The 70,726-nt window shown below is 53.6% G+C and overlaps 1 protein-coding gene and 1 non-coding gene across 2 annotated transcripts; one reads left to right on the forward strand and one right to left on the reverse strand.

Moving 5' to 3' along the window:
* Window positions 1-507: 507 nt before the first annotated feature.
* On the forward strand, window positions 508-645 carry LOC114812363. Its single transcript, XR_003760019.1, has one exon. It is a non-coding gene; the product is annotated as a small nucleolar RNA SNORA7 (small nucleolar RNA).
* A 10,519-nt stretch (window positions 646-11,164) lies between these two features.
* On the reverse strand, window positions 11,165-48,470 carry WNT4 (Wnt family member 4). Its single transcript, XM_029064666.1, has 5 exons — window positions 48,346-48,470; window positions 32,926-33,161; window positions 13,200-13,331; window positions 12,702-12,844; window positions 11,165-12,073 (listed from the first exon to the last, which is right to left on the reverse strand). Exons 1-5 carry the CDS (start codon window positions 48,408-48,410, stop codon window positions 11,606-11,608), a joined length of 1,044 nt encoding a protein of 347 aa, XP_028920499.1. The 5' UTR covers window positions 48,411-48,470; the 3' UTR covers window positions 11,165-11,605.
* Window positions 48,471-70,726: the final 22,256 nt, after the last annotated feature.

Here is a 70,726-nt window from a genome sequence, read left to right on the forward strand (position 1 = left end):
TCTCCTGGGTCACTGGATTCACTTCTTTGCAGCTGGGCTTGGTGGGTGCTGGGGGCCCGTCGGGGAGAGGTTGGAGATGAGAGGAATAACCTGGGACGATCAGTGGTGGGACTTGGAAAAAGCGAGGCCTCTGGAGATGTCAAATTTAGCTCCCAGGCCCCAAGCCCCAGCCCTGAGTTCCCAGTCCCCATTGAGAGCTTACTACGTGCAGAGCGCTGTACTAAGTGCTTGAGAGAGTTCAATACAACAGAGTTGATAGACACATTTCCTGCCTACAAGGAACTGACAGTCTAGAGGGTAAGTCACTTCTCCAGGGCTCAGTTTCTTCATCTGTCAAATGGAGATTAAATATCTGTTCTTCTACTTGAAACGGAGATTAAATATCTGTTCTTTCTTCTACTTGGAACGTGAGTCCCGTTTAAGACAGGGGCCTGTGTCTGACCTAATTATCTCATATCTACCCCAGCGCTTAGTCCAGTATTTGGCACATAATAAGTGCTTAACAATCCCCTCTCGGGGTCGCACCTGGCGAGTTTCTAGTACTCTACCAGTCTCGACTCTGGGAGGGAGAGTCTAGCAGAGGCATATCCACTCCATTCCTAGCTTGGGCTGTGGCTAGTGAGTGGAAGGCAATCTGCTATAAGTCAAAACTCATCTATGCTGGGCAGCAGTGGCATGGGAGAGAGTCGAGGACAGAGACTTATTTACCGCGCGGAAGGAGGCAGTGGTAAACAACTTCTGTATTTTTACCGAGAAAACTCTACGGACACACTACTAGAACGATTGCAGATGGAGGTGGGGCGTTCTGGGAGAGATGCGTCCAAGGCGTCGCTATGGGTCACAGATGACTCGACGGCATGAGACGAGAGAGGTGCTTAACAAACCCCACAGTTATTATCCTTATTTTTTATTTATTATGGTATTTGTTAAACGCTTACGATCTGCCAGGCGCTGGACTAAGCGCCGGGGTAGACAGAAGATAATCAGGTCAGACACACCGTCTCTGTCCCACATGGGGCTCCCAGTCTGTCTCCTGCTCCTTTCTACATGCCTGTGGTCTTTCCTGGCCCACGGCCAGTCCCTCTCTGACCGCCTGGGACCTATCCCCTGCTGCTGCCCTGCCTGAACCCCAATGGGGAGAGAGGGGGAGGATCTGGGAGAGTGGGCCTCAGACTCCCGGCTCTGGGACCCATCTCTGCCTGCCGACTTCCTCTTGTCCCTCGTCCAGAGATTCCCGGTTCCTCTCCGTTCATTACCCTGCCTGACCTCTCCCGCAGCTGACCGCATTTCCCTGATATTTCCCTGGATCCTCCCCATTCTTCCTGCCTCCCTTGACTAACGAGAAGAATCCATCCTGCCCGTCTCCCAGCCCCTTACGTGCGTATAAACAGTTCTCTCACTCCCCCTCGATCTTCATTTTTCCAGGCGGAACAGGCTCCATCTCAACCTTCCTCCCCCATCTCTTCATTCCCAAACTCTGCTGGCTCTCATTTTTCTCCTCTTGGCTTCTTTAGTCTCATCCCATTCTGGCTCAGATCCGGACAGGGCTGGGCCTGGGGGTACAGCTTTAACCAGAGGGCAGCAGGGACAGCTGCTCCCGGTGCCCCCTTTCCTCCATTCCTCCCCCCCCCCACCTCATCCACCCCAAGGACGGTGAAGGTAGGGAGATGTCTCGTTCAGGAAGAGTGGAATGGGCTGGATTTAGTCTTGGGGGGCCCATTGTCACGCTCCTCCCTGATCCTAAATTGGGGTGGTCTTGTGAGGCCAGGAATCAATGGCTTCAGGAACATCCAGCTGACTTCCCTGTGGTCCTGGTCCTTCAGGCCTGGGCATATGATTCCCCAGCCTTCACCTAGAATTCCCTCATCTGAGACAAGTGCCGTGGCTACTGAAGGAAAGGAGATCCAAAAATAGAGTTGCCAACCCAACTCCCCTGGGTTGTTCACACCAACACTTCTAGGGGGAATTATTATTATTATTATTATTATTAACAGCATTAATAAAAATGGTACTTGTTAAGCAATTACTATGTAGAAAGGACTGTTCTAAGTACCGGGGTAGATACAAGTTAAGTTAGAAGTGGGCCCTGTCCCACATGGGGGCTCACAGTTTTAACCCCCATTTTACAGATGAGGCAACTGGTTATAGGTTTGGAGGAGGAATCTCTTGGAACAGGACCTAGTCCTGGGAGGAATCCGAATGGTAAAGGGTCACAAATCTCCACGAGCTGTTTCGCACAAAATTGGTATTCACAAACAGCAGACACCAGGGAGCGGCCCAGCCTTAAAATTGTCACTTTGGATGCGGCTGGTTTTCGTCGAGGTTGAAAGTCAGGTTCTAGAGGTCAAAGTCCCGCGGGAAAGCAGGGCCTGGAGTTCTCGTTTCCCAGGGAATGGGGAAACCCAGGATCCCATGCTGTATCTGGCTTCTTCCAAGACCACGTCCTGGGCCAGATCGGTGCCTGCTGAACCTCCTTCCCCGATTTCCTTTTACACTTTCTCTCGTCTTCAGCACACACACAGAAAGTAAACAAGCTGCTGGAACTTAATTTGATGCTGGTCCAACTTGGCCAGTAGGGATGATGGTAGGGGAGGAAGTCCAGGGTGGGTTAGATGTTCCTTGCATGTTCACCCTTGTAAGAAGCTTGTTTCGGGGGCAAAAGTAGGAGGGAGATAGAGAAAATGCCAAGTGGAAGATTTTGTCTCTTTCGAGGTCGCAGAAAGACTAGGGACAGTATAGACGACACTGTGATGTCTAGCGGCAGCCCATGGGAGAGGTCATCTTTGGCTACCAGGTGGCCATGCTATTGGAAGGCGTCTACTTGACCATCAACACCAAGCTGGTCTGCGTGGGCCAAACCGAACAACTTCCAGTGACCTGGGGGGTGGTCCAGAGTGACCCCCTGACCCCCAGGAAGAACCAGTTGGACCTAGGGCTTTTTGGTTCCTCCTGTTATGGAATCTGGGTCTTTTCAGGGTCCCTCGGGGCACCCCCAGATTAAAGTGACACAAACCAGCCCCTGGGTGGGGGATAGGAGGAGTTAGTGCCCACCTGGTCTCTTCAGATCACCCCCTCCCCAACCCGCCTCTCAGATGGGAAGAGGGCACCTGCACTCAGCTCTAAAGTCAACACTGCCTTGAGGGGGCGAAACTGCTGCGTGATCTTGGTCAAGTCACTTAACTTCTCGGGGCTATGGTTTCCAGAAGCGGCGTGGCTTAGCGGAAAGAGCACGGGCTTGGGCGTCAGAGGACGTGAGTTCTAATCCCGGCTCTGCCGCTCGTCTCCTGTGCGACCTTGGCGTGTCACTTCACTCCTCTGTGTCTCAGTCACCTCATCTGTAAAATGGGGGTTAAGACTGTGAGCCCCACGTGGGACAATCTGATTAACTTGTATCTACCCCAGTGCTTAGAACAATGCTTGGTACGTAGTAAGCGCTTAAAACTACCATAATTATCATTATAATGTGGAGCTCAATATCTGTTCTCCCTCCTATTTAAGAATGTGACCCCCTTGTGGCACAGGAGCGGTGTCTGACTTAATTATCTTGTAAGAATCCCTGAGCTTAGTATAGTGGTTGGCATAGGGTAAGGGCTAAACAAATGCTACTATGATGATGATGATGATGACGGATTATTATTATTATTAGACGACGGTCCTTCTCAATGGCATTTGTCTCTCATCCTCCCTACCTCTTGACTGGGTAGAGGGAGTGATGGTAAGGGAGTGGAGGATGAAGCAGCTCCCCAGGAAGCAGTATTTCCTAGTGGAAAGAGCACAGGCCTGAGAGTCAGGAGACCTGGGCTTCGGAGTCAGAGGTCATGAGTTCGACTCCCGGCTCTGCCACTTGTCAGCTGTGTGACTGTAGGCAAGTCACTTAACTTCTCTGTGCCTCAGTTACCTCATCTGTAATTGGGGATTAACTGTGAGCCTCACGTGGGACGACCTGATTACCCTGTATCTACCCCAGCGCTTAGAACAGTGCTCTGCACCTAGTAAGCGCTTAACAAAGAACAACATTATTATTATTAGTGGATAGAGCACCGGCCTGGGAATCAAAAGGGCGTAAGTTCTAATTCCTCCTCCACCACTTGGCTGCTGTGTGGCCTTGGGTAAGTCACTTCACTTCTCTGTGCCTCAGTTGCCTCTTCTGTAAAATGGGAATTTGGACTATGAGCCCCAAATGGGATATGGACTATGTCCAACTTTATTAGTTTGTATCTACCCCAGCGCTTAGTACAGTGCCTGGCATGTAGTAAACATTTAACAAATACCACACTTTTATTATTATTATTAGTAATCCTGGCCAACTATGATGAAGGTATCGATTAGACTGTAAGCCCGTCAAAGGGCGGGGACTGTCTCTATCTGTTACCGATTTGTACATTCCAAGCGCTTAGTACAGTGCTCTGCACATAGTAAGCGCTCAATAAATACTATTAAATGAATTTGTTAAGTGCTTTCTATGTGTCAGGCACTAGTCTAAACACTGGGGTAGATCCAAGGTGATCGGATTGGACACAGTCCCTGTCCCACATGGGGCTCACAATCTTAATCCCCATTTTACAGATGAGGGAACCGAGGCTCAGAGAAGTTAAGTGACTTGCCCAAGGTCACGCAACAGACAAGTGGCAGAGCTGGGATTAGAATTCAGATCCTTCTGACTCCCATGCTCTATTTCAGTTGGCCATGTTGTTCTGCCACTTGTCTGCCGTGTGACCTTAGGCAAGTCACTTAACTTCTCTGTGCTTCAGATTCCTCATCCGGAAAATGGAGATTAAATACCTGTTCTCCCTCCTTCTTAGACTGTGGGACGTGAACTGTGTCTTTCTACTTGTATTGTTTCTACCCCAGCTCTGGGCACAATAGCCCAATTATCGTTACTATTACGTCAGGACTGAAGGTGAGGGTGCGCGGGCCCCAGACCTGCAGACTCTCAAGTGGAAAGGGCTGCCCCTTCCTTCCTGTTCATTGCCTCTAACCTTGGCCGAGTCCTAGCCAGGAACAGCAGAGAAGAGGGAGGATCCCAGCCCACGTTTGCTGCGTCTAACCCCGGCAGGCCTACGAGAGAGGATGCAAAGGGTGGCCTGGGCCTGGTGGAAACCCTCTGCCGGGACCCAGCGTGAATCCTCTGCCTGGGTTCCGGGCTTCTTATAATTGCCCCAGATTCCCCAGTCCCCAGAGCCAAAGTCAGTCCCGAGGAGGGTCCAGGCCCTGCCGATCCAGTTTTAGGCCAACCGGCCAGGAAGCCGCCCACAGCTGGGCCTGCTGTCTCAGTCTCCCAGTAGCAGGTCTCGTCCCCCAGCCCGATTTCCCCGTCCCCAGCTCATCTGGGTCGAATTCACGGGGGAAGGGGAAGAGGGGAGAGTGCAGAGTCGTCCGTGAGTCAATCTCCAAGCGCTTAGTACAGTGCTCTGCACATAGTAAGTGCTCAATAAATACTATTGAATGAAGGAATCGTATCTATTCATTCATTCATTCATTGAATCGTCTTTATCGAGCACTTTCTGTGTGCTAAACTCACCGCATAGTGGATAGAGTAAGGGCCTGGGATTCAGAAGGCCATGGATTCTGATCCCGGCTCTGCCACTTGTCTTCTGTGTGAACTTGGGCAAGTCACTTCACTTCTCTGTGCCTCAGTTCCCTCATCTGAAAAACGGGGATGAAGAGTGTGAGCACCATGTGGGACAGGGACAGTGTCCAACTGGATTTGCTTGTTTCCACCCCAGCGCTTAGTACAGTGCCCGGAATGTAGTAAACACTTAACAAATACCATAATTATCATTATTATTATTATTATTATTATTATTACTAAGCACTTGGGATAGTACAATACAACAATAAACAGACACATCCCCTGTCCACAGCGAATTTACGATCTAGAGGGCTGGCCAGTGCCCCTCCTCTCGGGTAGGGGGGTCTTCCCTGTGCAGGAAGTTATTTTAATGCCTATCTCCCACTTTAGACTGTAAGCTCTCTGTGGGAAAGAAACAGATCTCCCAACTCTGCGGGATTGAAGTATCCCAAGTGCTTAGTATGGAGCTCTGAACACAGAAAGAGGTCAATAAGTGCCTAAATACATGATTGATTGACATCCTCCCAAACAAGAACTGTGGCAGAATTAAAGAGACAATCAGGTTTATAGCAGGCACCCCTTAAATTCCAGTCAAATGGAAACTGCAACAGTCAGGGGTTTAGAATAAGAGAGGAGGTAAGAATTCTTCTTAGGGAAAGTGCTGCCAAGAGGGGAGCAGCAACCAGAGTTTCCTGTCCCCCTGGTATCCAGCCCCCAGGAGAGTGGGGGGAGAAGCAGGAGTCTTCCTGGCTCTGACTCACTTGCCCTGTCAGCATCACAGCAATACCCCACCTGATCAACGGCCCGGGGTAGAGGGCCCAAGGATGGGGCAAGGCAAGCTAGCAATTGGAGGATCCCCTGGGGATCAATGAATGGGAAGCAGCATCAGAAGGCTGAAATCCCCTGATCAGGGGAGATCAGGGTTTCCTTGCTTCCCCCCCCGGCCTGTGACGGGGTCCAAGACCCACTGCTCGGCCCAGCTCCGACCAGGGGGAGCAGTCCATGGGCAATGGAGCCGTGAGATCGCCCGGAGACCGGGCACAGCTCGGTCTGGCCACACACGAGGGGACCGACATTACCGGCCCCTACGTCTGGAGATCTCCTCGGCGATGGCCGAGGTCCTGGTTGGACAATAAGCAGGAAGGCTGGTCGCCAGCCTCAGGGCGCCGACCCTCTCAGGGGGAGCTGGGGAGAAGAAAAGGGAAACTGCAAACCACTTGAGAGGGACTGGCTCGTACGCCCAGCAGTTCGGAGTGTGGACGCGACGGCTGGAGACCCTGACGCCGGTCCAGGATGGCCCAGCCCTCTCACATACCCCGGAGTCCTGGCCTGAGGCCCCACCCCAGACACCCCACCCAGTCCCCGCACGGCTTTTGGAATCGGTTCCGATCCAGCAGACTGAGTCAGGTAGGCCGGTCCCATGTGGGCTTTTCTCCCCCTCTAGACTTTAAGCTTGTTGTGGGCAGGGAATATGTCTACTTATTGTTATATTTTACTCTCCCAAGTGCTTAGTACAGTGCTGTGCACACAGTAAGCACTCAATAAATACGAATGACTGACTGGGAAGAGGCAAGAAGGAGCCCTGCCCAGAAAAGGAGGTTGCTGGCTCAGCAGCAGGACTTAGAAAGCCCCCTTCCCACCCCCACCTCCATCTTGGATGCCCTGAATCAGACGTTCTCTGGAGACCATCCAAGGCCCCCAGCCGGCATCTTCCCTGTCCATCCCCGGCCCAGATGGGATTTAATGCCTGTCAGCCGTTTTCCTAGGGTTCTTGCCTTCCGCTGGAAGGCACTTAGCTACAGGCTCCGAACGGTCTCTTTCTCCCCGACCCCACTGTCCCGGCCTCTGGGGAAATGTGTCGAGAGATGGAGGGCTAGGGACGTAGCCAGGATGAGGACTGGGGCTGAGACCAGGTAGGAGGAGGAGGAGGTTGGCCCTGGGGCTGAAACCGTGGACCGCTGTCAGGGCCTAGAGTCCTCCAGAGGCAGTGGGAACAGCAATTCCTCTCCCGAGGGGTGAAAGGTCAGGGAGATCAAAGAACATCAAGCAAAAGCTCCTCACTGTTGGCTTCGAAGCTCTCTATTAGCTTGATCCCTCCTACCTCACCTCCCTTCTCTCCTTCTACATCCCACCTGCACACTCCGCTCCTCTGGCGCTGACCTTCTCGCTGAGCCGCGTTTTCTCCTGTCCCACTGTCGACCCCTGGCCCACGTCCTACCTCTGGTCTGGAGTGCCCTCCCTCCTCGGATCTGCCAAGCTAGCACACTTCCCCCTTCAAAGCCCTACTGGAAGCTCACCTCCTCCGGGAGGCCTTCCCAGACTAAGCTCCTGTTTTCCTCTGCTCCCCCTCCCCATCCTCCCGGCTAGCTCCCTTTGCTCTATCCCCCTCCCCGCCCCACAGCACCTGTGTAATATATGTACATATTTATGATTATAATTCTATTTTTATTAGATTGAGGGTTCGAGTCCCTTCGTGGTGGCAATTTTATAGAGAAGCAGCGTGGCTCAGTGGAAAGAGCACCGGTTTAGGAGTCAGAGGTCATGGGTTCTAATCCCGCTCCGCCACCTGACAGCTGTGTGTCTTTGGGCAAGTCACTTAACTTCTGGGTGCCTCAATTACCTCATCTGTAAAAATGGGGTTAAGACTGTGAACCTCACGTGGGACAACCTGATTACCCTGTATCTACCCCAGCGCTTAGAACAGTGCTCTGCACATAGTAAGCGCTTACCAAATACCAACATTATTATATATATATATTATTCTATTTATAATGATGTTACTGATGCCCGTTTACTTGTTTTAACGTCTATCCCCCGTCCCCCCTTCTAGACTGTCAGCCCGTTGTGGGCAGGGATTGTCTCTGTTGCCGAATGTACTTTCCTAGCGCTTAGTACACTGCTCTGCACACAGTATGCGCTCAATAAATATGCTTGAATGAACTGGGCTGAGCTAGGCCCCCTTCCAGCTGAATTGGAGGGATTGCTGGGGTCTCAGAAGTGTGGGTTAGCCTGCTCTCCTGCTGGGTTTGGGACCGTCCGCCCAGTCCCCCGGTGGGGCTCAGGGAGAAGAAAAAGCTGCCATGGTGAGGGATGTTTCTCTTGGAGAAGAAGTTAATCTCTTGATCTCCTCAGGTCCAGTAGGGGGTCAAACTCCCATAGCCTAGTGGATAGAGCACAGGCCTGGGAGTCAGAAGGACCTGGGTTCTAATCCCAGCTCTGCTAGAGAAGCAGCGTGGCTCAGTGGGAAGAGCCCGGGCTTGGGAGTCAGAGGTCATGGGTTCGAATCCCCTGCCTCTTCCACTTGTCAGCTGTGTGACTGTGGGCAAGTCACTTCACTTCTCTGGGCCTCAGCTACCCCATCTGTAAAATGGGGATTAACTGTGAGCCTCACGTGGGACAGCCTGATGACCCTGTACCTCCCCCAGCGCTTAACAAATACCAACATTATTATTATTATTATTACTTGTCTGCTGGGACCTCGGGCAAACCACTGAAACCTCTCTGCGCCTCAGTTACCTCATCTGTAAAATGGGGTTCAAGACTGTGAACGCTCTGTGGGACAGGGACTGTGTCCAACCTGAGTAGCTTGTGCCCAGCCCAGTGTTTAGAACAGTGCTTGACACAGCAAGTGCTCAGCAAATACCATCATCTCTGGGACAGTGCTGGGGACTCCTGATACAGCCTATGCCTTCAGCGGGTCTCAGCAGAGCTGGCTGGCCTCAGCGTCTAGCTGAGCTGTTATTCTAGCACTTGGGAGACACCCCCCCCCCCCAAAAGGGGGTGGGATTGTCTCTATCTGTTGCCGAATTGTCCATTCCAAGCGCTTAGTACAGCGCTCTGCACATAGTAAGCGCTCAATAAATACTGTTGAATGAATGAGCCCTCCGTTGGATGCTAGAGGGTCAGGTTGACACTGGATACTACACAGGAGCAAGTTAAAATCTCCCAAGCACTTAGCACAGTGCTCTGCACGTAGTAAGTCCTCAATAACTATAATTGATCGATGGATCGACGTGGGAGGACTGGAAGGGAGAGAAGCAGCATGGCCTAGTGGCAAGAGCACGAGCTTGGGAGTCAGAGGTCGTGGGTTCTAATCCCGGCTCTGCCACTCGTCTGCTGTGTGGCCTTGGGCGAGTCACTCAACTTCTCTGTGCCTCAGTTACCTTATCTCTCACACGGGGATTGAGACTGTGAGCCCCACGTGTTCAACCTGATCGCCTTGTATCTCACCCAGTGCTTAGAACAGTGCTTGGCACATAGTAAGCGCTCAAAGAAGCAGTGTGGCTCAGTGGAAAGAGCCCGGGCTTGGGAGTCAGAGGTCATGGGTTCGAATCCCGGTTCTACCACTCGTCAGCTGTGTGACTGTGGGCGAGTCACTTACCTTCTCTGTGCCTCAGTTCCCTCATCTGGACAATGGGGATTAACTGTGAGCCTCACGTGGGACAACCTGATCACCCCGTATCTACCCCAGCGCTTAGAACAGTGCTCTGCACATAGTGAGCGCTTAACAAATACCAACGTTATTATTAACAAATACCATAATTATTGATATAGAGAAGGGTGAGGGAGAGAGCCAAGTGACAGGGATGATCCAGGGACCCTGTAGACACATGCTACCTCTCTGGGGCTGGGATTTAAGGTTTATTCCCTGACCCTGGCTCCTGGGTGCCTTTGAGAAGGGACAGGACAGACGCCCACGTCCCTGCCTCGGAAGCCGGGGAGGAGGAGGAGGGCAAAGGAACACCACGGCAAATGCCTGAGATCCAGCATGGTCTAACGGAAAGAGCCCGGACTTGGGAGACGGGAGATCTGAGTTCTAATCTCAGCTCCGCCATCTGTCTCCTGTATGACCTCGGGCAACTTTAACATCTCTGGGCCCCAGTGTCCTCATCTGTAAAAGGGGGATTCGATCCCCACTCTCCCGCCCCCTTAGACTGTGAGCCCCAAGTGGGACAGGGACCGTGTCTGACGTGATCATCTGGCGTGTAACACAGTAGTTGGCACAGAGTAAGTGCTTAACAAATTCCACTATTATTATTAGCGGTGCAGGGAGCCAGACTTTCCTCTGGTCACCAGGAAGGCTGGATGGGAGCCCAGGATTGGGGGTTGGCACGTGATTTGCACTTCCCGATACCTCCAGCTCCCCCCGTTCCCCGTGAGGACATAACAAGCCTAACATCAGCTCTCAGAAGATTGCCCTCTGCCCATGTCCTCCACCCATGTCCTTTGCCCGTGCTCATCATGAGCGGGGTATGTGCGTGTTACTGTATTGTACCCCCCCAAGCGCTCAGCACAGTGCTTTGCACACAGTAAACACTCAACAAATAGGACTGAATGAATGAAGTGCCCCTCCCTTCCCCCGGAGGGGCAGCCCCGCCATCCCTCTCCGACGCCTCCCGACTGATGCACCCCCGGACCTGGTCTCGGCCTGCTGAGCCGAACCGCCTTCATTTGGCCGGGGCTGGGGAGACTGGTCTGGACTGGCGGAGCCGGGATAGTGCTTACCCCCAGCCCGCATGCTCCCCACACGACTCCCGCATGACCGGAATCATGCCACGCACACAAAGACGCCACGGAGCACGGACACTCGGCCAACGTGAGTTTTTTTTTTTTCTCCAAAGTTTGCAAGATCTGGGATAGAAAACAGGGGTGGAAACACTGCCCGCGGGGGAGTGCGGGGCGCGGGATCCGACGCGGTGCGCGGAGGCCGTGAGGTCCATTTGGTCAGCGGTGGAGAGCGCAGGGGGCAGGCCGGGCCGGGGGGAGGGCGACCCAGCCCGCCCGCCTGCCGGGACCACAGGCCCGGGGCTTGGACAATAAATAAAGCTAAGACAAAAAAATACAACCCTCATCTTTTGGGACTTTAAATATTTTTTTTTCCTTTAAAAATCTCTTTGTTCCTCTCCCCGTCCCGGGCTGCCTGTCCCGGGTGGCCGGGCCCGGGCGGCGGGTCCTGAGCCGGGGGTCCCGGGCCGGGGGTCCGGGGGTGTGTCCGGGCCCGGGAGCCCCCACCCCGTCCGGCCCGGGCCCCCATCACCGACACGTGTGAAGCTCAACCAGGCGATGGCACTGTTTGCATTTGACGAAGCAGCACCAGTGGAACTTGCAGCTGCAGCGCTCCACCACCTCCACCTCCTCCGTGTGGAAACCCCGCCCGCAGCACATGAGTTCGCAGCCGTCGATGGCCTTGGAGGTCTTGTTGCACTGGCGGCCCCAGGTGCCCAGCACCCCGTTCTTCAGGTCGTGGTCGCAGAAGTCCGGGCTGGAGTCCAGGTAGACCAGGTCCTCGTCCGTGTGCGGCTTGAACTGGGAGTTCTTGGGCACCAGGACCTTGGCGGAGCCCACCTTCCTCTGCTCCACCTCCGTGGCCCCGTCGAACTTCTCCTTCAGCACGTTGCCCACTTTGCGGAAGGGCGGCATGGCCTTCCAGCAGGTCTTGACCTCGCAGGAGCCCGACACCCCGTGGCATTTGCACTCCACCCGCATGTGGTTCAGGATGGCCTGCAGGAGTGGAGGGAGGAAGCCCCACGGTCAGGGCGCCGGCTCCTCAGGGTCGCTGGGGCAGGGCCGCCAGGGAGCGTCAGGGAGGTGGGAGGGCGGAGAGGGCAGGTGGAAAGGTCATCAGGGAAGTGCTGGGGGGGGCAAGGGGGTGTCAGGGAGGCAGGAGGGCAGAGCGGGCAAGCGGGAGAGTTAGAGAACCGTCTCCCCGGGGTCGCTGGGCAGGGCCGCCGGGGGGAGTCAGGGAGGCGGGAGGGCGGAGAAGACAAGAGGGGCGACCAGGGCACGGCCTCCTCAGGGTCACTGGGGTGTGTGGGGGGGGTATCAGGGAAGCGGTATGGAGATGGGGGCAGCTAGGCCCACAGAGAGAGGAGAAGCAGCCCCATCCTGCCCGAGTGGGGGCACGGGGCACTTGGTAGTGGAGGAGGGCCTGAGGTTGGGGGTGCACAGCGGTTGGTGCTCAGCGTCCCCCCCCCCCAGCCCAAGACGCAGGCATGGACGGGGCAGGGAGATGGGAGGTCCGGCCTCGGCTCTTTCCGGAAGTAGCGAGAGGGCCGGGAGGCAGGATTCCGGGAAGTGGGACCCCTCTGGGAGGTGGGACCCGGGAGATGGCAGCAGCAGGAGGCCTTACCTTCCTCCCTGCCTCATTGTTGTGGAGGTTCATGAGCGCCCGGCTGGACGAGGCCCCTTTGCTCCTCTCCCGGACATCCACGAACGACTGAGAGAAGGCCACTCCGTACGCGATGTTGTCGGAGCAGCCGGACCACTGGAAGCCTGGAGCGAGGGGGAAGAGGAGAGGAGGGTGAAGATAGGGCGGGAACAAGGTGGTCACATGTGGCCTTGCCTGACCAGGGTCACCTTCCGCCTCATCATCCTCCAGGTAGGAACGGATTAGGAGCTGCTGCCTCGGGCTCCTCCCCCGGGACTGGTGTTGGGGGGTGGATAGGGCCGGACAGGGTCGGGGGCATCCAGGGGACCCCCTCAGAGGGGCTCTGCACTGAAGAAGGTCCTTAGGTCCCTTGTCTGAAGGACCCAGAGCAAGTGACCTCAGGGCCCAGGGGTCCTAAGTCTCCCGGGGAGGCGGGGGCCACCGAGGCCTGCTCTGTCCAGCCCCCTTCCGGGCACTTACCCTGGGGACTGACCCCGTGCACTGTCCGGTCACAGCCGCACTTGTCCAGCTCTCCGCTGCTGCAGGCTCGTGTCACAGCGAAGGCCACGCCCGCCGACGAGATGGCGTAGACGAAGGCTGCCTCCCTGGTCCCTGCAGAGACCCAGAGGGTAACGAGGTGAGAAGAGGTGAGCGTCTTCTCACCCCCGGCACAAGAGAGGGGCCCAGACCTGGGTCGCCCCTTCCCCTCCTCAGGGCAAAGGACCAGGAAGGGAAAGGGACTGTTAGTTTCTTCCTGTTCCATCTGGCCTCTGGCTCTTCCCCCAGCATCCTCAGTGCCCCCTTCTCTCCTCATCCCACTGGTCAGCCCTGAGGGCCCGGGGATGTCCCTCTGTGCCGGGGAGGCTGGTTTCCATATTTCAAGACCCTGCCCCCACCCTCCAGGCCACGTCACCGTCCGCCCAGGTCCTGGCTGCTGACACAGGCTTCTCGGCCTACCTCGCCATCACCATCTGCACCGTCTCCCCTTCCGCCAGTGGGGCTATCTGGGCACTTCTGGGGTAGATCCAGAATGACCCCGGCCGCCCAGAATCAGGTGTGGCTTGGCTCAGGCACCCCAGGCCCGCAGAGCAGCGACCCTGACCCCAGGAGGCGAGCAGCCAACAGATCCCCTGACACCATTGGCCACAGGAGCTGACCACCCCCAGTGGCCCTGGGGTCTGGGATGGTGCCGTCCTCTCCCACACCCGCCGGGCAGCCGGCAGTTCGAGTGGCCTTGGGGAGGGAGCCAGCTGCTGGTTTGAGCTGCGGCCGTCTCATCTGCTCCACTTGGCTTGGGAAACCTTGGCCTCAGGAAGCCCTGGCTGAGGCAGAGCCAAATGGCAGAAGGAATAACAGGGAGTCCAGCCTTGCCAGAGGACGAGGGAACCGAGGCGGGGTCTGCCCCGCTTCCTGGCCGGTTTTTTGATGTTATTTGTTAAGCGCTTACTGTGTGCCGGGCACTGTACTAGGTGCTGGGGTAGATACAAGGTAATCAGGATGGACACGGTCTCCGTCCCACATGGTCTCACAGTCTTAATCCCCATTTTCCTGTTGAAATAATTGTGGCATAGTGACTGTCTTTCCCAAGTTCAAACAACAGACAAGTGGCAGGGCCAGGATTAGAACCCAGGTCCTTCTGACTCCCGGGCCTTTGCTCTATCCACTAGACCATGCTGCTTCTCGTGGCCAGTGCTCTCTCCGAGTCTCAGCTTTTAGTCTCAGCCTCAGGGAGCTACTGTTTGCTCTGCAGAAGAGCTTCGGGCTCTGCGGAGGAGGGAGACGGCGGAGGAACTGGTGTGACTCCCCGAGTTGGCTCTCAGCTTCCTTTCTGTGGAAGTGTCAGCTCCTTGTGGGCAGGGAACGTGAAACGTCTTTATTCTGAACTTCCCAAGAGCCTCATATATTGCCCTGCACTAAGCAGATGCCCAATAAATACTTCTACCAAAAATAATGATGGCATTTATTAAACTCTTCCTAGGTGTCAAGCACTGTGCTAAGAGTGAAAAGGTGTACAAGATCATCAGATTGGACTCAATCCCTTCCCAAGCAAGGCTCACAGTTTAAGAGAGGAGAACAGGTCATCTTTTTATGGTGTTTCTTAAGTGATTACTATGTGCCAGGAACTTATTATTATTATTATTATGGTATTTGTTAAGTCCTTACTATGTGCTGAGCACTGTTCTAAGCGCTGGGGTAGATATAGGGTAATCAGATTGTCCCACATGGGGCTCACAGTTTTAATCACCTTTTTACAGATGAGGTAAGTGAGGCACAGAGAAATTAAGTAACTTGCCCAAGGTCACACAGCACAGAACTGGCAGAGCACAATTAGAACTCAGGTCCACCAGATCACACTCCTTCCCCATATAACCCATATAACTGGGAAGCAGCGCTGCTGAGTGGAAAGAGCCCGGGCTTGGGAGTCAGAGGTCATGGGTTCGAATCCCGGCTCTACCACCGGTCAGCTGGGTGACCGTGAGCAAAGTCATTTAACTTCTCTGTGCCTCAGTTACCTCATCTGTAAAATGGGGATGAAGACTGTGAGCCTCACGTGGGACAACCTGATTACTCTGCATCTACCCCAGCGCTTAGAACAGCGCTTTGCACATAGTAAGCGCTTAACAAATACCAACATTGTTATTATTATTATTATAACCCCATATTCCAGAGAAGTTCAGTGATTTGCACTCTGCATAGAGTAATCCTTCAATAAATACCAAGAATTGGTTGATTTATACAGGATCAAACAGCGGGCAAGTGACAGAGCCGGGATTAGAACCCAGATCTCCTGACACCCAGTCCCAAGCTACTATACTAATAATACTAATGCTACTTTTTCTATAATTACTATTCCTTTCCTGCCCCATCTCCTTCCGTACTACTACTACTAATTATGGTATTTGTTAAGCGCTATGCGCCAGACGCTGTTCTAAACCCTGGGGTAGATACAGGTTGATCAGATTGCCCCATGTGGGGCTCACAGTTTCAATCCCCATTTTAAAGATGAGGTAACTGAGGCATAGAGAAGGGAAGTGCCTTGCCCAAGGTCACAAAGCGGACGAGTGGCAGAGGCAGGATTAGAACCCATGTCCTCTGACTCCCAAGCCTGTGCTCTTTCCACTAAGCCATGTGCTCGGAGAGAAGGAGAGCCATTCTTTATTATTGACTGCACGCGATCCTGGTTTTCCCTTGGTAAGTGGGTAACTGCAAGGCTGTTTCGATGAGTCCTAAAGGCCCTTCCGCCCTCCCCTGACAGTGCCTTTCTCGGGTGGCTTCGCTTAACTGTCGACTCACTAAATGCGATTCAGATGAAACTAACTCAAACCAGGGGCCCCCGTGACCAGCAGCCTTGGCCCCAGGCACTCCCAGCTCCTGGGACTGTTGCCAAGATCAGGGTCTTCTTCCATGCCAGGCAGGCTGCAGCCCCCGCCCCCAGATTTAGAGGAGTAGAGGTGCTCAGGACCTGACCAAGCTGCCTTTCCATGCCGGCGCCTGGGGAGTCAGGACACCAAGGTGCTGCATGCCAGTGAGTTAAGTCTTTCTTCCACTAAGTGAGCACACCTAGGATCTGTCCATCCCCCTCTCCCTGGGTCTTTCTATCCCCCCTCCCCGGACCCTGTCCATCCCTCCTCCTCAGGCCCCATCCATCCCCTCTCTCCAAGCTCCATCCAACCGCCTCCCTGGGCCCTGCCCATCCCTTCTCTCCAGGCCCCGTCCATCCCTGTTCCTTGGGTCCTGCCCAGCCCCTCTCTCCAGGCCCCGTCCATCCCCCGTCCCTGGTCCCTTCCTAGTCTCTGTTCATCTCCTCTCTCCAGGCCCCATCCGTTCCCCCTCCCTAGGCCCCGTCCATCTCCTCTCCCTGGGCTCCATCAATCCCCCCTTCTTCAGGCACCATCAATCCCCTCTCCCCGGGCCCCATCCAACCCCTTTCCTGGGCTTTGCCCGTCCCCTCTCGGACCCCATCCTTCCCTCGTTCCTGGGCCCTGCCCATTCCCTCTCCCCAGGCCCCATTCATCCCCCTCCCTAAGCTCTCTCCAACCTCTCTCCCCGGCCCCAGCCATCCACCCCTCCCTGGGTTCTGTCCATCCCTTCTCTCCAGGTCCCATCTCTCCTTGTCTCCCGCTCTAGATTGTGAGCTAGATTTGGGCAGGGAGTGTGTCTGATGTTATATTGTACTCTCCCAAGCACTTAGTACAGTGCTATGCACTCAGTAAGTGCTCAATAAATACGATTATGAATAATAATAATGATATCCTCCTTCCCTGGGCCCTATCCATCCCTTCTCCCCTGGTCCCTCTGTTTCTGCAGGACCCCAACCTCTCAGCACCCCAACCCCTCTTGGGGATCCCTGTCTCCCACTAGGATGATGCCTGGGTATCCCAGAGAGCCCCCATCTCCCACCCACCACCACCACCATCAGTCAGAAGGCAGAACTAGGGACTGGATCAAGCAGCTTCTCCCCGTGAAAAAAAAAAAGCCACACTTCTCCAAGTGTGTTTTGGGGGACTTAAATGGGGAATACCTTCATACAGTAAGGTGTGTGTGCATATTTCATTCAACACGAGGAACCCCAGTAAACCATATAAACTCCAGTAAAACAATTCCCAAACAACTGAAAGATGCACAGGGCCAAACACACTCCCTCAACAGCCCCTCTCCTCTCCTGTGCACTTCTCTGCCTCGAAAACAATCCCTAGACCCTGAGGCCCATTAGTTTCATTCAAACACTAGAAGGGGCGGGGGGGGGGGGACACGACATACGCTATTGGATAGACCTGTAGGCTGCTTGACCCTTGAGATGGGACACCCCTTGTCCACCTTCTTCTTGAAACCAGGCCATTAGCCTCTGGCTCCTGCCACTCTGGCCTCCCTCAACCTTGGATGGCCCTTCCAATAATAACTGCGATTTTTGTGAAGTGCTTACTATTTGCCAAGCACTGTACTAAGCGCTGGGGTAGAAACAAGGTAATCAGGTCCCACATGGGGCTCACATTCGAAATGAGAGGAAGAACAGACATTGAGTCCTCATTTTGTGGATGGAGAACTGAGATGCAGAGAATAATAATAATAAAAAATAATAATTATGGTATCTGTTAACCGCTTTCTATGTGCCAGACACTGTACTAAGAACTGGGGTGGATACAAGCAAATTGGGTTGGACACAGTCCCCGTACCGCATGGGGCTCACAGTCTTAATCCCCATTTTCCAGATGAGGTAACTGAGGCACAGAGAAGTGAAGTGACTTGCTCAAGGTCCCGCAGCAGACAACTGGCAGAACTGGGATCAGAACCCCTGACCTTCTGACTCCCAGGCCCTTGCCCTATCCACTATGCCATGCTGCTTCTCTGCTTCTCTGAATAATAATAGTAATAATAATGATAGTATTTGTTAAGCGCTTACTATGTGCCAAGCACTGTTTTAAGCACTGGGGTAGATACAAGGTAATCGGGCTGTCCCACTTGGGGCTCACAGACTTAATCCCCATTTTACAGATGAGGTAACTGAGGCAAAGAGAAGTGAAGTGACTTCATAAGTGGTGGAGCGGGGAGTAGAACCCACGATCTCTGACTCCCAAGCCCGGGCTCTTTCCACTAAGCCACGCTGCTTCTCGAGTGAAGTGACTGGCCCAAGCTCACACAGCAGGTAAACGGCGGAGCTGGGATTAGAACCCAGGTCTTCTGACTTCCACTATCCACTAGGCCACGCTGCTTCTCTGGCCTCTCCGAGGTCCCCGTCCTCCTGCCCGGCCCATCGGCCATGGGGAGCTGGGGCCAAGCACTGGTTCCCTAGGACTTTGTAGTGACAGTCCCTTTGGAGCCCGTCCCGCTGCCCTGCCTTAGGGCCCCTCCGTTCTCTGAAAAGCTGACGGCACTGGCATCTTGGGGAGGAAGGGTGGGATGGGGTGTTCTCCCCTGGTCAACCACAAGGCTCGGCAAATCCGCTCTCACTGAGCTCCTCCAAGCCTTCCTCTTGGAGAGGAAACTCTGGGTTGGGGCCGAGAGCCAGTGGGGTAGGTTAGGCACTTTGGACTAAATCTGTCAGGCCATTGTTGGGTTTGGTAAATGGGAAAAAAAAACATTCTCTTGAGAAAGAAGCCAGCAACCCAACCCTAGCCAGCTCCCAGCCTTGGGCTCCCGGAGTCCAGGAACGGCTGGACTCGAGCCTCCAAATTCAGGCTCCTGTTTGGCTTCATTCGCTCTTTCAAGGATACAGGTTGAAGGGAATTTACTTCCTTTCCATCAGCCCCTCCCTCGTGAGAATAACAGTAGTAATATTGACGATGGTGTTTATTCAGTGCTTACCATGTGCCAAGCACTGTACTGAGTTCTGGGGTAGATACAAGATAATCAGGTCTGACACAGTCCCTGTCCCACGCAGGGCTCACAGTCTGAGGGGGAGAAGAGGTATATTTAATCCTCATTTTATAGAAGAGGAAACCGGGGCCCAGGGAAGTTAAGTGACTTACCTAAGGTCACACAAACGTAAAGTGCGATAGCTGAGATTAGAACCCAGGTCTCCTGAATCTTAGTCCCGTGCCTTTCCTTCTAGGCTGCGCTTGCCTCCATGCTGAAAGGCGGTGAGCACCGAGTGGAACTGGAACTGTCTGCTCTCTGGAGAAAGACTGCCCTTGGAGACCCCAATCCCCCCAGTTCTGGACCCGTCCGAGGCAAGTCTGCCGGGATCCGCGGGTGACCGGGAAGAGGGTGGCATGAGGAGGGGTTCTGCTGCAGATGGGGGAGCTCCCCGAGTGGCCAGGGGTGGGGGGTGCCAATCATGAGAAGCAGCGTGGCTTAGTGGAAAGAGCCCGGGCTTGAGGGTCAGAAGTCGTGGGTTCTAATCCCGCCTCCGCCATTCATCTGCTGTGTGACCTTGGGCCAGCCTTCTTTGTGCCTCAATTACCTCATCTGTAAAATGGGGATTAAAACTCTGAGCCCCCTGTGGGACAATCTGATTACCTTTAGTGCTTAGAACAGTGCTCGGAACATAGTAAGCCCTTCAAAAATACCATCATCATTATTATTATTATCCCACATCCCAGAAATGTCAGCAGCAGTGGTGTTTGGAGAGCAACACTCACTCTTGAGCGTCCACTTTCCCTTTCCCAAAGAACACCTGGGTTCTTAGTCTGCCTGCTAATAATTAATAATAATTACGGTATTTGTTATGCACTTACTGTGTGCCAAGCACTGTTGCAAGCACTGGGGTAGATACAAGCTAATCAGGTTGGACCCACTGGTCCCACATGGGGCTCACGGTCTTAATCCCCATTTTACAGAGGAGGTAACTGAGGCACAGAGAAGTTAAGAAACTTGTCCAAGGTCACATAGCAGACAAGTGGTGGAGCCGGAATTAGAATTCAGATCCCGACTTCCAGGCCCATGCTCCATCCACTAGATCATGCTTCTCATCCTGCCAATTCCCCTTTCTGTAGTTCAGTGTACGATTCCCCCTCTAGGAGAGGGGCAGGTCCACCAACTCTATTGTATCGTGCTCTCCCAAGTGCTTAGTACGGTGTTCTGGACCCAGTAATGATAATAATGTTGGTATTTGTTAAGCGCTTACTATGTACAGAGCACTGTTCTAAGCGCTGGGGGAGATACAGGGTAATCAGGTTGTCCCACGTGAGGCTCACAGTCTTCACCCCCATTTTACAGATGAGGGAGTTTAGGCCCAGAGAAGTTAAGTGACGTGCCCACAGTCACACAGCCGACAGGCGGCGGATCCGGGATTAGAACTCATGACCTCTGGCTCCCAAGCCCGTGCTCTTTCCACTGAGCCACGCTGCTTCTCAGTAAGTGCTCAGTACATACCACCGATTCACTGATTGACATCAGCACCCTTCCACCTTTCCCTCTGCAATCAGTCAATCACTGAAGTATTCACCCTCTTGTAAATTCCCCCAGGGCTGCTGAGTTGCCATCCTGTTGCCTAGGATACGAGGGCACCAACTCCAAGGGTCATTAGATTGGGACCCCCCCGGCATCTTCTGGTTCCAGCGAGCCTCAGCCCCAAGGGAAGACATCTGTATTTATTAGGCGCTTACTGTGCTCCAGGCACGGCAGTAAACACTGGGGTAAACACAAGCAAATCGGGTTGGACACAGCCCCCGTTCCACATGGGGCTCTTAGGCTCAATCCTCATTTTCCAGACGAGGTAACTGAGGCACAGAGGAGAGAAGTGACTTGCCTAAGTTCTCACGGCAGGCAAATGGTGGAGCCAGGATCAGAACTCACGAACCTCTGACTTCCAGCTACGGTGCTATACTGCTTCTCTGTTCATCCATCCTGGGCCGGGTTTGGTCACGGCTGGGCCCATTTTGCCAAATGAAGCGGGCATGCTCCGGGTTGGCCAGTGGAAGGAGTTTGGGACAGAATAGGGAGAGGGGGGGACCCTAGATCTTTTCTCCCTGGAGGGATGTGTGTGTGCGGGTAATTTTCCATGCCCCCTCACCTTTAATGTGAGTATTTTGGGATGTGTTTCCATCCTTAGGGAAGGGAGTTTGTCTCTGCAGGACTCTCTCTCCTCCTCGGGAGGTAGCTGGGGTTGTGAAGTTTCTTTCTTAAGAGACAGAGGGAGAGACAGAAAGAGAGAGGGAGAGGAAGAGAGAGAGCGTGTGTAAACGCGTGAAGTGGGGGCGGAGAGGGTGGGTTCTGGCTTAGCGGGGATGTGGGAGTGTGACCACCTGGCTCTCCGGCCCTGTGTGGGTCTCTGTGTGTTGCTGTGACTGCCCCTCTGTCTCTCACTGGGGTGTCTGTATGAGCCGGGGGCCCGGGGGGGGGGGCAGGGCCAGCGCGGAGATGGGCAGCCATCTCCAGCGACACCCCGGTCCGTGAGCCGGCCGGCCACACCGGAGGGCCGAGCTCGGCCAGAACAACGGGGCCCTCTGTCCCCAGCTGGCCCGAGGGAAGGAGCGAGCCGAGGGCCCCGGGCGGGCCGGGATCTCCCCCACAGCCGAGCCCCGCCGCCCCCCAGCGGGGCAGCTCAGACTCTGGCCGGAGCTCCCGAGCTGGTCGGGCGGCGGGGTCGGCTTGCAGAGAGCCTCACGGCCCCAGCGGCGAGGGGACTGAATCCCCTCCAAGTTAATCGGGTTAATAGCAGGATCATGTTGGTCGGTTTGCACTGTGGCTGCCTAAGAAGAGACGACTTCAGTTTCTGGTATTTCTGGTATTTCCAGTCCTGAACCAGCACAAATCTTTGCCCCTAAGACCAGGGAAGGAACTCTGAAAAGGGAGATGAGGTGGAGGAGGAGGAGGAAGGAGAGGAGAAGGAGGAGGAGGAGACCGGGGGCCCTACTCTCCTGGCCGGCCTGTCCTCTGCCCCCTCCACCAGGCCCTCGGCCTCCTCCCTCCCTTCTTTCCACGGTTCTCGGGCCTCCCTCCTCACCCGATGTTCCCCACCCTGCCTTCCCAGGCCCGACTAGAAGTCTGCCCCAGCAATGGGCCCCTGTATTAGGCGACATTTCGGAAGAGAGGCTCAGTGAGGGGGGGAGGAGGACCGGCTGGGAGAGGGGAGGCCTCAGGGGACAGGGCTTCCTCAGAAGTCTGGCTCGGGCCATAGCTGGGCCCTGCCCAAGGTGGGGCCACGGGAAGCTGGAGGGTGGCCTCATGTGGACCTCTCTCCCTCCCTTCCCTGGCCTCTCCACCTCCCCGCCCTCCCTGAGGACCCGGACGGTTGGACTGAAATCTCCACAGGCCCCCGACAGGATCCTGCTGGCTACAGCCGGGACCCTCCCCTTCCCTTCACACCGACTAGACCAACTCAGAGGACGAGAGCAGAGGACCGGGAGTCAGGAGTCATGGGTTCTAATCCCAGTTCTGCTTCTTGCCTGTTGTGTGACTTTGGTCAAGTCACTGAACATCTCCAACCCTCAGTTCCCTCATCTGTCAAATGAGAATGAAAAACCTGTTCTTCTTCCCCTAAGCCTGGGAGTCCCATGTGGGACAGAGACTAGGCCTGATCTGATTGCATTGGATCTCTCTCAGCGCTCAGTACAGTGTGTGACCCACACAGAATGCTCAACAAATAATACAGTTATTATTAAGAGAGTGAGGTGCCCCGGCTAGATTTTCTGGGGCCAACCTCCAGCTCAGGCCTGGGAGGGAAGACCTGGGCAGAGGGCCTGAACTCGCCCCGCAGGTCGGAGCCAGGAACCTGCACACGTGAGGACACCCAGCTGATCACTCCTTTAGAAACTGTTCCAATTTCAGAAAAGTCTTTCTGGGTTCCAACCTAAATCCCGCCCCCCTGCCCACTTCAGGTTGAGCTCCTTTTCTCTGGTCCCTGTTCTGTTCCCAGTGGGAGAGAAGAAGCTGAGCGGCTGGTCGGCATCGTCGGCTCCGTAACCCCTCAAAGGCCGGAACCCTGCCCTCTGACCCCCTCAGCCATCCCTTCTCCCCCTGGGATCACTCCGTCTCCTCCCCCTTTTCTCTTCGACTCCACTGTCCATTCCTTTCATCCTCTTCATCCTTCTCCAAGTTCCTCTCAACTAGGGGTGGGGCCTGGACAGATCCCAGAACCGACCACGGCCCGATCGATGCCAGAGAGGGCGGGTTGGGGTGAGGGTGGGGGATGGGGACTGGGAGTCCTCTTGGAGTGACCCTTTAAGTCAGAGCTGCTGGGGAAGCCGCAAGGCCTAATGGAAAGAACTCGGGCCTGGGAGTCAGGAGTTCTGGGTTCTAATCTTGGCTCTGTTGCATTCCTGCTGGGTGACCTTGCGTGAGTCCGGTCTAGACCTTCCTCTACACTGTAAACTCGTCCTCTAGACTATAAGCTCGTGAGGGCAGGGAATGTGTCTATTGTTATACTGCACTCTCCCAAGTGCTTAGTACAGTGCTTTGCACACGGGAAGTGCTCAGTAAATGATTGAATGAATGAAAGTCACCTAACTTTTCTGTCCCTCAGTTTCCTCATCTGTAAAATGAGGATTAAATACTTGTTCCCTTTAAATCCCAGCTCTGCCACTTGTCAGCTGTGTGACTGTGGGCAAGTCACTTAACTTCTCTGTGCCTCAGTTACCTCATCTGTAAAATGGGGATTAAGATTATGAGCCTCATGTGGGACAAGTTAATTACCCTGTATACACCAGCGCTCTGCACATAGTACAGAACAGTGCTCTGCACATAGTAAGCGCTTAATAAATACCAACATTATTATTATTATTATTATTATTATTCCCTTTGCCCTTTAGACTGTGGGGCAGGGACTACATCTGATATGATTGCATTGTATCTACCTCGGTGTTTAGCACATGGTAAGCTCTTTTTTTAAAATGGTATTTGTTAAGTGCTTACTATGTGCCGGGCACTGTTTTAAGTGCTGGAGAAGAATCAAGGTAATTGGGTTGGATGCAGTCCCCGTCCCACATGGGGCTCACCGTCTTAATCCCCATTTTTACAGATGTGGGAACTGAGGCCCAGAGAAGGGAAGTGACTTGCCTAAGGTCACACAGCAGACAAGTGGCAGAGCCAGGATTAGAACCCACGTCTTTCTGACACACAGGCCTACGCTCTATCCACTAGGCCATGCTGCTTCTCAGAGCTTAACCAATACAACAGTTATTATTAAGACACCATCTCTGCTCAACGTGGCAGAGTCAGAAAGGAAACCACCTGAGCAGCTGGTGGTTCGAGGGAAGATGGTGGGATGGCAGGCAGGAGCATAAGAGCCCAGCCTAGCGACACAAGACTTGTCTGCCCCTGGTTGACCCTAAACCTAATCCCACACTGGGAGGGGGAAAGCCAGGAGGCCCCTCAGGCCAGTTCAGGGTTAGGGGCAAATGTGGGGGCAAACACAGGGGGCAGACATGGGGGGCAGATTATAATAATGATTCTGGTATTTGTTAAGTACTTACTATGTGTCAGGCACTGTTTTAAGTCCTGGGGTAGATATGGGGTAACTGGGATGGACACAGTCCCTGTCCCACATGGGTCTCACAGTCTTAAATCCCATTTTAACAGATGAGGGAACCGAGGCCCAGAGAAGTGAAGTGACTTCCCCAAGGTCCCAGAGCAGGCAAGTGGGTTTAGATTTTCAGATTTCCAGGCCCGTGCTCTATCCACTGGGCCGTGCTACTTCTCAGATGTGGGCAACGGATGAAGGGGCGGGAATGGAGGGCAGATGGGGGATTCGAGTTTCTGAGGATGAGGTGCCCGTCCCAGACAGGAAGATCTTCCCCCCCAAGATTGGCCCCATAAGGAGGCGCCTGGAGCAGGATCCCGGGGGCCGGAGCCCCGGAAAAATGTAGACAAATTGCAGGGAGTTGGATAGAGCGCCCGCCCCACGGTGGGGCCCGGAAGATTGGCTCAGGGGAAGAAGATTAGAAGAGTGAAAGCTGTTTAGCTTGGCCAGGGGACAGCGCAGAGGGACAGGGAGACCATCTGCAGATGCTTGGAAGGTGTAACATTCAAGGAGGGAGCGGGAATATTTTCCCCGGTACCAGGCGGGGGAGTGAACGCAGAGAGATGGCACGGGCCTGGGGCCGGGAGGGAAGTGTTCTGACAGAGAATGCCTGGATTCCGGAACAGCCTCCCGTGGAAAACGGGGAAACTTCATGAGTCAGGATGTTTAAAATCAGATTGGCCGGAGCCCCAGGGGCTGGGGAGTGTGGGGGGCTGGAGGCGTGGGGGGGAGGTACTACTGTCCTACCTGCCCCACCCCCTACCCACCTCTTTCTTGCCCTCACAATCTCTCTGATTGTACCAAGGGGGATTGTCTGTCTGCTTGTCTATCTGTCTGCCTGCCTGTTTGCTTCTGCTTCCCTATAATAATAATAATAATAATAATAATGGTACTCGTTAAGCGCTTACTACGTGCCAAGCACTATTCTAAATGCTGGGGTAGATGCGAGTTAATCAGGTTGGTCATAGTCCCTGCCCCTTATGGAGCTCACAGTCTTAATTCTCATTTTACAGATAAGGGAACTGAGGCCGAGAGAAATGAAATGACCTAGGTCACACAGCGGACAAGTGGCAGAGAGATTAGAACCCAGGTCCTTCTGATTCCCAGGCCCATGCTCTATCCACTAAGCCATGCTGCTTCTCTAACTGAGAGCTGCTTGGGAGCAGGGGCCATGACTATTCTTAAAAGCAGACCCCTTGAGGGCCCTTATGGACTCACTAAATATCGATTCTGCCCTCTGAATGCAGAGTGGGTGGCAGAGAAATAATAATAATAATAATAATAATAATCTTGGCTCGGCACTTGCCATGTTCTGAGTGCTGTGCTAAACACTGAAGTTGACAGGATTGAATGAATTAATTAATATTGTAGCGTACTCTCCAGTGTAGTGGAAAGAGACCGGGCCTGGGAGTCAGAAGGTCATGGGTCCCGGCTCCACCACTCATCTGCTGTGTGACTTTAGGCAAGTCACCTAACTTCTTTGTGTAAAAAATGGGGATTAAGAGTGTGAGCCCAATGTGGGACAGGGACTGTGTCTAACCTGATTAACTTATATCTATCTCACTACTTAGAACAGTGCTTGGAATATAGTATAAGTTTAACAAGTACCGTAATTCTTGTTATTATTATCGTTACAGTTCTCTGCACACAGTAAGTATTCAGTGAATGCTGTGTGCCAAGCACTCTGTTAAGTACTGAGGTAGATTCAAGATAATCAGGTCCCACAGGGGGCTCAAATTCTAAGTAGGAGAGAGTACAGGTTAGTACAGTGCTCTGCACATAGTAAGTGCTCAATAAATACGATTGAATGAATGATTGAATCCCCATTTTGCCGATGAACTGAGGCCTAGAGAAGCTAAGCGACTTGCCCAAGATCACACAGGAGACAAGTGGCAGAGCTGGGATTAGAACCCAGGTCCTCTGACTCCCAGGACTGTGCTCTTTCCACTAAGCCACACTGCTTCTTCTCCTCCCAGGCGGGTCAGTGCCAGGTCCACTCTTTGTGCCAGCTGCCAGGCACCCAGAGGACATTTCCAGCAAATGGGATCCAACTCAGGGTTAGACAGGTGCCCGCTGGGGACTGGGCAAGGAGGGTCTCTCCGTCCCGCCCCCTGAACTCTCACTGGTTCCGGGATCCCTCTGCGGCCACTAGGTCAGGGGCAGCAGTGTGGCTCAAAATTTCTGTGGGGCCACCGGCTACCCTATCCCACCCTTGTTGCCCGCCACGGAGGTCTTGCTCCCTGCCACAGGAGCAACCCGCCATCCCCTCGAGGCTGGGGTCCTATAAGGTGAGAAGGGAAGTCCGGTGGACAGGGAGCCCCTCACTTTCTGGTGCGTTACTGTCCTAAGCGCTCATTACAGTACTAAGCGCGAGCTTGATAAATACCACTATGGAGGAGCAGAGCTGCGGCAGGTGGGACAGTGTCTGACGGAGTGAGCCCGAACCTGGCAGGAGCCAGCAGGAGGGCGAAGCAGGCCGGCCCCCTCGAAGCGGGGGCCCGCGCAGCGGGGGAGCTGCACACAGAGCAGCCACGTCCATGGACCCCCTGGCCACCCTGGATTCCCTTCCGGAGAGGAGAGCGGCACGGCGTAATGGATAGAGTCAGAAGGTCAGGGATTCTAATCCCGGCTCCACCACTTGTCTGCTGTGTGACCTTGGCCAAGTCACTTCACTTCTCTATGCCTCAGTTACCTCATCTGGAAAATGGGGATTGAGATGTGAGGCCCCCATGGGACAGGGAGTGTCCAACTTGATTTGCTTGTATCCACCCCAGCGCTTAGTACATGGTAAGCACCTAACTACATACCCCGGTTATAATTATTATTATTATTAGAGCGGCAGGCCTGGGAGCTAAAACAGCTTACCTTAGTCCACAACAGAGCCTAGCGGAGAGAGCATGGGCCTGGGCGTCAGAGGACCTGGGTTCTACTCCTGACCCTGCCATTTTATTGGAAAGAGCCCGGGCTTGGGAGTCAGAGGTTGTGGGTTCTAGTCCCGGCTCCGCCACTGTCAGCTGTGCGCCTTTGGGCAAGCCACTTAACTTCTCTGTACCTCAGTTACCTCACCTGTAAAATGGGGATTAAGACTGTGAGCCCCACGGGGGACAACCTGATTACCTTGTATCTATCCCAGTGCTTAGAACAGGGCTTGGTACATAGTAAGCATGTAGCAAATACCGTAATTATAATTTTTTTTTATTATGGTATGTGTCGAGCACTGTTCTAAGTGCTGGGGTAGATGCAAGTGAATCAGGTTGGACACAGTCCCAGTCCCACACGGGGATCACAGTGTAAGGAGAAGGAAGAACAGGCACTGAATACCCATTTTACAGATGAGAAGCAGCATGGCTCAGTGGAAAGAGCACGGGCTTTGGAGTCGGAGGTTATGGGTTCGAATCTCGCTCTGTCACTTGTCAGCAGTGTGATTGTGGGCAAGTCACTTAACTTCTCTATGCCTCAGTTACCTCATCTGTAAAATGGGGATTAAGATTGTGAGCCCCACGTGGGACAACCTGATTCCCCTGTGTCTACCCCAGCGCTTAGAACAGTGCTCTGCACATAGTAAGCACTTAACATTATTATTATTATATAAATACCAACATTATTATTATTAGATGAGGAAACTGAGGCCGAGAGCAGTGAAGTGACTTACCTAAGTTCCACACAGCAGGCAAGTGACGGAGCCAGAATGAGAACCTAGGTCCTCTGAATCCCAGATCCATGTTCTTGCCAACAGGCTATGCTGCTCCTCCACTTGCCTGAGGAAGTGACGAAATTGGGAGTGGGATCCAGGTATCCTTAAGCAGCGTGGCTCAGTGGAAAGAACGTGGGCTTGGGAGTCATGGGTTCTAATCCCGGCTCCGCCACTGTCAGCTGTGTGATCTTGGACAAGTCACTTAACTTCTCTGTGCCTCAGTTGCCTCATCTGTCAAATGGGGATTAAAACTGGGTCAACCTGATCCCCTTGTATCACCCAGTGCTTAGAACAGTGCTTTGTACATAGTAAGCGCTTAACAAATATCACATTCATTTTAAAGTCGCCCTGATAGGCCCACTGAGGATCTGTATCATTCTGAGGATTTCAAGGGTCTTTGGGGTTGGGAGGGGGGATAATGGGACCCTTCCAATCAATCAGTGTATTTATTGAGCACTTCCTGGATGCAGAGCGTCCTACTGAGTTCTCGGGAGAGCGCAACAGAGTAACTAGATACAACCCCAGCCCTTAAGGAGCTTACAGTCGATTGGGTGCAGGAGCACTGTATTAACCTCTAGGGAGAGTACAATAATAATAATAATGATGATGTGTGGTATTTGTTAAGTGCTTACTATGCGCCAGGCACTGTACGAAGCACTGGGGTGGATACAAGCAGTTTGGATTGGACACAGTCCCTGCCCACGTGGGGCTCACAGTCTTAATATACAGTTGGTAAACATGATTCCTGCCCCCCTCAAGGAGTTTGCAATCTACCGTGTGAGGAGCACTGATCTAAAAGTCTGAGAAAGCTCCAGTAGATTCTATCCCTGCCCTCCAGGAGTAGTAGCAATAGCATTTATTGAGGGCTTACAGTGTGCAGAGCACTGTACTAAGCACTGGGAGAGAATACACAAAAGCTGGAAAGCTAGAAGAACGTGGAGGAATCTTGGAGCAGCCCGCCCTAAACCGATATCCCAAGCCTTCTCCCCTGCCTCCACTGCAGTCCCCTGCCTCCACTCTAGCTTTCCTGAGCTTCCATGTTCCTCTTCTGCACCGCTCTAGAGGCCCCAGTGGCCCCAGTGGCTGTCCTGATACCGATTGCCGCGGGCAAGCTGGCATAAAATAGAGGGACGGGATAGGGACAGAATCCCAGGGTTGGTGGGGATCCCACCCTGGCCCCCTCAAGACACCGCCCTGATTTGCTCCCTTTATCCCTCCCTCAGTTCCATAGCACTTACGTACATATCCTAATTTATTTCTATTAATCTCCGTCTCCCCCTCTAGACTTTGAACTCCTTGTGGGACCGTGTCTATCAACTCTGCTATATCGTACTCTCCCAAGTATTTAGTACAGTTCTCTCTACACAGTAAGTGCTCAATAAATACAATTGCTTGATTGATTTGATTGACAACCCCTCTCTGGGCTGGACCGCGCATGCAAAGCTCGTCTCTAGACTGAAAGCTCGTTATGGACAGGGAATGGGTCCGCTGATTCCGTTGTACTCTAGCGCTTAGTACACTGCTCTGCACATAGTTAGTGCTCAGTAAATACCACTGATTGATTGAAAATTCTTATTTTCATTTACAGCATTGGATGTATACTGTGGACCAGACCCTGGACTAAGTTCTGGGGAAAATACAAGTTGATAATTGCTTAACGGAAGTTCAGTGGCTCAGTCTGGGCCCTACAGTTAGGGACGCCTGCCCTTCGGTCCCTGCCCCTCCACTCGCCCGACTCACGCTAGGAGGGAAGAAGCAGTGAGAACCCAACTCCACTTGTCCGTTACCCTGGCATCACTGCGCCGGGCATCAGAGGGCCCCATCGTCTCTCCGTGGCCCGTGGTGGTTCCCTGATGCACTGATAAGCCCGGAGAGACGTTAGCACTTCCTAGGACACCGCTCTCCACCGTGGCTGAGCGGAGCAACCGGTAATTACCTCCTCCCCTCCCCGCACCAAAGGCTCCTCCTCCCACCATCCCCGGGGCACTCCGGGACAAAGATAAAGACTGCTGAGGATGCCACGCTGCCTCTCCGGGAACCGGCTCTCCTCTTCTGTGCCACCAAGGAGACTCTGTCCTGTTCCGCCTTCCACCACAACCTGAGGCTCCCACAAACTCCTGGAGAGACAGGTGCCTGGAGTGCTCTATGTGACCACGGGTGAGCATTGAATTCTGAGCCATGAGGAGCGTCAAATTCTGCTCCCTAGCCACAACACCCTGCTCATTTTTGCTTGTATTCTGTCAATTTGTCCTTGTCTTCGTGTTGCTTTCGGCAGTCAGTCAATCGTATTTATTGAGTGCTTACTGTCTGCAGAGCACTGTACTAAGCGGTTGGGAGAGTACAATATAACCATATGAGACACATTCCCTGCCCTCAACCAGCTTACAGCCTAGAGTGTTTAATTGTTTCGTCGCTCCTGATGTGTCTGTCTCTAGCCCCCTTCCCCATTATATCATTCGTTCATTCGGTCGTATTTAATGAGCACTTACTGTGTGCAGAGCACTTTACGAAGCGCTTGGAGAGTACGATTTGGCAACAGAGACAATTCCTACCCAACGGGCTCACAGTCTAGAAGCCAACTCTTATGCTGTACTTTCCACGTTCTCAGTACAGTGCTCTGCACACAGTAAGTGAGCAATAAATATAATTGATCGATCGATCATCTGATTAGACTGTGGGCCCCTTGAGGACCAGGGACCAGGTCTAATTCCCACCTAGGAATTCTAACGGTGTGGCCAAGTGGGAAGAGCATAGGCCTGGGAGTCAGAAGACCTGGATGCTAATCCCAGGTCTACCACTTACCTGCTGTTGTGAACTTGAGCAAGTCATTTAACGTCATGCCTCAGTTCCCTCGTCTGTACAATGGGGATTCATTCATTGCCTGTTCTCCCTCCTACTTAGTCTGAGCCTCATGTGGGAAGTAATTATCTTTTATCTAGCCCAGTCCTTAGTACACTCCTTGGCACACAGTATACAATGATCATTATTATTTTCCAGCACTTAGACATGGCTCTGCACCGCAGTAAACACTGAAAAAATACCATTACCACTACATTACAACATTACAACAACTACTAAATAATGATGTCAATAATACTTGGGATATTTCTAAGGTGCTTACTATGTTTGTACCAAGCACTGTACTAAACTCTGGGATGGTTGCAATCTAAGAAGATTAGGCACAGGCCCTGTCCTACATGAGGGTCACAATCAAAAGGGGAGGGAAAACAGGTATTTTATCACCCCTTTTACAGATGAGGCAACTGAATCACAGAAAAGTTAAGTGACTTGCCCAAGGTTACACTTTGATATGTGGTGGAGCCAGGATTAGAACCTGGGTCTCCTAACTCCCAGACCCCTGCTTTTTTTCCACTAGACCCAGCTGTTTCCCCCCATTTAGAGGTTCTGACACTTATGTAAGGTAAAAATGCCCTCCCCGACACTTACGTATCGTCAATTTTACAATCAATTTATTTTTTCTGATTATCTTATTTATAAATATTTTCATAGCTGTCTCTCCCATTAAAGTGTAAGCTCCTTGTGGGCTGGAAATGCATCACATTCTTCTGTTGTACTTTCCCAAGGCTCTAGTAATAATAATAGTAATAATAACGATGGTATTTGTTAAGCCCTTATTATGTGCCGAGCACCGTTCTAAGCACTGGGGGGGGGGATACAAGGTAAGCAGGTTGTCCCACGTGGGGCTCACAGTCTTCATCCCTGTTTTGCAGATGAGGGAACTGAGGCACAGAGAAGTGAAGTGACTTGCCCAAAGTCACACAGCTGACAGGTGGCAGAGCTGGGATTAGAACCCATGACCTCTGACTCCCAAGCCCGTGCTCTTTCCACTGAGCCCACGCTGCTTCTCAGTGCATCGAGTACAATGCATCGAGCCTAACCGGTGTTCAGTAAATACCTTAACAATAACTGATACTCCACTGGGCCAACCCAGGAGTTCACAGAAATGAGCAGGGGCTCGGCTTCCTCAGTACTGCCCTTCCCCCCAACTGCCTTGCCAGCCTTAGCTCTGGGACTCACGCCCAGCTGCAGGTGGGCATATTGGCATATCCACTGGCACGTAGGAGAGTTTGTACACTGAGATCCCGGAGCCGAAATTTGACAAAATACCAAGTTCCGCAAGAGCCGCGAGGGATTCTTCCCCACCTCTGCGAGGTGGCTGTCCCCTCACCCAATGCTGGGGATGGGGCAGGGACGGGAAATAATAATTAAAAAATAATTATGCTACTCACTAAGCGCTTACTATGTGCCAAGCAGTGTTCAAATCGCTGGGGTAGATACAAGTTAATTAATTTGGACACAGTCCCTGTCCCACCTTGGGCTTTTACTCTTAATCCCCGTTCTTTACAGATGAGGTAACTGAGGCACAGAGAAGTGAAGTGATTGGCCCAAGGGCACACAGCAGACAAGTGGGATTAGAACCCCATGACCTTCTGACTTGCAGGCCCGTGATCTATCCACTACACCGAGCTGCTTTCCAAGGAAGGGATCGCCTGCTCGGAATGCCAGTTCGTGTGGCAGTGTGCGAGCCATCAGCCCCGTATCTGTTCCGGGGCGAGGACGTGTGCGTGTGGGCATGAGGCTCTGCCCCTCACCTTGCGTCACCACCTTGCCGAAGACGGGCAGCGTGTCCAGGGTGGAGCAGTTCCAGCGGCGGTTACGGAATTGGTACTGGCACTCCTCGATGGCCAGCTGTGCTCCCCGCCGCACGGAATCCATCACCTCCAGGTTCCTCTTGCACATCTGCACCTGCCGCTGGATCAGCCCCTTCAGCTTCTCGCAGGTCTCCTCCTCCGAGATGCTCCCCACCGAGGACAGCTTGGCCAGGTACCTGGGGAGGCACAGACCGAGGGGGCGGTCAGCCGCCGGTGGGAGCCAGGAGGCCCGGCGGGTAAGCTGCGAGGGGAGAGGCCCTGGGGCAGGCCGGCCTCCTCTCTGGACTGGACAGCTGGACTCCTCTTCCCAGCAGCCTCCCGGGGAGAGGGATGGGGCAGCACAGATGCACCTGGCTCCGCTACGTGCCGCCGCTGCGAGGGGAAGCCGGGGCGCCGTCCGCTGCTCCCGTCGGTCCCCTCTGGGCGGGTGGCTGGGAAAGTGACCAGGGTCCCCGAGAAGGGCAATCCAGGGCCTGTTTGTGGTGGAGAGACCCGCAACTGGAACCTCTCCTAGGAGAAGGATGTTCAGCCTGGGCAGAGCTGGGGAAGCCGGTCCCGGCCGAGAAGCCCGAGCGCCAGGTGTCCCCATATGAGGGACTTGGGGGCTTTCGGGCTCAGCCGATCTCTGGGGGAGCAGCTCCAGGACTTCCCCTTAAGCCCCATCTTGGGCTCAGTGGGGAGGTGGAGTCATCACACCTACGAACCTGGGGCCAGGGGTGGGGCAATAAGGAAGGTCAGCGGATGGCGGAGAGAGGAGGCTGGTCTTGGTGGGATTGCAGGATGGGGAAAGCGATGCTTGCCCCAGTCCCTGGACTCCCCTGCCTCTCCACTAATCCATTCATTCGATCGTATTTACTGAGCGCTTACTGTGTGCAGAGCACCGTATTGAGCTCTTGGAAAGTACAATTCGGCAACAGAGAGAGACAATCCCTACCCAACACGGGGCTCACAGTCTGTAATGTGGCTGCAGGGTTGAGAGTTTGCCTGGAAGGTGGTTGGCTTTGGGAGCGGCTGCCGGGCCACGCAGGATGGGGGTCTGGCAACCGGTCAGGGGAGGGGGTTGCCCAGTGTCCTCAAGATGAAGCGGGGGTGGGCCACTAGAGGTCGGCCTTATCCTGAGCCTGCTCTCCCAGGGCCTCCCACGGGCTCCGCTGGCCCGGGATCATCAGCCGGGAGAAGGACGGGAGGGGCCGGGCCGGCGGGGAAAACTCAGAACCTGTTTCCTTTCACCCATTCCCAGGGACACCAGCGGATGGGGGGAAGAGCTCACCCCCTGCTCCCTGACTTAAGGTGTGGTTCCGGGATGATGCGGGGAAGAGGGCAGAAGAGGTTCAGGCCCATTCCTTCCAGGAAGGTGATGGTTCTCTACCCGACATGGGGTTTGCAGGGCAGACCTGCCCCCGCCGGCTCCTGGCGTCAGAAGGCCCAAATCTACCGCGCCTCGATTCACGGCTCCCCTCCGATCCCACCTCCTCTAGTGGTATTTATGCTTCCTATGTGCCAGGCCCTGGAGTAGAGCTCAGATATCCAGGTGAGACACAGTCTTTGTCCACAGTCCAGGGGGGAGTGGGGAACAGGAATCCCCATTTTACAGAGGAGGAAACTGACGTCCGGTGAAGTGACTTGCCCAAGGTCACACAGCGGGCAAAGAGTGGAGTCTGGATTAGAACCCAGTTCTCCTGACTCCCGGGCCGGTGCTCTTTCCACTAGACCAATTTGCTTCTCCAGGTAGCCTATCCTGATTTACTCGCAATGCCCTGACTCATATCAACCCAACAGTCACCTCTAATGCTCGTTTATTTATATCCATCCTTGCAGTTAAGATATGTATGTGTATATATATATATATATATATATATATATATATATAGGTATTCGTTAAGTGCTTACTATGAACCGGGCCCTGTCCTGAGCACTGGGGTAGATACAAGCTAATCAAGTTGGACACAGTCCATGTCCCACATGGGGCTCACAGGCTCAATCCCTATTTTACATATGAGGGAACTGAGGCACAGAGACGTGAAGTGACTTGCCCAGGGTCACACAGCAGGCAAGTGGTGAAGCTGGGATTAGAACCCAGTTCTTTCTGACTTCCAGGCCTGTGATCCATCCACTAGGCAACACTGCTTCTCATCTATATTCAGTTGTGCGATCAATTATTTGTTCTATTTCATTCTGGCGCATTTGTTCTAGAGTGCACCCATCCTCTACCCCTCTCCTAAAACTGAGACTCCAGGGCATCTGGGAGAGGGAGTCTGGAGAAGAGTTGGGGTGCCCCCCCCCCGACTTCCCTTGCCTCAGTGCCTGACAGTTGTTCTTCTGATGCATCTTGGAGACAAAGTTCTTTCTCCCTTCATTGGGGGCGGCAGAAGGGTGTTGCTGCTGAGGTGAGCGGGGGGACACCCCAGAATTCTGCCAGAACGGGGACCCACGACAGCCTGGATCTGCCCAATCCAGAATGAACACCCACCCCCCCCGCCCGGAAAGACGGCCAAATCAGACACGACTTATAAGAATGATAAAGAAGATGGAAGCAGAGAGAAATCTTGGGGGAGAGGAGCTGAGGGGGATGGGGCTCCCCAGGGGAGAGTTGTCTGCACAGCTTGGATCCCCACCTCGCTCACCTCCCTCCCACTGGCTTCCTTCACCCCTTGGGTGATGATATTTCCAGTCACATCTCTTTCACCTGTGTGTTCTGGGTCTGAGCTGTCTCCCTTAACTCTTCCATCCACTGTAGTCCTCTCTCCCTCCCCCGTCTCTCCGCACCCCCTGCCCCACGCAGTCGCTGGATAATCTCTGCAGGGGAAAGACCAATTCCTCTCCCCTCACTCCCCAAGGGCCCCTGAGAGATGCACGGGGCACTGCGTGACCTGCAGAGAGCCCCCAAAAGCCAGCCTCTGTGGGGTGCAGGAGGCAGATGGCGGAGAAAAGCAGGAGTAGGGTGTGCTAGAAGCAGGTGGGAGCAGGTGCCTAGCCCAGAAATGGGAAGCAGCCTGGCTTAGTGGAAAGAGCAAGGAGTTGGGAATCAGCGGTCGTAGGTTCTAATCCCAGTTCTGCCACTTGTCAGCTGTGTGACTTTGGGCAGGTCGCTTAACTTCTCTGTGCCTCAGATTTGTCTTGTATTATGCTATCGAGTCATCTCTGACCCGTCGGGATCCACGGATATCTGTCCCAGAACACCCTACTCTCCATCTGCAATAGTTCTGGTAGCGTATCCATAGAGTCGGTAGAAACACAGAAATGATTAACTATTGCCGCCTTTGGCGCAGTAAACTGGGGTCCCCTCCCTCCATCTCCCACGCTGCCGGTAAATTGAGTTACCTCATCTGTAAAACGGGGCTGAAGACTGTGAGCCCCATGTGGGGTAACCTGATTACCCTGTATCTCCCCCAGGGCTAAGAGCAGTGCTTGGCTTAACAGATACCGTTATTATGTCTCTCCTCCCACGATGGGCTAGGTCTGGGCTGGCCCGGAGGAAAGTGATGCGTGATGTGGTTTCTGCTGATGCCTGCCCGGGTGCCCGGTTCGCTGAGCCCCTCTCCTTTCCCCGCGTCCCCTCCGTTGACCTCGCGCCCAGGCAGAGGTGAGGCCCTCATCCTGGCAGGGCCAGGGAAGGCCCAGGAACCCAGGCAACCCATCTCCCAGCCTGTAGCGGGCCAGGAGGGCTGGCAGGGGGCCGGTTCCCGAGCCCCGGCCTCCGGGACCAGCGGGGTCAGTGCTGAGATGGACAGGAGCCAGTCCCGCAGCCGCGGAAACCCGGCCGGTCCCGCCGGCCCCCCTGGGCATCTGCCCGCTGGGCTGCGGACACGAGCCGAGGGCTGGCAGCAGGGTCGCTGGGGGGGAGGCCAGAGAGGGGCCTGCAGCCACTGGCCGGTCCTGGCCTGGGGCTGCTGACCAAACTCTCCCCCAGAGGCCCACATGCCTCTGGTGGCCCAGCAGGAGGAGGAGGAGGAGGAGGAGGAGGGCGGGCTCAAATATCGACAGCGCAGGCCATTCCTGGGAAGATTTGAAGCAACATGGGGAGGAAAGCGGCTTTCCGGCAGTCCAGTGACCGCTGCTCCCCTCCCGGACCAGGCCTCGGCTTATCTCGAAGCGGCGTCTCCGGTTCCCTCCGTAACCCCAGATTTAGGCTCCCTCCTGCCACTGAACACCGGCTTATTGATTTCCCACCTGCTCCAACCGCTAAGCCAGAGATCCCAGCCATCCCACCCCTATCGGTCGAGTTTCCTCCCCTCCGGCCCTGGGCTGACCGGGCCCTCCCGTGGGGGTGGAGGGGACCCCGAGTCCAGCCGAGGCTCCCCCGGGGCCCAGCCCCCAGCCTGGAAGGCGCTCACTCTGTGCCAAGCACTGTTCTGAGCGCTGCGGTAGATACAAGGTCATCAGGTTGTCCCACGGGGGGCTGACAGTCTTCACCCCCATTTGACAGATGAGGGAACTGAGGCCCCGAGAAGTGAAGTGGCCTGCCCAAGGTCACACAGCAGACAAGTGGCAGAGGCGGGATTAGAACCCACGTCCTCTGACTCCCAAGCCCGGGCTCTTTCCACCGAGCCACGCCGCTTCTCTGGGAGGGAGAGTGGCGGGGCGGGGAGGAGAAGAGAGGTTGAGCTGCCAGGAAGATCCGATCCCTTCGACCACCTGCTGTTTGCATTAGAAACTAAAATTAGCTGGGCTCGTCCCAAGCTTTTCCAGGATTTTTTTTTTTTTTTCACAGAGACAAGTTCCTGGAGGAAAACTTGCCTCTCTCCTCACCTAGGCCACGACTCCTTTCCGGAGAGGAAGGCGGGATCTGGAGGGTGGGGAAGGGGGCTAGCAGGGGGCTCGGGTGGCTGGGGGACTGGCAGGAGGCTATTAAGGGCTGGTAGGGGGCCTGAGGGGCCTGGGGGAGGGTGCAGAGGGTGGGCTGGGAAAGGAGATGTGGGGCTGGGAAAAGGTTGGAGGGCTGAGAGGGGGCTGAAAAGGGGTTGGGAGGGGGCTGAAGCCAGGCTGGGAAGGAAGAGGAGGCCTGGGGAGGCAGCTGGGAAAGGAGTTGGGGGGCTGAGAAGGCAGGGAGAGGCCAGGAAGGGCTCATCCCCTCCCCACCCCCACCCTGACCTTTATTCAGGGGCTGATTCTACCTCCTTGTGGGCAGGGAATGTGTCTGTTGTTATAGTGTACTTTCCCTAGTGCTTAGTACAGTGCTCTGCCCCCATTAAGCACTCAATAAATACGATTGAATGAATGAATTCCCAGACCGGAGGAGGGGAGAGAAGGGAGCTGGTCTGGGGCAGGTCCAGGTGGGCCTGGGCTGGGGAAGCCAGGGGTTGCAGGTCAAAGGCACCTCCTCATCCTCTCCCAAACCCTCTGGCTGGCTCCTCTCCCTGGGGTGCAGGGCGGGATGGGGATGGACAGGGGATGTTGAGGTGGTCTAGGAGGACTGGGTGAAGGGGAGGGTGTGTTCAGAACACCCTGTTTACATCATAGGAGAAGCAGCGTGGCTCGGTGGAAAGAGCATGGGCTTTGAAGTCAGAGGTCATGGGTTCGAACTCCGGCTCTGCCACTTGTCAGCTGTGTGACTGTGGGCAAGTCACTTCACTTCTCTGGGCCTCAGTTACCTCATCTGTAAAATGGGGATTAAGACTGTGAGCCCCACGTGGGACAACCTGATTCCCCTGTGTCTACCCCAGCGCTTAGAACAGTGCTCTGCACATAGTAAGCGCTTAACAGATACCAACATTATTACATTATTATCATGGGTTAAAAAATCTGGGAAGGGGTGTTGGAGGAAAGGAATGGGTGCTGAAGCCTGGGTGGGGGCAGAAGAAGGAACAGAGACTGGGGTCACTGAGGTAAGTGAGCAGCCGGGGAGAGAAGTAGGACCTGGAAGATGTTGGGAGACAAAAGAGTGGTGTTGGAGGTATAGGATTAAAGGAGTATAGGAAGGAAGGGTTTGAGTTTAATCTGACCATGTTGGGTGGCCTGAGATGGGTAGGGATAGAGCTGGGTGGTTTGGGGGGGGGCAAATCCAGGGGAGATAGGAGTTATGCACTGCCCAGCCACTGCTCTGCAGCACCTTTCCCCACCTACTCTTTTCCCTTTAAGACCTTCCAGCTGCTGCTGCTCCCCCATGTACTCACCCCCTTCTGCCCACACCTGCCAACTCCTGGGGAGGTATCATACGTGATTTAAGAGAGCTGGAAACTGTCTGGGGGCTGGACCAGGTTGGGGCAGTGTAGGGGGTGGGTATAAGCCGGGGAAGGGGTCTGTGTCAGATGGAGAGAGGGATTGGGGGGGATGCAGGAGGGGGTTGGGATGGGGAGGTCTGGGAAATTCTGTTTTTTCCTCCTGACATTTTGGGGCTGTGGGGCCAAGGCAGCAGTGGGGAGGGCATCTATTTGGGCAGGGGTCTTCCTTGAACCGTGCCTCAGCTCCCCGGTTTGGCTCCCTCTTGGCCTTAGTGCTAAATCAAGAAGACTTTGGCAGTTGTCTGGTTAATTTGTCCACTGGAGACAGTGCAACTGGATGATTCAGACCCAAAATCCCCCTTGGAGCCAGCAGGCAGTACCCACTCCCCCGACAGGGTGGGGAAGATGTTTGATCTGAACCTCTGGCCACTCCTTCTCTCCTGCTTCTCCCAGCTCCCAGAGAGGCAGAGCTGGCTGGGGACTCTCTTCTTGCGGGAAGGGATCCAGGGGCACAACTGGGAAACCCTCCCGGGCCCGGTGACCCCATTCTTCAGGGCTTGAGCTGGGGCTGCCCAGCCCGGGAAAAAGGCTAAGGAAGGACCTCAACCGTTCTGACAGTTTGTCATCAGGGCAGTATGAAGACTGAGAGGAAGGTTCAATACTGAGTGGAGACCCCGGCCCTTAGCTGGAGCGGAGACCCCGGTCCTTAGCTGGACTAGAGGCCCTGGTCCTTATCTAGCCCTAACCCGTATCAGCTAACCCAGCAAGATCATCCCCTCTGAGAAGTGGATCCCTCCCTCCTCCGCCATCCTCCTTCCCTCCAGACCCAGGTTGGATCATCTCTCCCTGGAAGATTTTAGGCAGTTTGGCATCGAGTTCGCTTGGAGGTGCAGGCAGCGGATGGAGAGACATTGCCCCCAGCAGGGGATCCCAATTCTGGCAGACTCTCAGACGGTGACATTTGCCCTAAGGATTTGGAACCTGGCAGGTCTGGTGAAAATCTGGGGTTCAACAGCGCCTCGATTGGTTCGATGGACCGATTTTGCAAACCAGTTCGGAAAGGAGCAGAAGCAGAGAGCCTCCTCCCGGAATGGACCCACGGGTGTCCCCCCTGACCCGTCCGGCTACAGGGTCAGCGTGGTCGGACCCCTGACCCGGACCACGAACCGGAGCCCCGAGACGCCTTTCAGGGCGGGGGCAGGGGAAGAGGAGTTGAGGAGAAGGTTGTCTGGTCGTCAGGCTTCCCAATGCATCGGCGAGGCCCGGAATTAGCGAGTTTCAACAGGTTCGGGGAAAACTGTCTTGTCAGACACTTGCTGAGTTGTTTAATCACTAATCCGAGAGCCTGTTGGAACCACAAGCCTTCCAGACAGCTGGGTCATGGACGCTGCCTGAGCAAACCCCTCTGGCAGGCTCCGGTCTCCGGGGGGCCGAGGCTCAGGTGAGGAAAAGCCTGGGCCCGGCCCAGCTGAGAGAGAGGGATGCCTCGGGCTGAGAGGCGAGCTCCTGCTTCAGCTGCTTCTCGGCCCCGAGGGGCAGCCCGTGTGGGCTGTAACTGCCCCATCCCGGGCTCCCGTTCAGAGATCCTCAGAGACGCCACCCGCACCTGGGCTGAGCATACCACACCCGGGTCTGAGGCAATGCCTGCCCTCGGTCTGCGCTACTCATGGAGGCGGGAAGGGGCCGGAATCCTCATTCTGTCACTTCACCTTGGACATACATGGCCTAGTGGAGAGAGCACGGGCCTGGGAGTCAGAAGGACCTGGGTTCTAATGCCCGTTCTGCCAATTGCTTGCTGTGTGACCTTGGGCAAGTCACTTAACTTCTCTGTGCCTCAGTTTCCTCAACCGTAAAATGCGGATGCCTGTTCTTCCTACTTAGACCGTGAGCCGCATGGGGGACGGGGACTGTGTCCGACCTAATTAACTTGTACCTTCCCCAGAGCTTAGAAGGGTGTTTGACACGTAGTAAGCGCTATACAAATACCATAAAAAAGAGGTGGTGACCCTCTGGACTTCACATTTCTGTCCTTCCCGCAGAAGGAAGCCCCCCACCTTCAGATGACTCCCCCTCTAGCTTTCAGAACAGCATGCACTCTGCGTAGGCCAACAGAACAGACTCAGGCCCTCGGCCGCGTGACCCGAACCGAACGCCTCAAGTCCATTCCCGCAACCCTGAGGATGCCCCCAACGGGCCCTGGCTGTCTCCTGCAGGTCAGACAGCTGCGGATCCCTACTCTCTTTTGCCCCAGCGAGGCCCGGTGCCTGGGCCTCTGGCAAGGGTGGGATGAAAACATCATCCGGTTCCTCGCGACCCAACCCTTTCAGACCCAGAACCCAGAATCCCACAGCGTGGTTATCTATCGGCTCACCACGCGCTCCCGCCAGCAACTGGAAAGGACCCACCGCCCCATTCTCCCACTGCTCCTCCTTTGTTCAGACCTCTTCGGAACGGAAGCGTAAGCACGTGGATATCTGCTTGCACCAGCCCCTCATGCATGGGAAGCTACGGTACAGCTAAGGCACAGGAGCTACGGCCCCGAACACCTGCAGCCTGTCACTTTTTGGGATTGGCACGGTCTCATTGGAGAGACTCACCCCCCTTCTCCAGGGAGTCTAATAGCCCGGTGTCCACACACGGAGTCTATGCCCTCTGTAGTCCAGGGGTAACATACTATCTTCACCCTCTTCCAGGACAACATATCAGTGCCAGCTCCCTCGCCCCTCAGGAGGATGTATCCAGTCCCTCTCACCAGGTCAAGCTCATCTCAGGGGTTCCAGCCTCCCGCAAAGAGCCGGCACAGCCACTGAAGGTGACAGGAAGGCAGAGAGATAAGTTCCTTTTCCCCACCTTCCGGCGGGATGGGCTCCTCGCAGTCCCGCTCACCCCCGGCCGCGACCTGTATTTCCAACCTGGAGGCCTCCTCTTGCTTTACGGATGCCCAGGGAACAGTACGTTGCCAGAAGTCCTACTGGTGAGGGTGCATGAGCCAGCTGGGCTCGTGCATCCAGTGCTTGCCCAGAACTCACACAACACAAACCTTCTTCCACTCATCGAATGCTCCAGAAAAGGGCGGATAGGCCCAGCCTGGACCCTTTCTGTTTTCCTTCGTGAAACTCAGAGTGGCGCAAAGCAGCGTGAGAAGAGCAGAGGCCTGGGAGTCAGGGGATTTGTGCTCTAAATCTCTCCTCCGAGCACTTACTACAGTGCTTTGCACACAGTAAATGCTCCGTAATTACAACTGATTGACTGAATGATTAATCCTGGTCTTGCCCCAGCTGCTGTGCGACCTTGGTCCAGTCACTTTTCTATGCTTCCATTTCCTCATCTAGAAAGTGGGCATTAAATACCTGGTCTTCCTCCCCCTCAGACTGTGAGTCCATGAGGGACAGGAGCAACCTGATCTGATTATAGTGTATCTACATATGAATATATATAGTTGTCCTCAGGATCCGAAGACATCACCGATGGTGAAGTTCACCCAAGTGCGTGCGGGGATGAAAAGGCCAATGCGGGATCCACAGTTTTGGGCATACAAAAAGTTGCCCACTGTGTGTTATTGCGTATAATGTTTGCAGCATCTGACCCTGTTTTCTCTTTTACCTCCTTGTCCTTCTTTGCCTTCGAAGTTTTTGCTCAGAGAGAGCAGCTCCCTTCTTCATGGCAGGGCATCACACGAGGCCTGGGAGTCAGAAGGTGTGGGTTCTAATCCTGGCTCCGCTTGTCTGCTGTGTGACCTTGGGCAAGCCACTTCACTTCCCTGTACCTCAGTGACCTCATCTGTAAAATGGGGATTGCGACTGTGAGCCCCACATGGGACAGGGACTGTATCCAACCCGATTTGCTTGTGTCCACCTCAGCTCTTAGTACAGTGCCTGGCACACAGGAAGCGCTTAACGAATACCACAGTTATTATTAATATTATTATTATCATCAGGTCTGTCCTCTGTAATTGACTCCCTGTTTTCAGCTGGGAATCAGCCATGCTTAACTTGTCTTTAAAATTGCATCCACCCTAGTGCTTGGCACATAGTAAGCGTTGAATGAATACCCTGCCACCTGCAGCCCCAGGGATTTTGGAAAAGCCAGAGCAGTATCATCCTCGCAACTGACTGGGGAGGCCAGACCCCAGTTCCCAGGGGGCCCGGGACCCTCGAACTCTGTGCCCCGACATGGTGGTCCCATCTGCCCTTTGAGGAAGCTGAAAACCAAAGCAAGTCCCTGCTCCTCTGCCTCGAGTGGCAGAGGAGCAGGGACTTGCTTTGGTTTTCAGCTTTTTATCTAAATACTGTCAGGAAGATGGGTCTCTGGGGTGGCAAGAGGTCCCCAGGGTCCTTCTTGGTGGTTCCCGGGGCCTGCAAGTAGCTCCCGAGAACTGCTTGGGGAGGCGGCATGGCATAGCGGATCTATTTATTTTGTTAATGAATTGTACATCGCCTCGATTCTATTTAGTTGCCATTGTTTTTACGAGATGTTCTTCCTCTTGACGCTGTTTAGTGCCATTGTTCTCGTCTGTCCGTCTCCCCCGATTAGACCGTAAGCCCGTCAGACGGCAGGGACTGTCTCTATCTGTTGCCGACTTGTTCATCCCAAGCGCTTAGTACAGTGCTCTGCACATAGTAAGCGCTCAATAAATACTATTGAATGAATGAATAGCGGATAGAGAAAGGGCCTGAGAGTCAGAGGATCACGGGTTCTAATCCTGTCTCCACTACTTGTCTGCTGTGTGACCTTAGGCAAGTGACTCCACTTTTCTGTCACTTTACTTCTCTGTCACTTTATTTCTCTGTGCCTCAGTTACCTCATCTGTAAAATGGGACTCAGAAGGTCATGAGTTCTAATCCAGGCTCTGCCACTCATCTGCTGTGTGACCTTGAGTTAGTCACGCCTCGGTGCCTCAGTTCCCTCATCTGCAAAATGGGGATCGAGACTGTGAGCCCCACGAGGGACAGGAACTATGTCCAATCCGATTTGCTTGTATCCACCCCAGCGCTTAGTATAGTGCCTGGCACATAGTGAGCGCTTAACTAATACCATCATTATTGTTATTACTATTATTGCTACTTCATTTCCCTATGCCTCAGTTCCTTCATCTGCAAAATGGGGCTGGGGACTGTGTTCAATCCGATTTGCTGGAATCCACCCCAGTGCTTAGTATAGTGCTTGGCAAATAGTAAGCACTTAACAAACACAATCATCATTACTATTATTATTATCATTATTATTATTATTATTATCACCACCAGACCCGCTTGGAGGGGGAGGGCCCCTGATGAGGGCTGCAGCCCACCAACCCACTGGCCATCGGTCGGCTCCAGAGAACACCATCCTCTAGACTGTGAGCCCGTTGTGGGCAGGGATTGCCTCTCCTTATTAGAGAAGCCGCATGGCCCGGTGGCAAGAGCTCGGGTTTGCGGATTGGGTTCGGGTTTGGGAATCAGAGGATGTGGGTTCTAATCCCGGCTCCACCACTTGTCTGCTGGGGGACCTCGGGCAAGTCACTTAACTTCTCTGTGCCTCAGTTACAGGATTAAGACTGTGAGCCCCATGTGGAACAACTTGATTACCAGTGCTTAGAACGGTGCTTGGCAATTAGTGAGCGCTTACCAAATACCATCATCATCATCATCATTATCATCGTATCTACCCCCAGCGCTTAAAACAGTGCTCGGCACCTAGTAAGCGCTTAACAGATACCATCATCATCACTATGATTATTATCGTATCTACGCCCGGCACTTGAAACGGTGCCGGGCACATAGTAAGCGCTTAACAAACGCCATCGTCATCATCATTATCACCGTATCTACCCCCGGTGCTTAAGACGGTGCTCGGCACATAGTGAGCGCTTAACAAATACCATCATCGTCATCATCATTATTATCGTACCTACCCCCGGGGGTTAAAACGGTGCTCGGCACATAGTGAGCGCCTAACACATACCATCGCCATCATTAGGATTATTATCGTATCTAGCCCCGGCGCTTTAAACGGTGCTCGGCACATAGTGAGCGCTTAACCAATACCGTCGTCGTCATTGTGATCACTATTGTATCTACCCCCCAGAGCTTTAAGCGGTGCTCGGCACATAGTGAGCGCTTAACAGGTACCGTCATCATGGTCATTATTATTATTGTATCTACCCCCGGCGCTTTAAAGGGTGCTCGGCACATAGTAAGCGCTTAACGAATACCATGATTATTATTTACTGCTGTATTGTACTTTCCGGGCGCTGGGTGCAGCACTCTGCACCCAGTAGGGTTCAGTGAATCCGGCTGAGCGAGGGAAAGGTCTGGGGACGATCCGCTGGCCCATGTAACTGGGTTTGGGGCTGCCGAAGGGCCGGGAGAGGCAGCGCACACAGCGCCCAGCAGAGGGTATTTCTCGGAGGCCCGGGCCTATAACGAGGCCGAGAGGGAGCCGGGGAGGGACACCGGCCTCGGGCAAGGGGGATTGGCCCGGAAGGCCAGATCTCCCATTTGGCCGGCCTCCTCTCTTCCCTGCCCAGCAGTGGCCAGGGCGAGGAGGGGAGGAAAGCCCATCCGTCCCGGCCTTTTCGCCCTGATTTCACCGTGTGCTTTCCCGGGGCCAAACCGGGCGCCAAAACAAACACCGCCCTGAGCCGGAGTCTCAGCAGAGCCCCTCCATCCCGCCCTCCCCGCCCCCCCCCCCCCAGCACCAGGGACCATCCCTCCCCGGGCTCCCGCTGCAGGACCCCCCCCCCCCCCCAGACCTTCGTGGCTCAGTGGAAAGAGCCCGGGCTTGGGAGTCAGAGGTCGTGAGTTCTGATCCCCGCTCCACCATTTGTCAGCTGAGTGACCTGGGGCAAGTCGCTTCACTTCTCTGGGCCTCAGTTCCCTCATCTGGAAAATGGGGATTATAACTGTGACAACCTCATTTCCCTGTATCTACCCGAGCGCTTAGAACGGTGCTCGGGACATAGTAAGCGGTAAACAAATACCATCATCGTCCCCGTCGGATCCCAGGCTCCCATTCCCACCTCGCCTCCTCTAGGGCTTTGGGGCCGGGCGCCCACCCTGCTGCCCTCGGGGGGGGGGGGGGGGGGACGCCTATCAGCTCCCCAGGCGTTAATCAAATGAGGAACCAAAGAAAAAACACGAAAGGCAGCGGCGCCTCGACAGCCTCCGTGGCCGGGCCAGGTCGTCCGCCCCTGAAGTCAGCCTGGAAACAAGCTGGGAAGGGTCCCTCATCACCTCAGGCCCCGAGGGTCCACCGCCACCTCCGAGCCTCCCACCCCAAATAATAATCATGATGATGGTATTTGTTGAGCGCTATGTGCCACTCACTTTTCTAAGTGGATGCAAGGTAATCAGGTTGTCCCACGTGGGGGTCACGGTCTTCACCCCCATTTGACGGATGAGGTCACTGAGGCACGGGGCAGTGAAGTGGCTTGCCGCAGATCACACAGCAGGGCAAGTGGAGGAGGCCGGATTAGAACCCATGGCCTCTGCCTCTCCAGCCCGTGCTCTTTCCACTAGGCCACGCTGCTTCTCAAAGCCATGGGAATCTTGGCCAAAATGGGGGTGGGGGGTGGGGGGGGGGGGTCTCCCAGCAGGCAGGGCCTGGCCGCGATGACCTCATAGCAACAGCCACTGGGCACTTAGGGCAATTTCATGGGACATATTTGTTCCTCTCGTTTTGATGCGGAGAGAGTTTTCGCCTCCCCAGCCGTCTCCATGGAAACCTGGTCTGCCCAGTTGGGTTTTTCGGGCTGTCCCTCTCTGATCAATATCGGGGGGGGGTCTCCCGGCTCGCAGGCACGGCGATAGCAGGAGGAAGAGCTGTGTTTGGAGGAGAATTCCTGCCGGGGGATGGGGGTGGGTGGGAGGTGCAGGGAGACCCCAGGCCCCCGGGGCCCTCGGTGACCTCCCTGGCCTAGGTGGGGCGGGGGGTCGGGAGGCGATCAGGCCGGTCCAGGAGCTGTGGACCGTCTCCAAACTGCAGGGCCCCGAGTTCCAATTCTCCGGCGCGGAGAGTAGTCTGGGGTTGGGGAGGCGGCGAGGAGCGCTCTGGCCCTCCGCGGACACTGTGTCTGTGTGTGGGGGTGGGGGGGAAGGGTCCTCCGCCTAACTCCCTGGCAGGATCAGGGGTCGGGGGGCGGTATGGACGGGCAGCCACCCCACGTTCCCCCCGGGGAAGGCCGGATGATAATAACGATGGTATTTGTTAAACGCCTACTACGTGCCAAGCCCTGTTCCAAGCGCTGGGGTAGATGCAAGGTAATCAGGTTGGTCCACCGTGGGGGTCACGGTCTTCATCCCCACTCTATAGATGAGGTCACTGAGACACAGAGAAAGTGTCAACGGCTTGCCCAAAGTCACCCGGCGGAGAACCTACGTCCCCTGACTCCCACTAATAATAAGAATGATGCTACAAGCGCTTACTAGGTGCCCAACACCGTTGCGAGCGCTGGGGGAGGTACCGGGTAACGCGACCGTCCCACGAGGGGCTCCGAGTCTTCATCCCCATTTTACAGATGAGGTCACCGAGGCATAGAGAAGTGCAGCGGCTGGCCCGAGGTCACCCGGCAGAGAAGCTCCGTCCCCCGACTCCCACTAATAATAAGAGTGATGGGATAAGCGCTTCCTATGCGCCCAGCGCTGGGGGAGGTACCAGGTAACGAGACTATCCCACGAGGGGCTCCGAGTCTTCATCCCCATTTTACAGATGAGGTCACCGAGGCCTAGAGAAGTGCGGCGGCTTGCCCAAAGTCAGCCGGCCGAGACCCTACGTCCCCGACTCCCGCTACTGAGAAGAAGGATGCTATAAGCGCTTACTACGTGCCCAGCACCGTGGCAAGCGCTTGGGGGAGGTACCAGGTAAGGCGACTGTCCCGCGAGGGGCTCCGAGTCTTCATCCCCATTTTACAGATGAGGTCACTGAGGCCCAGAGAAAGTGCAGCGGCTCGCCCGAGGTCGCCCGGCGGACAAGTGGGGGATTAGAACCCAGATCCCCCAGGCCACCCAGACACCGAACCGCGACCCCGGGGAGCCCTCCCGTCCGGCCTCCCGGGGTGGACTCCGCCCGGCCGGAGCCCGTGGGGCCTCGCTCGACCTGCCCCCGCCGGGGACGAAGGTGCGGGCCGGTCCGGGGGGGGGGGGGGGGGGGGGGGAAGAACAAAACACCTGCTCCGGAGCCCGGGCCTCCTCCTCCGGGCAGCCCCCCCAGCCCCACTTACAGCCAGTTGCTGGCGGCGGCGGAGAAGACGGCGAAGACCAGGAGCCGCAAGGAGCGCCAGCTCATTCTGCCGCCGGCGGCCGCGGGGGACCGGCCCGTCGAAGCTGCAGGTGGGCGTCTCCCCCGCTCCGGACCCGGGGGGGGAACCCGAGGGGGTGGGGGCCGGGGGGCGGGAGGGCCGGGCCGGGGGGGCCACACGTCCGGAGAGGCGGAGGGCCGGCACCTCGGGGAGGGCGGCGGGCGGGCCGGGGGCGAGGGGCTCTCTGTCCGTCCGGCCGGCCCAAGGGTCCCTCCGGGCTGCCCGGCGCGGACCAGACCGTCAGCGCGTCCGGAGAGCCCCGGGATGCGGCGCGGGAGGGAGGCGGCCCGGCGGGGGCCTGGGGGTGGGGGGCGGGCCCGGGGGGCGGGCCGAGGATGGGGTTACCTGGGCGGGTCCAGCCGGCCGGGGCCCCCCCTTCCCCCAGCGTCCAGCCCCGGGGGCGGGCCGCAGCCGCCACACCGGGCCCGCCGGACCGGCCGGGGCCGGACTTGGCCTCCCTCCCTCCCTCCGGCCGGTCCTTCCCTCGGCCTCCCCACCCGGACAGCCGCCGGGGAGGAGACCGCGAGGACGCTGCCGCTCTTGGCCGGCCGGCCGGGGCCTTCCCGGGGCCGGCCCGGGGGGAGTCTCCCCCAGCGTCCGGACACTCGGCCGGCCGCTCCGGGCCCCGCGCCCCGGGCCCGTTTCCCTCTGCGCCCGGGCCGGTCGGCCCTAGCTAACGGGCCGCCTCCGGGCCTCTGCCTGGGCACCGGGGACGGTCCCCGGGGGGGGGGGGGGGGGGTCTGGTGGAGGGACCGGGGGGGGGGGGCTTTCGCGGGCCGTCGTGGGCAGGGTCCAAGCGGAGGGGGTCGAGAAGCCCACCGAGATCCTCCTGAAGTCGGGCTCGGCTCTCCTCGGCCGTCAAAGCGGGGCTCGAGAGTGTGAACCCCACGCGGGACTCTTACCAAATTGTAGGTACCCGCTGCTCGGCACGTAGTAAGCGCCTAAGCGGATGGCTAGGCGCAGTGGAGAGAGCTCGGAGTCAGAAAGTCATGGGTTCTAATGTCGGCTCCGCCACTCGTCTGCCGGGTGACCCTGGGAGTCGAGGCCCTTGTCGTCTCCGTGCCTCAGTCACCGCCTCTGTGAAATGGGGAGTGGGACTGTGAGCCCCACGTGGGACGGGGGCCGGGTCCAATCCGATCTGCTCGTATCCACCCCGGCGCCTGGCACTCAGTATGTGCTCAACAAGCATCCTCATCATCGTTATCATTACGTGTAGGATACAGCCCCTCTTCCTCTTGGGGCTCACAGTCTGAGCAGGAGGGAGACCAGCTATCGAACCCCCATTTTGCAGCCGGGGCCATCGAGGCACAGAGGAAGTGAAATGACTTGCCCAGGGTCACACAACAGGCAAGTGGCAGAATCAGGATTAGAATCCAGGGCCTCGGGTTCTCAGACTTGAGGTCTTTCCATCAGGCCGCACTACCGCCCTGGCCTCGGGTCGACCCGACCGCGCTCCTGACGATTGGCACGTATCGATTCCCATCCTCAGGACTCTTCTCTATGGTATATGCACGTCCATCTGTACGTTCGGTTATTTATTCCGATTCCCCCGCTGTATAAATATTTTTAGGTCGCCTCTCCCGTTACAGCAGCAGCTCTTCGTGGGCAGGGAAAGCATCTCGTCCTTCTCCTCTACCGTCCCATGTGCTTGGTGATCACATCACAACCAGGGCACACTCGGTATCCTCCTCCTCCTCCTCCTCATCAACGGTGCTATTTATTGAGTGCTTAATATGTGCAGAGCACTGTACTGAGCACTTGGGGGAGTAAAACACAACAGATTCGGTAGACGCATTCCCTGCCCACAGAGAGCTTACCGTCTACAGGAGGAGACAGGCATTAATATAAATAAATAACTTAAAATATACAATTTATAGAAAAGTACATAAGCGTTGTGGAGTTGACGGGGGGACGGATATCAGATGCCCAGAGGTCACAGATCTAAGCGCACAGGTGTTGCGGAAGGGAACGGGAGCCCGAAAAAAGAGGGTTCGGTCCAGGAGGTCAGTCAGTCGGTAAGTCAGTCGACTGTGAGTGCTTACTGTGTGCAGAGCACTGTACTAAGCGCTTGGGAGAGTTTGATATAATAGTAAACAGACCCCTTCCACGCCCACAGGGAGTGTACAGTCTCCAGAGGAGATTCATTCATTCACTCATTCATTCATTCAATCAATCACATTTATTGAGTACTTACTGTGTGCAAAGCACTGTACTAACTGCGTGGGACAGCACGGTACAACAACAGACAGACGCATTCCACAACGAGCTCACGGTTTAGAGGAGATGTGACCTTATGTTTAGTGCACTCCATCTCTGTGATGACTGACGACTGACAGTGGCCGCTTTGAGATCTCACAGCTCGGCTGGAGGGGACCCTTTCCCAAGAAAAGGAGCTGCCCCAGGGATCGTGTGGGCCCCCACGAACAGATTTCCAGCTTGTCGTGGCCCCAGCCGGCTGCGGTGCTAGTTTCCCCGAGGGCCCCGGCCCACCTGGGCCGGGCCAGACCCTGGGCTGGACACTCGGGTCTCCGAGAACCAGCTGCCCATCTCCGAGTCTTCCGAGCGGTGGAGCAGGAGTCATCCGGACTGCAGGTCTCACACACGGTCAGCCCAGATGATAGGCCCGGTTTGGGATCCTTTATGAGCAGCATGGCCTAGTGGATGGAGCACGGCACTTAACAAGTATCATTATTAGGAAGGGACCAAGAGGGAAGATTGTCGGGCGCTTCCGAGCCCTCTCTTGGGAAAAGAGGGGAATTGTCAACAAGATAAGCACCCCTTACTCTTTCCGGTCTCCGATTCCATCTGTTCCACTGAGCACAAGTTCCCCTGTATGGAGAGGAGGTGGGAGAACCCTGTACACCCCAGGACAGGACTGTCCAATTGGTATTCTGGGAAAATCCCGTTGGTCGTATGGGCTGGTCAAGGTCTGTCTGGACCTCCCTGGCTCCAAGCTCAGAGCAAGCAAGCAAGCAAGTAAGCAGGCAGCCAATTAGGAAACTGGTGGATGGAAGAAGGGGGGGAGCCAACCCTCAGAGCCCTGAACCCCTTCCTTGCTGCCCTAAAAAATTCATCCTGGGATGTCCTAATGATATCGGATCCAGTTCGCCCCGGCTGCCCCCTCAGCCCCCTCAGCCTGCACATACACGCGCGCACGCACACACACACACACACACACACACACACACACACACACACACACACACTTGCACACTGACCATGGCACTGCCATTTGTGTGTGATTTCCACGGTACTAGCCCCAAAGGGGAGGCCAGAGACCTTGCCCTGGGGTTATAATAATAATAATAATGATAATAATAATGTTGGTATTTGTTAAGCGCTTACTATGTGCCGAGCACTGTTCTAAGCGCTGGGGTAGACACAGGGGAATCAGGTTGTCCCACGTGGGGCTCACAGTCTTAATCCCCATTTTACAGATGAGGGAACTGAGGCACCGAGAAGTTAAGTGACTTGCCCAAAGTCCCACAGCTGGGAAGTGGCAGAGCTGGGGTTCGAACCCATGACCTCTGACTCCAAAGCCCGCACTCTTTCCAGTGAGCCACGCTGCTTCTCTGAGTCCCGTTTGAGGAGTGTGGCTGGGATCTCCATGCCCTCAGAGGAGGGGGCCGCAGTCAGCTCTGCCTCTCAGAGCACTTGTCACTTCCCTCCACGAGCACCCTCCCCATCTGGTCTTAGCACATCCTCCAGTGGGGCGGCTGCAAAGCGAAGAGCCTCCTCCGTCTGGGTGGTCTCTGTGGCCCAGGGATGGGCCCCTCTGACTCGGACTGCTCAGATGCAGAGCTAAGGGCTAAAAACCCACTGGTCGTGGGGCTGAAGGCGGGGCAGGGGATAGTCAGCAGCAGACCCTCCCTCTCCCTGCAATGGCAGTGCGGGGAGCTCAGTGCCCAGATTGGCTGGCTGATCACTTTAACTTCTCTAGGCCTCAGTTACCTCATCTGGAAAATGGGGATTAAGACTGTGAGCCCCATGTGGGACAACCTGATTCCCCCGTGTCTCCCCCAGCGCTTAGATCAGTGCTCTGCACATAGTAAGCGCTTAACAAATACCAACATTATGATAGGAAGGCGCTGCGAGCGAAGGTCTTCCCCTCTCCAGACTCAGAAACACCTGCTTGTTGGAGCCCTTTCCGGCTGTTAGATCACAAAACTAATGTGGGATTTCGGTTAAGTAATGACTGTCCGTTGCTCGATTGTTCCGAGAGTCCATGAAGGACTTTAACTCATGCGACTGGCGGGTGGTTTCATTTTCCCCACCTCCTCCTGGTATAATGTTTTTTGCAGAACAAGAATAGCTTGATGCTGCCTAACCCTAAGAAATTGGAGGGGACAGTTTCGCATTACTTAGGCTATTCTTCCAAGGGATGACCAACCTACATAGGCCACAGACACGGCCCTGGCTGGCCTCCCGACAGAGAGGAGGGACGAGTCATGCAAGGGAGCCTAGAGCCCCCTCAGAGGCAGGAGGAGGGAGCGGTTGAAGCCAAAGGGGCAGATTCAAAGAATGGTGTCCTATAATAATATTGACGGCATTCATTAATCACTTACTGCGTGAGCGGGCTGAGGCTGGGCGGCAATCTCCTGCCGTTTAATTCAATTAATCCAACAATGGCATTTCTTTTTCTTTTTTTAATTGTATCTGTTAAGCGCTCACTATGTGCCAGGCACTGTATTAAGCTCTGGGGTAGATCTGTGCTAAGCAGATTGGACACCGTCCCTGTTCCACAAGGGGCTCACAGTCTTAATCCCCATTTTTTTTCAGATGAGGTCACTGAGGATCAGAGGAATTAGGTGACTTGCCCAAGGTCACTCAGAAGACAAGTGTCAGAGTCAGGATTAGAACCCAGGTCCTTCCGACGGTCAGACCCGAGCTCTTTACACTGTACTAGACATCTGGGAGAGTATAATACAACAGACTTGGTAGACAGGTTTCCTGCACACAGTGAGCTTACAGTCTAGAGGGAGAGGCAGACATTGATATAAATAAATAATTTATAGATAGGTAAATAAGCGTTGAGGGGCTGAGGGAAGGGTGAGTATCAAGTGCCCAAAAGGCACAGATCCAAATGCATAGATGACAGAGAAGAGAGAGGGAGTAGGGGAAAAGACGGTTTAATTGGGAAAGGCCTCTTGGAAGGGATGTGACGTCAATAAGGCTTTGCAGGTGGGGAGTGGGTGGTCTGGCATAGATGGAGGGAGAGGGAGTTCCAGGCCGGAAGGCGGATGTGGATAAGGGGCTAGCGGCGAGATAGACGAGATCGAGGTACAACAAGTCAACTGGCGCTAGAGGAGTGAAGTGTGCAATCTGGGCTGTCTTAAGAGATGGGCGAAGCATGGTAGGAGGGGGTGAGACGATTGAGTGCCTTAAAGCCGATGTTGCGGAGCGTTAGCTCCTCACGCGAGCTAAGACGCCAGCCCCAGGGTCATTGCCAGGTTCCTCCCTGGCAGGAGCTGGTGAAGCCCGGGGCAGGTTGTGGCAGGAGGGAGGTTGCCAAAACCTGTCCCAGGGCCACCTGGAGGAAGAGAGGGTTTCTCTACTGGTGGCCTCCACCCAGCTCCTCTCGCCCCCGTCCCGGGGGTGGGGCGAGAGGGGGGAGTTTTTCCCGCCTCCCCCGAATTCATCCTGGGAAAGGATCGGGGTCCATTAGAGTAGGCGTCCGATCAGGAGCAGCAAAATCAGAAGCAGCAACAATAAGACAATTTTAATCCCCAAATTGGCCGGACATTCCCAGCCAGACTGGCCTGGTATCCACGCAGCCATCACTCCGCGCCCTCTGGAAAGCCCTAACGGAGGCCCCTGGCCTGGGGGGCTAACAAGCCAAGGAGCGCAGGCCCCGTCCAAGGGAAGGGGCGGAGAAGAAAGAATGCGGACTGCTTGGAAGTCACAACAGCAGGGGGAGAGAAAGGTTCAGAGGGGCAGACTGGGCCCAGATAGTTCCAGGGGGTGAGCATTCCCTTCCCACCCCATAGGGGAGGGGAGGACCAGGCTGGACTGGTTGGGCTCTGCCGAGCTCTGCGGCCCCAAAGGTGATGCCTCTTTTATGCCTCCTGGACTTGGCGGGGCCTTCCCGCGGCTAGGGCCCGGGGTCTGCGGAGCCCGCCGGCATTCTCATCCCGATTCCCGGGACTAATCCGCCACGCAGCATCCCTACACTAAACTGATCCCACATGGGAGATAAATCACCCCACCACTCCCCTCTTCAAAATGGAAAAATGGTTTAGGACAGTAGCCACTTTCCCCACCCCTCCGTATTGCACCCTCCCGCCCTGGCACTCCCTCCCGCTTCCCACCGGGTAGACCTCCGCTCTCTCCATTCCCAAAGCCCTTCTGACATCCTGCCACCGACCAGGAGGCCTTCCCCGATTAATTTAGAACCTCCCGACTCACATCCCCTCTCAGTGCCAGTTCTGCCCTTCGGTGCCACCTGAGTACCTTAGAGATGTAGTGTGGCCTACTGGAAAGAGCACAGATCTGAGAATCAGAGAACCTGGGTTCTAATCCTTGCTCTGCTATTTGTCTGCCACGTGACCTTGGGCAAGTCACTTAACTTCTCTGGGCCTCAATTTCCTCATCTACAAAATGGGGATTCAAACCTGTTCTTCCTCCTCCTCAGACTGATCGTCTTGTACCTACCCCATCGTTTAGTACAGTGCTTGGCACATAGTAAGCGCTTAACAGCTACCGTGATTATTATTAACTTCTCACAAAGATGTGCCTATCTGTATGCACTACTGCTTCCTCTGAGCTGTAATTTATTTTAATGTCAATCCCTCCACCCCAGCCCCCAGCCAGATTATGAACTCCTTGAGGGTAGGGGTTCGTGTCTGCCAATTCTATTGTTCTCCACCAAAAGCTGAACGCAGTGCTCTGTACACAAAAGGCACACAATAAATACCTCTGATTGATGTTTTCACTTGTTATCTGAATCCTTTTTTGCTTTCCTTAGTGACAATGGTCAGAGCAGGAGATCTGGCTTGAGGGGACTTGAAGTGGTCAATCAGTCAATTTAATACTATTTGCTAAGTGCTTCCTAGGTGCCAGGCACTGTACTAAGCACCGGAGTAGATACAACCTAATTAGGTTGGATACAGTCCATGTCCCTTATGGGGCTCGAGATCTTAATCCCCATTTTACAGAATAGGTAACTGAGGCACAGAGAAGTTTAGTGAGTTGCCCGAGGCCAAACCGCAGACAAGTGGAGGAGCTGAGATTAGCACCTGGGTCCTCTGAGTCTCAGGCTTGTGCTTTATCTGTTAGGCTGTATTGCTTCTCTCATCAGTCATCCTAAATCGTATTTATTGAGTGCTTACTGTGTGCTGACCCCTGAGCTAAGCACTTGGGGGAGTACGATATAATAGATTTGGTAGACTAAGCCCTCCTTTCCTGTTCTCCCACTCCCTTCTGCCTCGCCTTGAACTCTTCCCTTTATTCATCCCCCTTCCCGGCCTCACAGCACTTTGTTCATATATGTAATTTAATTTATGCATATTCATTTTTATCTCCCCCTCTAGATTGTAAATTCACTGTGAGCAGGCAGCATGTCTGTTATATTGTACTCTCCCAAGTGCTTAGTACAGTGGTCTGCATACAGTAAATGTTCAATAAATACGATTGACTGACTGACTGATGTTCCCTGTTCACAAGGAACTTACAGTCTAGTAAGACCCACAGTTACAGAGAGGCAGCAGAGGCACAGGTCAAAAAGAAAGACCACGGGAGATTTCAGACCTTGTTCTTGCTTTTCCTCGAGTGCTCTACGAGAAAAGAGGAATGAGAAAAGGAGGAAGGGAGGAGGAAGAGGAATGAAAAGAGGAGGAAGGGAGGAGGAGGGCGATGGGTAGGGGCTTCAGCACCTGCAAGGATCTTATGAAATTTCTCAGCTGCTCTTTTGATATAAGCTTTGTCTTTTAGTGCTAAGCCTGGAAAGAGCAGTGTATTCATCCATTGACTCAATCATATTTATTGAGCACTTACTGTGTATAGAGCTCTGTACTGAGCACTTGGGAGAGTATAACAGACAGATTCTCTGTCCACAATGAGCTTACCGTCTGGGGGAAGTGATGGGGTGGACAGACATTAATATAAATGAATATTTTATGGATATGTACATGAGTGTTGTGGGGCTGAGGGAGGGTGGTGGAGATTAAAGGGAGCAGATCGGGGTGACGCAGAAAGGAGTGGGAAAAGAGGAAATGAGGGCTTCTTCAGGGAAGGCCTCTTGGAGGAGTTGTGCCTTCAATAAGGATTCAAAGTGGGGGAGAGTAATTGTCGGTTAAGAAGAGGGAGGGTGTTCCAAGCCAAAGGCATGATGTGGGTGAGATGTCAGTGGAAAAATAGATGTAGTAATGAAAATTAATAATGACCCATTAGATAAAGCACTAGCCTGGAAGTCAGAAGGACCTGGATGCTAGTCCTGACTCTGCCACTTGTCTGCTGTGTGACCTTTGGGCAAATCACTTTACTTCTCTGTGCCTCAATCCCCTCATCTGCAAAATGTGGGATAGAGACTGTGTCCAACCCAGTTTGCTTGTATCTACCCCAGAGCTTAGTACAGCGCCTGGCACATAGTAAACATTTAACAAATACTATTTTTATTATTAATAATAATAACGGAAGTACCACCAGCCTGTAGACTGTAAGCTCTTTGTGGGCAGGGATTGTGTCTATCAATTTTATTATAGCATACTTTCCCAAGCACTTAGTATGGTGTTCTGCTCCCAGTAAATACCACTGATTGATTGGTCGATTGCCCCTTCTGACTTTCTGTCACCATTCCTACAGGCCTTGGTGAATGTCAATACTCTCCCTATTCATTTAGCCAAATTAAGGTACCCGAAAAGTCCATTCTGGCTGTGGTTCAGTTTTATTTCCTTCTTTCCCCTAACTTTTTTTCCCTCAGCTTGTTCCCCGACTCGGGGCTCTGACCTAGCTTCACTTTCCCAGGGGAGGAGTCTGCCAGGCAACGTCTGAGCATAGGGATCTCTCACCCACCCCCCACAGACCCAGACAGTATGGAATAAGCAGAAAAGATGTTCACCCTGCTGGTTTTCGCATGGCTCTGAGCAGGAGGAAAGCTAATGGGGATGATAATGATTATGGCATTTATTATGTGTTAGGCTTATGGAAGAAGAAGAAGAAGAAGCAGCGTAGCCTAGAGGGAAGAGCTTGTGCCTGGGAGTCAGAGGACCTGGGTCCTAATTCTGGCTCTGCCACTTGTTCATTCATTCATTCATTCAATCAATCGTATTTATTGAACGCTTACTGTGTGCAGAGCACTGTACTAAGAGCTTGGAAAGTACAGTTCAGCAACAAATAATAATGTTGGTATTTGTTAAGCGCTTACTATGTGCAGAGCACTGTTCTAAGCGCTGGGGTAGATACAAGGTAATCAGGTTGTCCTACATGAGGCTCACAGTTAATCCCCATTTTACAGATGAGGTAACTGAGGCACCGAGAAGTGAAGTGACTTGCCCACAGTCACACAGCTGACAAGTGGCAGAGCCGGGATTATAGAGACAATATAGAAATAGAGACAACCCCTGCCCGGTAACGGGCTCACAGTCTAGAAAGGGGGAGACAGACATCAAAACAAGTAAACAGGCATCAGTAGCATTAATATAAATAAATAGAATTAGAGATGATTATGGTATTTGTTAAGCACTTTCTATGTGCTGAGCACTGTTCTAAGCACTGGGGTAGATATAGGGTAATCAGATTGTCCCACGTGGGGCTCACATTTTTTAATCCCCATTGTTTTTACAGATGAGGTAACTGAGACACAGAGAAATTAAGTAACTTGCCCAAGGTCACACAGCAGACAAGTAGCAGAGCCGGGATTAGAACCTACAAACTCTGACTCCCAAGCCCGGGCTCTTTTCACTAAGCCATGCAGGTATATACATATCATTAGCAAAATAAATGGAATAGTAAATATGTACGTATATACACAAGTGCTGTGGAGCGGAGATGGAGGTAGAGCAGAGGGAGTGAGTCCGAGTGATGGGGAGGGGAGGTGGAGCAGAGGACGGGGGGGGGGTAAGTCTGGGAAGGCCTCCTGGAGGAGGTGAGATTTCAGTAGGGCTTTGAAGGGGGTAATTGTGCAAGTTTGGCGGAATTAAGGAGGGAGGGCATTCTAGGCCAGAGGTAGGACATGAGCCAGGGGTTGATGGCTGGGCAGGTAAGAACGAGGCCCCGTGAGGAGGTTGGTGGTGGCAGAGGAGCGGAGTGTGCGGGCTGGGCTGTAGAAGGAGAGAAGGAAGGTGAGGTAGGAGGGGGCAAGGGGATGGAGAGCTTTGAAGCCAAGAGTGAGGAGTTTTTGCTTGATACAGAGGTTGATAGGCAACCACTGGAGATTTTTGAGGAGGGGGGTGACATGCCCTGAACGTTTCTTTAGTGTGACCTTGGGCAACTCAACTTCTCTGTACTTCTGTTACCTCATCTGTAAAATGGGGATTAAGACTGTAAGTCCCATGTAGAGCAGGGACCATATACAATCTGATCGTCTTGCGTCTACCCCAGTGATTAGTAAAGTGCCTGGAACATAGTAAGCCCTTAACAAATACCATTAAAAAAAAAGATAGACGGCTATCAGATTTTCCACATGGGATTCACCGTCTATTTTGTCACCTCTTTACAGATGAGGGGACTGAGGTCCAGAGAGGTTAAGTGAATTGCTCAAGGTCACGCAACAGATGAATGGCAGAGAAGCGGCATGGCCTAGTGGAAAGCATTGTCCTGGGAATCAGAGGACCCGGGTTCTAATGTCAGCTCTGCTAATTCCTTGCTGTGTGACCGTGGGGAGATCACCACTTCTCTGTACTTCAGTTCTCTTGTTCTCCCTCCTACTTAGACTGTGAGCCCCAAGTGGAACAGAGACTGTGTCCATTAACTTGTACCTACCCCAGAGCTTAGAACAATGTTTGACACATAGTACGTGCTTAACAAGTACCATAAAAAAAAAAAGCTGAAATAGAACTCAGGTCTCCTGACTCCCAGCCTCTTGCTCTTTTCACTAGGCTTTGTGGCTTCACCAGAGAAGCAGCGTGGCTTAGTGGAAAGAGCATGGGCTTGGGAGTCAGAGGATGTGAGTTCTAATATGACTCTGTCACTTGTCTGCTGTGGGACCCGGGGCAAGCCACTTAACTTCTCTGTGCCTCAGTCACCTTATCTGTCAAATGGGTATTAAGACTGTGAGGCCCATGTGGGACAAACTGATTCCCTTGTATCTACCCCTGTGTTTAGAACAGTGTTTGGCATACAGTAAGCACTTAACAGATACTATCTTTATTATTAATAATGGTATTTACTGAGCCCCTTTTGAGTGCAGTATATTGTACTAAGCACCTGGGAAAGAACATTAGCAGCAAGCACCTTTCCTTCCTAGAAGGCACTTACAGTCTAATGGGGAGACAGATTTGCAAAACACTCAACTGTAAGCTCCCCAGTGGATTGTAAACTCCTTGAATTCAGTGATTGTGTTTACCTTCTCTATTGTACTGTACCTCCCCCACAAGTGTTTAGTACAGTATCTGCCCACAGTAAGTGTTTAATAAATGCCATTCCTGGTTGATTGATTTAGACAGAGTAAGAGTGATATGAAGAACCAACAATGGACAGGAGGAAGAACAAATATGCCAGGATGAAATAGCAGTGAAACAGAATAGATAATTGAATGGCAATTGAATATATATGTGTGTGTGTGTGTATTTATATATATATACACAGTCCCCCTAAAGGGCTGGCGTGAGAGTAAAATGAGGTGTGGATGGGAGAACGTCATAATAAGAGTATTTGTTTAGTGCTTACTATGTGTTCTAAGTGCTGGAGTGCAGGTTGGATACAGTCCCTGTCCCAAATGGGGCTCACGGCCTTAATCCCCATTTTACAGACAAGGGAAATGAGGCACAGAAGATAAGTGATGGAGCGGAGATTAAAACTCAGGTCCTTTTGACTCCCAGGCCCGTGCCCTACTCATTAGGCCAAGTTGCCCCCTATTATTTCGCAGAGTGTAACAACCTGTGGAATGAGACCCCCAAAGCCAATGTCTCCTCAAGACACTCCTCCTTTCTGCCCATGTCAGTGAATCATATGTATTGAGCACTTACTGTGTGCAGAGCACCGTACTAAGCGCTTAGCCCTGTCTGCTGAAGCAACCCCCAGAACAACCCTGCCCAGGAGCTCAAGGCCGTGATGGGGAAGAGAGAACCGACAGAGCCGGTCTGTTTTCGGGGAGGTTCCAGAAGGGCCGAGAAGCTTGGAGGGTTCTCTGGGCGAGGCAGTGATTGATACAGGGGAGGAAGAGGTTGAGGCTGGCCTGGTCCAGCCTCTTCTCTTCGAAGAGCCTGGTTGCCTATCAACCTCCGCTCCAAACAAAAACTCCTCACTCTAGGCTTCAAGGCTCTACATCACCTTGCCCCTTCCTACCTGTCCTCTCTTCTCTCTTTCTACTGCCCACCCCGCACGCTCCGCTCCTCTGCCGCCCTCCTCCTCGCCGTCCCTCGGTCTCGCCCATCCCGCCGTCGACCCCTGGGCCACGTCCTCCAGCGGTCCTGGAACACCCTCCCTCCTCACCTCCACCAAACTGATTCTCTTCCCCTCTTCAAAACCCTACTTAAAACTCACCTCCTCCAAGAGGCCTTCCCAGACTGAGCTCCTCTTCTCCCTCTACTCCCTCTAACACCCCCCCTTCACGTCTCCGCAGCTAAACCCTCTTTTCCCCCTTTCCCTCTGCTCCTCCCCCTCTCCCTTCCCATCCCCTCAGCACTGTACTCGTCCGCTCAACTGTATATATTTCCATTACCCTATTTATTTTGTTAATGAATTGTACATCGCCTTGATTCTGTTTAGTTGCCATCGGTTTTTACGAGGTGTTCTTCCCCTCGACTCTATTTATCGCCATTGTTCTCGTCTGTCCGTCTCCCCCGATTAGACCGTAAGCCCGTCAAACGGCAGGGACTGTCTCTATCTGTTGCCGACTTGTTCATTCCAAGAGCTTAGTACAGTGCTCTGCACATAGTAAGCGCTCAATAAATACTATTGAATGAATGAAAGAGCAGGAGCGAGCTTCCAGCCGTTCTGCCTTTCTCTCCTCAATCAATTGATCGATCAATGGTATTTACTAAGTGCTTACTGAATGCAGAGCACTGTACCAATTGCTTGTGAGAGGTTTTTTGTTTTTTTTTTTTTGTTGTTGTTAAGTGCTTAGTCTGTGCCAAGCACTGTCCTAAGTGGTGGGGCAGATACAACCTAATCAGGTTGGATACAGTCCCTGTCCCACATGGGGCTTACAGTCTTAACCCTCATTTTCCAGTTGAGGTAACTAGGCCACAGAGAAGTGAACTTACTTGCCCAACTTGGTGGTGGATTCCCAGCCCTGTACTCTATCCGCTAGGCCATGCTGGACTCCCATCCAGAACAGAGCTTAGTATAGCATCTGGCACATAATATAAGCGCTTCACAAATACCATAATAATAATAATAACAGAGGGTTGACAGTCCCAGTCTGGACCAGAGAGATCGAGGGAAGAGAAAGCGTTGCAGGTGCTCCCAGCTGCTCTCTCCAGTCCTCCCTACCCCACAAACAGGGAAAGCTCTAGAGGAAGCAGACACTCGGCTTGTGCCCAGGGGAGATGGGGCTTCAGAGCAGGTCTCAGTGACTCCTCTCATTCCCTCACTTATCTTGCACCTACAGAGCACACTCAGCCGGCCAACATGTTAATGTCCCTCTCCTAAGGGCCTCGGGGTGCAGGATGGAGGGGAAGCAGCTTGGCCTAGCGGATAGAACACGGGCCTGGGAATCAGAAGAACCTGGGTTCTAATTCTGGCTCCACTATGCCTGCTGTGTGATCTTCGCTTCTCTGTGCCTCAGTTACCTCAGCTGTAAAATGGGGATTAAGATTGTGAGCACCCTGTGGGACAGGGACTGTGTCCAACCCAATTACCTTGTGTCTACCTGAGTGCTTACTACAGGGCCTGGCACCTTGCAAGCATTTAAGAAAGACCACAGATATTATTGTTTTTATTAGCACAGGCCCGGTCCCTGTGCCTGTGGAATTTACAATCTGGTTTTTGCATTCCCACCGGAGAGCCCTGCGGTGGTTAAATTGTGTGATATCAACCAATCAATTCCATGGTATTTAATGAGCATTAACTTTGTGAAGTGCACTATCCTAAGCGCTTGGGAAAGTACAATACAGTTCGTGGACATGTTCCCTGTCCCCAGGAAGCTTGCAGTCTCCCCCTCTAGTCCGTGGCATTTGTTAGGTGCTTATTCTGTGCCCAGCACTGTGCTAAGTATTCTGGGGTAGATACAATATAAGCAGACTGGTTACAGTCCCTGTCCCACCTGCGACTGCCAGTCCAAGCGGGGAGGGAGAGCAGGTATCCAATTCCTGTTTAACAGATGAGGAAACTGAGGGCCAGAAAAGTTAAAAGACTCACGCAAGCTCACCCTGCAGGTGTAGTCAGGATTAGAAGCTGTGTCTCATTACTCCCAGCTCCGTGCTCTTCCCACTAGGTTTGAATGGCTAGGACAGGCTGACCAGGGATCTGCTTTGGGGCCCATTCACCCCCACTCAACCCTCACTTGATATTCCTGTCTGTCATTTGGGGCCCCAGTGGCTCCCCCGAACTGCTCAGTGCATCCAGGGAGCAAGGAATCCCAGGAAACCTGGAGGAATGTCTCCTCTCCAAGGGCTTCCCCCGGGAAGGAACGGAGGCAGCTGGAACCGTGGAGGGTGTGACTGGCGAGCCACGGATCCAGTACTGTAATCTGCCAGAGGAATCTGGGTGTGCCTGCCGTGTGGACGGCCAGCGAGCAGAACAGAAGCAAGTCGGAGCAAGTGCTGTGGAGAAATGACTCTCCCCAAACCCGGAGGGGGACGACGCCTCGCCTCAGACGGCGAGCTTGTGTCCTGGGTCCCGGGGGGCGGCGGGATCCACGCCCAGAGGCAGGGGACCACCTTCCTCCCTGGTTGGTGAGGGTTGCCCTCAGAGGCCTTCTCAGTCAATCATTCGATGCTGTTCACTGAGCCCTCGCTGTATGCAGAGCACTGAACTGCGAGCTTGGAAAAGAATAATACAACAGAGTTGGTGGGCAATTCCTTGCCTACGGTTCTACGGGCCAGACCACACAAGACAACGTTGGAGTTTCCGAAAAATGCCGTGGCCATGTGCTTGTTCCAAACTGAGTCCAAATGGAGCCGTTGGGATGGAGGCCTTGATAGATGGTTTTCAGTCTCACAGGATATTCTGGTTTCGAATGAGCCAGTTCAGTTTCTGGAGGTTTATTCTGGAAGTAAGAATGATGCAAAATTAAACGAGAAGCAAAAAAAAAAAAATAGATGAAGCAAAAAAGAAAGTATGTCAGAGACAATTTTGGAAGGGTTCCTACTATAATAGTGCTGTTAAGCAAACAGATTTTGATTTCGGTTTTTCTTTACGTTCGCTATAAATACCTCCCGCCACCAGGCAGGTTTTGCTCTCTTTCCTGGCAGTGAGGGGTAAAAGAGGACATCTTGCCGAGAGGATTAGCTTCAGGGAAAGGAAATTCAGGCAGGTTGGGGGTGATGAGGCTTGAACAGTCCTCGTTGCGGGTTTCATTTTGTGAACCGGATGGAACAGAAGGAGCGAGGGAGAAGCTTTTGTCAGCAGACGCCTCTCCCCCCGACGGGGTGGTGGTGGGAGCTTTATTGCACAAGAGGGAATGAGAGGGGATTAAGGAGGAAGGGAAGGAAGGGAGAAAGAAGGGAGAGAAAGTACTTTTGTGGATGAACTGTGTGCCCATTATCCTGGGATTTGCTGAGTCAGAGCCCCGGGAGTCACCGAGAATGTTTGGGAGGTGGAGTCAGCCTCTGGGGTGCACGGACCAGGGGGAAGCGGCTTTGCTGAGGGCAGAGCTGAGGCTTTGGCCGGACGGGGTTACCCGTGGCCTCCGGATTCCGTGGTAAATCTCTGCGGCTGCTCGAGTTGGTTGACCGTGAGGGCCGGGACCAGCAGCCTCCGCCTGAGAGGCCCTCCCCACTGTCCCCGGATGGCGGAAGGGCTGAGATGTGCTGCTCCTCTAGACTGTAAGCTCGTTGTGGGCAGGGAATGTGGCTGTTATGTTGTTAGAGTGTATTCTCCCAAGCATTTAGTTCAGTGATCTGCATAGAGTAAGCGCTCAATAAATATGTTTGACTGAAGAACCACTCTTCTCATCCCTCAAGGTCACTGTACAGGCCCTGATGGGGGAAGGAGGGAAGGATGGACGGGGGGCGAGAGAAGTAGAAGGGAGAGAAATAGCAGGACACTGTTCTCAATCAATCAGTCAATCAATCAATTGTATTTATTCATTCATTCAATCGTACTTACTGAGCGCTTACTGGGTGCAGAGCACTGTACTAAGAGCTTGCGAGAGCACGTACAGAATAAGCAGACACCTATAACAGGTTTACAGTCTAGAGGGGGAGACGGACATTGGTACGTATAAGTAAATCATTTATAATATATAATTTAAAGGTATGTACGTAAGTACTCCGGGGTTGGGGCAACTATCAAATGTTCAGAGGTCACAGGTTCAAGTGCACAGATGACGCAGAAGGGAGACCGAGCTGGGGAAAAGAGGACTTAATCGGGGAAGGCCACTTGGAGGACATTCATTCATTCAATTGTATTTATTGAGTGCTTACTGTGTGTAGAGCACTTTACTAAGCTCTTGGAAAGTACAATTCAGCAACAGATGGAGACAATCCCTCCCCACAATGGGATCACAGTCTAGAAGAGGGGAGACAGACATCAAAACAAGTAAACAGGCATCAATAGCATCAATTTAAATAAATAGACTTATAGATATATACACATCATTAACAGAATTATAAATAAGTGCATACATACACACACGTGCTGTGGGGTGGGGAGGGGGGTAGAGCAGACGGAGCGCGTGGAGGTGATGGGGATGTGACCTTAGTAAGTCCTTGAAAGTGGAGAGAGTGGTGGTGTGGCGTATATGGAGTGGGAGGGAGTTCCAGGCTAGGGGGAGGATGTGGGAAAGGGGTCGGTGGTGAGATAGACGAGATCTGGTCACAGTGAGTAAGCTGGCGCTAGAGGAGCAGAGTGTGCTGGCTGGACTCTCTCCTCAGCTCAGGAGGTTTGGGAAAAAGTGGATAGAGAAAATTTTCAAAAGCAGGAAATTGGGAAGAGAACTTAAAACCAGGGCCTCCAGCTCCCCACCCTAGCCCTCGCCCCACACATGTTCTACACTGGTGGATCTACCTGTTTGGCAGCCTTGGGGAAGACTATGCTCTGGATGTTTCTGGACCTAACGCTGCAGACCCTATGTCCAAACCTGAGTGGAGAGTTCTGGCCACCATCTGGACCATCCAGGCCAAATCCCGGCTTTTAACGGCCTGATGCAGCTTCAGGCCTCACATCTCCGCTTCACCTTGGCTGTGGAGACCTGGCCCTGTCACTCATTCATTCATTTATTCTTTCAATCGTATTAACTGAGCACCGTACTAAGAGCTTCGTAGAGTACAATACAGCAATAAACGGACACATTCACTGTCCACAAGGAGCCTACAGTCTAGAGGGGAGGAGTAGGGGAGCCAGCAGGCCACGTGGATGGTGGGAGGGGAGCAGCTGAAATGCCATATGTGAGCAATCCCGCCTCGGGGCTGCTTCTCCCGGGAGGAACCTCTTCTGCAGGTCCAGGGCCCGGTTGGAGAGCTGTGACTCAACCGAGCCTTTGGCGTTTCTTGGAAAAGTGAGTCCCAGCGGAATATTGCCAACTGGGACTCCTACCTTCCTGGTACCCTGGGCAGAATCAGTCTAGAGTCAGCCAATCATATTTATTGAGCACTTACCGTGTGAAGAGCACTGTACGAAGTGCTTGGGGGAGTACAATAGAGCAAGATAAGAGGCACACTGCCTGCCCACAATGAGCTTACAGTCTAGAGGGGGACTCAGACTCAGAGGCAACTGGGGGGGCATTGGCGTGGTCTTTTCCCTGGCCCTCCGACTCTGGTGGCTCTCCAGTCTGCCTCGAGGTCTCCCCATGGTCTCGGAACCTACCTCCAATGCCACTGGAATTTGGACTACTCCCTGGCAGAGCCCCTCGGGAAGATGGACCCCTTTCTTGGGGCCTGTCAGACCTATCTCAGTTCCCTCTTAGCCAAGCCTGAGCTGTCTGTGAGTCTCCAGAGCGGGACTTGTGAGGGGACGCTCTTATTTATCTGTGGGTTTATATTTGGTAAAAATTCTATCACCACTTCCCTCGTTTATTTTAGAAAACATTTTTGGGCTGGACACTTCCCTAGTTTACACCAATATCCTCTCGTTTCCCGGCAGCGCATATCTGAGGGCAGGGCAGGAGGTGACCAAACACTTCTCTGGGACAAAATCTGGGTGAGAAAGATCAGGCTGAAGAAGAAAAGGAAGCTAAAAATCAGGCTTAGAGCTTTGAAGCTATCAAAATGGGGCAGTCGCAGCTCATAATGGAAGGAGAAACGCCCAGAAGAAGCCACCGCTAATGGGAATTCCACATTAAATGGAATTTTTTTATACCCAGCCCACACTGACAGTGACTGTAACTAAACTGTTAGGGACAGAAATGGGTCCTTATCTTAAGCTCCCTAACTGGTAATATTTCCAAGAACACTCCCTGACCAGTGACTCGGAAAATGCAAACATTCTCAGACCAAGTCTGAAGATTGTCCTCAACCACCCCACCTCTCTCCCCGGCTGGTCTAAACCGCACATGCTCCATAGCTCCTTCCTGAAAAACCTTTTTGGAATTTGCCCAAATAATAATACCTGAGGTCTCTGTGACAGTCATTTAATTAATGACAACTATTGAACGCTTATTGGATGCAGAACATTGAACTTAGAGATTGGGAGAGTACAATACGACAGATTTGGTAAAAGCGATCCTGGTTGATAAGGATTGAATGAATGAATGAATAAAAGGAGCTTACAGTCTACTTTGCCGAGCACTGTACTGAGCGTTGAGGCAGGTGCGACACAACCAGATCAGACACAGCTCCTGCCCCACACTTGGGTCCCAGTCTAAGTGGGAGGAAGAACGGGTATTTAATTCTCATTTTACAGATGAGGAAAAGGAGTCAAAGAGAAGTTAAGTGACTTACCCAAGGTCACCCAGCAGGTAAGTGGCAGAGCCAGGAGTGTAACCCAGGTCTCCGGACTCCTAGCCCTCTGCTCTTGCCATCGGGCCGCACCGCTTCCCTTCTGTCTGCAAGAACAGACAGCTAAGGTCATCTCTGTCCCAGCCAAATGGGGATTGAGGCAGTGAATAGGTTTGATGGGGAGACCTGAAGTCCGAGGAAGGTGGGAGGCTGCTTTTCAGGATTTGGATCTCTGACCACCCTGTGCCTCCTTTGGAAGATAGTGAGTCTCGGGATTCCTCAGCATTCAGGTTGTCGGGCAATGAATGCTGAGGGCCCTCTGCATGTTGGGCCCGGGACAGAGCACAGTGGGAAGGGCACAGGATGTAGACAAGGTCCTTGCCCTGCGGAGTTAACAGCTCAGGGAGGAGGCAGGACAGACACCAATCTAAATAGCTATAAACACAAATGACAGAAACACATTAACAACCAGCTACAGCTGTGCAGCGCTGAGCCCATGTGTGGGCTAGATCTGTGGGAAGGTGAGAGAAGCAGTCAGGGGGAAGGCGGGGGAGGTGATTGGGAGGGACGTTCATTCATTCATTCGTTGTTATTGAGGACTTACTGTGTGCAGAGCACTGTACTAAGCACTTGGAAAGGGCAAAACAGCAATAAAGAGACAATCCCTGCCCACAACAACTCACAGTCTGGGGAGGGGGCAGGGGAGACGGACATCAATCAGGTAAATAAGCATCGGTATAAATAAATAACATATAAATATATGTTATGTATAAATATATTGTATATAGGTAATAATAATGATAGTATTTGTTAAGCGCTTACTATGTGCCAACCACTGTTCTCAGTGCTGGGGGAGATATGAGGTAATCAGGTTGTCTCAAGTGGGGCTCACAGTCTCTAATCCCCATTTTACAGATGAGGTAACTGAGGCACAGAGAAGTTAAGTAACTTGCCCCAAGTCATACAGCTGACAAGTGGTGGAGTCGGTATTAGAATCCACGACCTCTGACTTTCCACCGAGCCACGCTATATTATATATTAAATTAAATTAATATATTATACATATATACATTAGTATAATATAAATACATAAATGCTTTGGGGCGGGGAGTGGGGGGAGAGCAAAGGGAGCGAGTAAGGATGATGAAGAAGGGAGTGGGAGTTGAGGAAAAGCGAGGCTTAGTCTGGGAAGGCCTCCTGGAGAAGGTGTGCCTTCATTAGGGCTTTGAAGGCGCATATGGAGTGACTGGCTCCAGGTGGGGTGGTTGAGGCAAGCTTCATGGAGGAAGTGGGCTTGGAGTAGAGTTGAGGAAGAGAAGAAAGGGCACTGTATGCCGGGAGTGGCAAGTAAGATAGCTTGGCTGTACCGCCATGAGAAGCAGCATGGTATCGTGGATAGAGCAGGGGTCTGGGCGCCAGAAGGTCATGGGTTCTAACCCTGACTCTATCACTTGTCTGCCTTGTGACCTTGGGTAAGTCATTTAACTTCTCTATGCCTCAGTTACCTCATCGTTGGAAAATGGGGATTAACAGCGGGGAGTCCAATGTGGGACAGGGACTGTGTCCAACCTGATTAGCTTGTATCTATCTCATTACTTAGAAAAGTGCTTGGCGCATAGTAGAAGCTTAACAAGTACCATAACTTTATTATTGTTATTATTATTGTTGGACCAGAGAGCACAATCCAGGGAGCATTGCAGGGCAGGACAGGAAGGGAACAGAAGTTGGTGGGGGCACTTGGAGGCCCCAGCAGGGTCTGAGAGGGGTTGAGATTCAATCGACAATGGAAGAAGGGGGTTTTTGATCATGGGGGTCAGGTGAGGCTGGAGGTAGGGAGGCTGGCAAAGAGGCTACGGCTCAAGATGATTAGAGCCGAGATAGACTCAAGCTGTAGATTTGGGCATGGAGAGGAAAGGAGCCCTTGAAAAACATGGAAGCAAAGCCAGGAGGCCTTGCTTCCAGACTGACCAGGCACCCTTCTGGTCTGAAGGCCTGAAAAACCTTGAGGGTCCCTAGCAAATGCAAGGCCTAAGCCAAGAGAAGGTCGAAGAGCTTGCAAATAAATTAGGCCCGGCCTGTGTAGCCACACCAGGCAGTTTGCAGTAAAAATGTAGTCTAGATGAGAACTCATTCACTCACATGGCTTCCACTTTTATCTCTATGCAGATGACAGCCAAATCTTCACCTCCTCCCCTGTTCTCTCTCCCTCTCTCCAGGCTCCCATCTCCTCCCCTCCCGTCACCTCAAACTTAACATGTCCAAAAGAGAGCTCCTATCTTCCCATCCAAACCCTGTCCTCTCCAGGACTTTCTGGCCACTGTAGACGGCACACCATCCTTCCCATCTCACGAGCCCGTAACCTTGGTGTTTTACTTGAGTCTGCTGTCTCAGTCAAACCGCACATTCAATCTGTCACCAAATCTTGTTGGTCTCACCTTCACAACATCACTAAAATCTGTCCTTTCCTTTCCATCCAAACTGCTACCACGGTAATACTCATCCTATCCCGCCTAGATTACTGCATCTGCCTCCTTTCTGACCTTCCAACCTCCCTCTCCCCACTCCAGTCCACACTTCACTCTGCTGCCCGAATCATCTTTCTACTGAAACTTTCAGGACGTGTCACCTCCCTCTTCAAAAATCTCCAGTGGTTGCTTATCCACCTCCGTATCAAACAAAAACTCCTCACCAGTGACTTTAAAGAACTCCATCACCTCACTCCCTCCTACCTCACCTCGCTTCTCTCCTACAACCCAGCCCGCACACTTCACTCATCTGGTGCTAACTTTCTCACTTTGCCTTGATCTCCCCTGTCTCACCACCGACCCCTGGCCCACATCCTACCTCTGGCCTGGAACACCCTCCCTCCTCAAATCCACCAATTTCTCTCCCCCACTTCAAAGCCTCACTGAAGGCAGATCTCCTCTAAGAGGCCTCCCCATATTAAGCCCCACCTTTTCTCATCTCCCACTCCTTTTGGCGTCACCCTACCTTGTTCCCTTTTCTCTTCCCCGCCCTCCCTGCCCCACAGCACTTACATACATATACATATGTAATTTTATTTATTTATATCGAAGTCTGTTTATTTGTACTGATGTCTGCCTCTCCCCATCTAGACTATGAGCTTGTTGTGAACAGGGATTGCCACTCTTTGTTGCTATATTGTA

This window comes from Ornithorhynchus anatinus, chromosome 5 (assembly GCF_004115215.2).
Source record: "Ornithorhynchus anatinus isolate Pmale09 chromosome 5, mOrnAna1.pri.v4, whole genome shotgun sequence".
NCBI classification, from domain to species: Eukaryota; Metazoa; Chordata; class Mammalia; order Monotremata; family Ornithorhynchidae; genus Ornithorhynchus; species Ornithorhynchus anatinus.

Coding starts and splice junctions, on each gene's coding strand:
- WNT4 (XM_029064666.1), bottom strand. CDS start 48,410: ATGAGCTGGCGCTCCTTGCGGCTCCTGGTCTTCGCCGTCTTCTCCGCC. Junction 12,845..13,199: donor GCACGGGGTCAGTCCCCAGG/GTAAGTGCCCGG, acceptor CCCTCGCTCCAG/GCTTCCAGTGGTCCGGCTGC. Junction 12,074..12,701: donor ACAATGAGGCAGGGAGGAAG/GTAAGGCCTCCT, acceptor CCACTCCTGCAG/GCCATCCTGAACCACATGCG.